Source organism: Salvelinus fontinalis, chromosome 15, assembly GCF_029448725.1.
Source record: "Salvelinus fontinalis isolate EN_2023a chromosome 15, ASM2944872v1, whole genome shotgun sequence".
NCBI lineage: Eukaryota > Metazoa > Chordata > Actinopteri > Salmoniformes > Salmonidae > Salvelinus > Salvelinus fontinalis.
In genome coordinates, this window is record NC_074679.1 from 16771224 (window position 1) to 16821850 (window position 50627).

Consider the following 50627-nt stretch of genomic DNA (forward strand, 5'->3'; position numbering starts at 1 on the left):
AAATAAACATTTATTTTTTATTTTTAAAGCCAGCAGCATACGACCCTGCATACCACTGCTGGCTTGCTTCTGAAGCTAAGCAGGGTTGGTCCTGGTCAGTCCCTGGATGGGAGACCAGATGCTGCTGGAAGTGGTGTTGGAGGGCCAGTAGGAGGCACTCTTTCCTCTGGTCTAAACAAATATCCCAATGCCCCAGGGCAGTGATTGGGGACACTGCCCTGTGTGGGGTGCCGTCTTTCGGATGGGACGTTAAACGGGTGTCCTGACTCTCTGAGGTCATTAAAGATCCCATGGCACTTATCGTAAGAGTAGGGGTGTTAACCCCGGTGTCCTGGCTAAATTCCCAATCTGGCCCTCAAACCATCATGGTCACCTAATAACCCCCAGTTTACAATTGGCTCATTCATCCCCCTCCTCACCCCTGTAACTATTCCCCAGGTCGTTGCTGCAAATGAGAACGTGTTCTCAGTCAACTTACCTGGTAAAATAACGGTAAAATAAATAAAATAAAAAGTTCTCATTTCTGTCCCCAATACAAAAAAATATGTACTTTTGTCCTTGAAATTAAATACTCTATAATTCCATTCATTCCTACATGTATGTAGGACTTATATGGCTGATCATTGGCTGCAAAGCCCCTCATTGGCCAAAACATAGCAGGCAAATTCTAGGGTTTGTATACATCATTGGGAAACACCCAGGAGTGCACCTCACATTTAATTTCCATTAACAACATTGATGGGGGAAATGAAAAACAATCAACTTGCAAATACCATTTTTCACATTTGAAATATCAGCAGATTATCCAATGCAATATATTAAAGAATAAATGGCAGAATTAGCTTTAAAAAACAAAGAAAACGACCTAAATAAAAATTCAAGTACTGCATTACAAATGTAACACTTTTAAAGTGCATAGCATTTGGTCAACATTGAAATTAAGCTTGTTAAATGTTTTAAAATGCATTTTGATAGTCAAGTCAACAAGTTCAATTGTAGAGACAACATCAACAATCCATAAAACCTTCAGATCAAGTTGGCTATTACTGTATCCTAAGAGGACAAAATAGGATTTCACACATACCATACTAGAGAAAACCACAGTTTGACCAATACAGTAATCGATCAAAATAAAAATGTGATTAAACATTGGGTTGTCAATCTCGATAAGATCGCTTTTGTTGAGCGGCAATAAAATCGATACGTGAACATTTATTTGATCAAATCAATGACTGCTTCAACATGTCTATGAACTTTTGTTCCCAATTCAAAACTGTTTGAAATTGCCTCAGAGGTATGTAAATTAAAAACATTAGTACATTCACAAACAGGAAATATTACAGAATAATGTGTGCGTGGAACTTACATTAAAATATAGTGCCATCAAGCCATACAACAAACATTGCTCAAATAATATACATGTCATCTTTTGAGATAAGATATGGATAAAAAGATAATACAAACACTATGTACTTCAGGACCACAGAGAACATTTTCAGCAGTCATCTTGTACAAAGACACAGTATCCTAAGCTCCCAGAGCCTTTTTGTGTCTCATCCCATTAGCTTACTGGGTGAAACACACTCTGCAACACACACAGGCCTTTTTCAGGAGGGCACAATATTACAGACATATATTGTGTAGAACAGACATTCTTCTTTGTCACGAGAATCCGCAATGGTGTAAGTTCTATACAACAGATATCTAGAGCATAATCACCCTTCTGAAAAAACACCTGACTGCAGCCTTCCCCTGGAGGTGGGAATGAGTGAGCTAACATTACAATACAAAACAAACATTTTAACAAAAAAAGAGCAGTGCATCCAAGCTAAATCAGCAAGCAGTCCAGAGCAGGGCCAAACTAGTGGTGGCTAGACCCAGGCATGCAGAGGGAGGAGGAGGTAGTCTCCATATGAGCAAGGCCTTCAGCTGGAAATATCTGCACTGTTGTTACGTTTGCCATATCTGTAGTGGATGCCGAGGAGGACTAAGCCCAGGCAGAAGCAGACAGAGCCCACAGTGATGTAAGCAATACCCAGGAAGGGGTTTTTGCCACCCATCCAGGAGATGGTGCTCAGGATCATGCGCTTCCTCCCATCGAAGCTCCGCACGGGGTAATCTGAGGTCACATGGTTAAAGAAAATGACAGCAGCGCATCTGGACACGAGGATTCTAAAGATAAAATGATGTGTCCTATGTAGACTTTGTGAATGGTATAAAGAGAATAAAGATTCATCACAGTAAGTATTGTACTCGACATAGGTTTATAACTGAACACAAACTCATATGGCTCTGTCTCCTATGTGCAATGTTCTCTCAATACAAACATATGCCTGCCATGAATCTCTATGTTGTAATGTATTGCGGTCTTTCTCAAAAGGATACTGTAGGTGACCTCCAGGATGTATTCTCCTCGGGGCAGCGTGGGGGTCATGTTGTTGGGCTTCTTCTGGATGATGCGGTACAGCTTGCGGAAGGTGGGCAGGGCAGCGGTCCTCATCCACACAATGAAATCCTCATTGATGAAGCCATTGTTGTCAGAGTCTGATGGGTCCAGCTCAAAGACAGGCTTTCTCCAGTTCACAGGTTTGCTTGTGCCTGAAGGAGGAAAAAGGCCTAGTCAGTCATGATAATTTGACTATTACAAGGTAGTTGTGTCATTTTGCATGCTAGGCAAATCACCTTGGAAAACTACAGTGAGGTTGTTGTTTCCACTGGGGTTCCTGAATTTGACATGCTTGTCCGTCCACCATGCAATACCCTTCTTTACCAGAGGAATTGCGGTTCTGGAGCCATTGGGGTCAATGTAATAGAGATCCAGAGTGTCTGATGAGAAATACATGGCAGTCAATAGCAAGCCCGGTTTCTGAAATAATGGACCAACAGTGACGCTTCATGGCAAACTAGAGTAAAGCCACTCCAAAAACTCTATTCAAGGGTTGGTCCAAATAGATGTTTATCTACAGTACATTTGTAAAATATTCAGACCCCCTCCCCTTTTCCACATTTTGTTACATTACAGCCTTATTCTTAAATTCATTAACCCCCCCCCCCCCCCCAATCTACACACGATACTCCACAATGACAAAGCAAGAAAAGATTTTTTGAAATTTTGGCTAATGCGTTCAAATTATAACAGAAATACCTTATTTACATAAGTATTCAGACCCTTTGCTATGAGACTCGAAACTGAGCTCAGGTGCATCCTGTTTCCATTGATCATCCTTGAGATGTTTCTACAATTTGATTGGAGTTCACCTGTGGTAAATTCAATTGATTGGACATGATTTGGAAAGGAACATACTGGTCTATATAAGGTCCCACAGTTGACAGTGCATGTCAAAGCAAAAACCAAGCCATAAGGTCGAAGGAATTGTCCATAGAGCGTCGAGACAGGATTGTGTCGAGGCACAGGTCTAGGAAAGGGTACCAAAAAATGTCTGCAGCATTGAAGGTCCCCAAGAACACAGTGGCCTCCACCATTCTTAAATAGAAGAAGTTTGGAACCACCAAGACTCTTCCTAAAGCTGGCTGCCCAGCCAAACTGAGGTCTGAATTAGAGGTCGACCGATTATGATTTTTCAACGCCGATACCGATTATTGGGAGTACCCAATTGTTTTAAAAAATTTTATTTGTAATACTGACAATTACAACAATACTGAATGAACACATATTTTAACTTATTATAATACATCAATAAAATCAATTTAGCCTCAAATAAATAATGAAACATGTTCAATTTGGTTTAAATAATGCAAAAACAAAGTGTTGGAGAAGAAAGTAAAAGTGCCATGTAAGAAAGCTAACGTTTAAGTTCCTTGCTCAGAACATATGAAAGCTGGTGGTTCCTTTTAACATGAGTCTTCAATATTCCCAGGTAAGAAGTTTTAGGTTGTAGTTATTATAGGAATTATAGGACTATTTCTCTCTATACGATTTGTATTTCATATACCTTTGACTATTGGATGTTCTTATAGGCACTTTAGTATTGCCAGTGTAACAGTATAGCTTCCATCCCTCTCCTCGCCGCTACCTGGGCTCGAACCAGGAACACAACGACAACAGCCACCCTCGAAGCAGCGTTACCCATGCAGAGCAAGGGGAACAACTACTCCAAGTCTCAGAGCGAGTGATGTTTGAAACGCTATTAGCGCGCACCCCGCTAACTAGCTAGCCATTTTACATCGGTTACACCAGCATAATCTCGGGAGTTGATAGGCTTTAAGTCAAACAGCGCAATGCTTGAAGCATCGCAAAGAGCTGCTGGAAAAACGCACAAAAGTGCTGTTTGAATGAATGCTTATGAGCCTGCTGGTGCCTACCATCGCTCAGTCAAACTGCTCTATCAAATCATAGACTTAATTATAACATAATAACAAACAGAAATACGAGCCTTAGGTCATAAATATGGTTGAATCCGGAAACTATCATCTCGAAAACAAAACGTTTATTCTTTCAGTGAAATACGGAACCGTTCCATATTTTATCTAACGGGTGGCATTCATAAGTCTAAATATTCCTGTTACATTGCACAACCTTCAATGTTATGTCATAATTACGTAAAATTCTGGCAAATTAGTTCGCAATGAGCCAGGCGGCCCAAACTGTTGCATATACCCTGACTCTGCGTGCAATGAACGCAAGAGATGTGACAATTTCACCTGGTTAATATTGCCTGCTAACCTGGATTTCTTTTAGCTAAATATGCAGGTTTAAAAATGTATACATCTGTGTATTGATTTTAAGAAAGGCATTGATGTTTATGGTTAGGTACACGTTGAGCAACGACAGTCCTTTTTCGCGAATGCGCACCACATCGATTATATGCAACGTAGCACACGCTAGATAAACTAGTAATATCATCAACCATGTGTAGTTATAACTAGTGATTATGATTGATTGATTGTTTTTTATAAGATAAGTTTAATGCTAGCTAGCAACTTACCTTGGCTTCTTACTGCATTCGCGTAACAGGCAGGCTCCTCGTGAGGCAGGTGGTTAGAGTGTTGGACTAGTTAACCGTAAGGTTGCAAGATTGAATCCCTGAGCTGACAAGGTAAAAATCTGTCGTTCTGCCCCTGAACAAGGCAGTTAACCCAACGTTCCTAGGCCATCATTGAAAATAAGACTTGCCTAGTTAAATAAAGGTGTAAAAAAAATATATATATATTTTTTTTTAATCGGTAAAATCGGCATCCAAAAATACCGATTTCCGATTGTTATGAAAATCTGAAATCGGCCATAATTAATCGGCCGTTCCGATTAATCGGTCGACCTCTAGTCTGAATACTTTCCGAATGCACTGCAAATAGCTTTATATAAGTTTGTAGTTGTGCATTGGTGTGTGCCGTAATGTTACTAAGAGACTGCGGAAACGAAAATGGCAACTATTTGTTAAGTGAATTTCGCCCTCAAGTCTTACCATTGAAGAGGCTATTGGCGATAGCACCACATGGAGCAATTGGCTTGTCATTGCTGCGGTACGGCTCACATTCCTTGCTGGGGCTCTGCAATGAGTGCCAAGAAGTTTCAGTGCAGCGTAAAAATAATGGATGTTTAAAGCTAAAAATTAGGCCTACATCTATTCAATGTATAATGTGATACTTGATAGATGTAGCTTAAGTGTAACTAAGTGTACCTGTACCATACCTGTAGAGAAGTCTTATCTCCGTTTAACTGGCTGTCATCTCTGGACTTCACATAGCGTCTGTGATTCTGATAAAAGTTGGACAATCCATAGTACATGAAGACATTGCTCTGTAGGGTAAGAATTTCAGATCAATGAGTAATAAATTAGTTTAGTCATTGGATGAGAGAATAGGCCTTCATAAGACATTGCAACAATGCTGCAACTCCCAAGATGAAAGGACAGGAGGCTGAGTCTAAATAAGGATTTCCTTCACATAATAACATCATCCTGTAAAATCTATTTGAGTGCATAATAAATAACATTCAGGGAAATGGTGTAAAATACTAATGATCGATTCTGAACAGAGGCCGACCGTTAAGTGTTTCTAAATAGAGTAGCTAATGGACACTAAGTATGCCTCCAGTCCAGTTATTACTGATTGACTTGCCTACACATTTAATTGTGATTATACAGTACTTTGAGGACCCAAAAGGGTAAATAAGGTTGTAGGTTATGTTCAGTTTACCTCAAATGGTTGATCCAGAGAGAAGGGTACAGAACAGGTACATGACTTTGTGTTGTTCCAGCTGTAGCTTTGAGAACAGTTGTAGCACGGATTTGACATGTCAACACCAGTGTAATCAATCTGTAAATTAGGGAGAGGATCAATAACACTTGGCGTCAATTTAGCTAGCAATTACACTCAAAGCAGACAAAAACTGAAAGATGGCTAGCTAGCCACCAGCGTTAATCCATACACAATCAAAACTAATCTATGGTACCTATACTTTATGGATTGTTAGCTAACGTTACCTCGAACTCTTTGATGTTGTTTGACGTCACGAAAAGCCCAACGCCGATGGGGATGAAGATGAGACCAATTACAAAGAAAGCAGGAAGAACAGTGCCCGCTGTCAAAATAGGTTGCCAAGCGGGCAGTCTTTGCTGTTTGAACGCAGTGTTGTCCGGCTTTTTATTTGTCATAGTTCCTGCGCCTACATGGCCCGTAGCACCAGGCTGGTGTCCGTCCTCTTCCTTAGCGTTGTAGTTAGACGCTATCATGGCTGCAGTTCTCGTCGAACAAAATAATCCACAATGTCAACAACAGTGACAGCTGGCTGTCGCGAGAGAACTTTTGTTTCTCAGTGAATCAACCCGTTATCTTCTCGATAATGTTACGTAGCGTTAAATGTAATCATTAAAAAAAATACAAACATTGTGGATTTACTTTGGAGGGAATTTCGAGTTACCGTGAGAGCGAAAGTAGGCAGCTATGAGAAGAAGTCAGGAAACTTCTATTAATCCAATGGTGTTGCAGTCCGTTGCATGTGATCAGGTAAGGAGCACGCCCCTTTGATTCTCTAAAAAAAATACCCTTGTGAGACCATATCATTTTTTTCGGTGTGAGGCAGAGGTTTGAAACTCCCATCCGAACAGACAATTTTCAATTATAATTTAATTGTTGTATAGGATGTATTCATCATTATTAAAGCTGCAATATGTAACTTTTTGGGCGAAGACCAATTTAAAAAAAAATGTGTGTTATAGATCTGTCATTCTCATTGAAAGCAAGAAGGATGCAAGTCCGGGCGTTCTTGTACTTCTTTATACTTCTATTGTTACATTTTGAAAGGACAGGCCGGAGGCAGGGGTGCTCCAGTCATTGGTGACCTGTCATTCAGGGCAGGTTGGGCTCTAGCTTATTGATTTTGTCCACTCACACCTGACGCGTTCAGGACACCCAGGTTGAAATATCCAAACGAGCTGTGAACCAACTATATTAATTTGGGGACAGGTCAAAAATCATTACACATTTATGTCAATTGAACTAGCTAGCTTGCTGTTGCTAGCTAATTTGTCCTGGGATATAAACATTGGGTTGTTATTTTACCTGAAATGCACAAGGTCCTCTACACTGACAATTAATCCACAGATAAAAGGGTACACCAAGTTCTTTCTAGTAATCGCTTCTTCTTTAGACTTTATATGGCGGTTGGCAACCAACTTTAAGGTGCATTACCACCACCAACTGGACTGGAGTGTGGACCTCAGTTCATCTTTCAATCCCCCACATGGGTATATGTTTCTAAAAACCAATGAGGAGATGGGAGAGCCGGACTTGCAGTGCGTCAAGTGTTACAAATGGAACCACGTTCTACTTTAGCGCCTGGCTACGCAGACGCGAGCGAGCAGTGTGGGTGCAATGATTGAATAACATGTATGTGTGCATTTATTTTGCAACACTTGCGCACGCGACGTGGGCGGTGTTGTCAGTATGTAAGAATTTTGTTCCTCTCCCCCTCAGAACTTACCCTACTATTCTAACTTGGTGGTGCACATGTAACCTATAGCCTGTTTTAGAGAAATGTCATCATCGAATATTGTAAATGCTTTCATTGTCTGTTTATATGCCCCCTTTATTTATTCTATGGTTCTGACTTGTTGTACAGGGAGAATACTGTAAGAATGGCCTATCTTCTGATTTCTGTGCTGCCTGTTTTAAAAGTGCTGAACAAATAGGCACATTGACTACATCCATCTTAGCTCGCTCATTTGTCTTACCGCTTACCTCTTATCCGCTCATCGTTCCCTTAAGCCATAGTTTGTACATCTCAATTGTTATATTGCTTATACAGGTCTATATCATTAGTATCGTATTAATAATTTTAGGCAATATTGGAATGATGCATTTCATTGTTTTGCTTACTTTGTGTATTATAATTAGCTCATGTGCTTTTCTCCACGAGGAGGGGATACTATATAATGTTGTTGGGCATGTAACCGTGTTTGCCAGTGACTCTCTTCCTAATTTCCCCCCAAATAGTTCTACAAAAAGATCAGTAATAGACCCATGTAATTCCAGTTGATATTGCGAGAGTTGTTATGTTTGCGCGGTGCGCTGTCTGTGTGTCTGTATATTGTCTTTAAAAGTGGAACCTCGTGATTGTATTTTCCTTCCTTTTTAGACCACATACTGTAGGCCTTATAAAATACTTAAAGTGGTAGGCATACCGCGTCTCTCTTGCCTGTCTCTCTCTCTCTGTGTGATGACTTAAAGAAGAGTAAAGTTAAGGCCTCAACATCTTGCTGATTTTATCTTAATTTCAGTCTGTGTCCATTTTGAAAGTGCCGAACGACTTGGCCTACCTCGTCGCAGGTCGTTTGCGTGCAGTTTCTTATACTTAGAGCTAAGTGTTAATGATGAAGATCAAACATTATGAATTTACTGAAAATAAATGTAATAATGTTTCTGTATGGTTTAAAACTCAATCATGTCTGCATTTGTTAATTTTGTAGAAGTATGCGGTTCTTACCGAGTTACACAAATCCACAAGGATAGTAGAAACCGTATTTATTTAAGCACATCAGGTATGGTTTTTAAAAGGCAGTAAATGAGGCTGAATGAACTGTTTCGCTGTCAGATGAGGCTTCACTGATAGCCAGGTGTAGCAGTGGTAATGATTCACTCCATGGTGCTAATGTAACGGATGTGAAATGGCTAGCTAGTTAGCGGGTACACGCTAATAGCGTTTCAATCAGTTACGTCACTTGCTCTGAAACCTAGAAGTAGTGTTGCCCCTTGCTCTGCAAGGGCCGCGGCTTTTGTGGAGCGATGGGTAACGACGCTTCGTGGGTGACTGTTGTTGATGTGTGCAGAGGGTCCCTGGTTCGCGCCCGAGGTTGGGGCGAGGGGATATACTAAAGTTACACTGTTACACTAAAACAAAGCTCGGTCGGGACAGCTGTATGTAGGCCCTAACAGTTTGTGGGCACCATTTGTCATCGTTATAGTGCAATGAATGTATTGTTTAATGTTGTGTTGTGTAGTGTCTTTGATAGCATGCATAAAAAAATAGTTTCAGTTTGCCCCATCAATGTAGCCACTGGCCACTGGCTCCAGTACACTAGGTGGCGTTAATGCACAATAAAATTGGATGCCAGACGCTGATAAGCTCCACCGAAGAAGGGGCGGTTGCCACAACGATAACTAGCTAGCTGTACACAGGCAGGGAGAAGGACACTACCGGTCGGGCACTATGGGGTATGCTGGCACTCATCACCCGCCGTAGTCTTGTGCTACCGGGAGACGGGGCGACTGTTAGACAGTGTCCTTCGCCCCCGGATGTCTGGCACTGTTTTCCCACAGATCAAATCAAATGTATTTATATAGCCCTTCTTATATCAGCTGATATCTCAAAGTGCTGTACAGAAACCCAGCCTAAAACCCCAAACAGCAAGCAATGCAGGTGTAGAAGCACGGTGGCTAGGAAAAACTCCCTAGAAAGGCCAAAACCTAGGAAGAAACCCAGAGAGGAACCAGGCTATGAGGGGTGGCCAGTCCTCTTCTGGCTGTGCCAGGTGGAGATTATAACAGAACATGACCAAGATGTTCAAATGTTCATAAATGACCAGCATGGTCAAATAATAATAATCACAGTAGTTCTCGAGGGTGCAACAGGTCAGCACCTCAGGAGTAAATGTCAGTTGGCTTTTCATAGCCGATCATTGAGAGTATCTCTACCGCTCCTGCTGTCTCTGGAGTTGAAAACAGCAGGGCTGGGACAGGTAGCACGTCCGTTGAATAGGTCAGGGTTCCATAGCCGTAGGCAGAACAGTTGAAACTGGAGCAGCAGCACGGCCATGTGGACTGGGGACAGCAAGGAGTCATCAGGCCAGGTAGTCCTAGGGCTCAGGTCGAGAGAGAGAGAGAGGTCACGAGAGAGAGAGAAGTCGTGAGAGAGAGAGAGAGAGGGAGAGAGAGAGAGAATATACTCATTCACACCAGAAAAGACAGGAGAAATACTCCAGAAATAACAGACTGACCCTAGCCCCCCGACGCATAAATACCGGAGGCTGAGACAGGAGGGGTCAGGAGACACTGTGGCCCCTTCCGATGATACCCCCGGACAGGGCCAAACAGGCTGGATATAACCCCACCCACTTTGCCAAAGCACAGCCCCCACACCACTAGAGGGATATTTTCAACCACCAACTTACCATCCTGAGACAAGGCAGAGTATAGCTCACAAAGATCTCCGCCACGGCACAACCCAAAGGGGGGCGCCAACCCAGACAGGAAGACCACGTCAGTGACTCAACCCACTCAAGTGATGCACCCCTCCTTGGGACGGCATGGAAGAGCACCAGTAAGCCAGTGACTCAGGCCCTGTAATAGGGTTAGAGGCAGAGAATCCCAGTGGAGAGAGGGGAACCGGCCAGGCAGAGACGACAAGGGCGGTTCGTTGCTCCAGTGCCTTTCCGTTCACCTTCACATTCCTGGGCCAGACTACACTCAATCATAGGACCTACTGAAGAGATGAGTCTTCAATAAAGACTTAAAGGTTTAGACCGAGTCTGCGTCTCTCACATGGGTAGGCAGACCATTCCATAAAAATGGAGCTCTATAGGAGAAAGCCCTGCCTCCAGCTGTTTGCTTAGAAATTCTAGGGACAGTAAGGAGGCCTGCGTCTTGTGACCGTAGCGTACGTGTAAGTATGTACGGCAGGACCAAATCAGAAAGATAGGTAAGAGCAAGCCCATGTAATGCTTTGTAGGTTAGCAGTAACATCTTGAAATCAGCCCTTGCCTTAACAGGAAGCCAGTGTAGGGAGGCTAGCACTGGAGTAATATGATCAAATTTTTGGGTTCTAGTCAGGATTCTAGCAGCCGTATTTAGCACTAACTGAAGTTTATTTAGTGCTTTTTCCGGGTAGCCTTACCTTATCTGTAACGGCGATGAGGGCAGGTGTTTGGCGGGCGGAGCGAAGGACACTCTACTGGTATCCATCCCGCTAGTTAGCAGGGTCAAAACAATTCAGATAATACATTTATTTCCCTTTTGACCCACATTCAAAACTGTCATGCAGGAACGCTCAAGGAAGGGAATGCATGTAAGAACCGCTGGGATGCTTGTGGGTGTTCATGAAGGAACCACCTACATGCAGGAACACACCGAATTGTGGGCAGCAGTTCCTCACGAGTTAAAAGAAAGTCTAAGAAGTGGTAGATGTTCTATGTGCGCTATTTCTATGCTCCCAGTTCTTAAATTTAGTTTCTTACGTCTTTTACATTTGGTTTTGTACACCGTCTTCAAACAGCTGAAAATATATTTAAAAGTGGTTTAGATGGTACAATGATCCTCTACAGTAGGTGATTTTTAATGCACTGTAACGTTGGATGCCAGACGCCAATAAGCACTACATGGGCGGGGGCATCAACTGAAATTAGGCAAACTATTCGAATTTTAGCAACAAGGAAATGGCGGAGCAATTTCTGCATATTGCACCTTTTTAACATTTTGAATTGATCACTTTGTGTTGCAGTGGATTTTAAAATGTGCACTCAGTGTTTCATTATGTTTTCATGTGACACTGGACATATCATCCTCATAGGATGAGGCTACAATACATTATATCTCAATTCAATGTAGTCCATATGATATACAGTATACCCTATTCAGACTTCACTGAAGTTCCCTCTGGGAAAATACTCTCAAATGTTTTATTATATTCTATTCTAACTCCATGTTCACTGACTTTAATTTGTGACACAAAGGGCCCAAATAATATTTATGTTTGGGATGGATGTATGTGTCAGTGATGTAATAGATTGCAAGTGGTAGATTTTTCTGGAATGACTGACTGTAGGTGCTCTATACTTGAATATTGCTTTACACTACACTAGGGTTAGCTCCAAGACTGTCAGCCAATCATAGCTTTCTCTGGTGATCTCCTGCTAACATTATTATTATTTCCATTATTTCTGTCTCTACTTTGCACTTTCTTCCAATGCAAACCAACCATTCCAGTGTTTTTTTTAGTTTTTATTTTACTTGCTGTGTTGTACTCACTTCGCCTCCATGGCCTTTTTATATTTTTATTTATTTATACATATATCTGTTTGCCTTCACCCCCCTTATCTCACCTCACTTGCTCACATTGTATATACTGTAGACTTATTTTTTTATTTTTTTCACTGTATTATTGACTATATGTTTGTTTTTACTCCATGTGTAACTATGTGTTGTTGTATGTGTCGAACTGCTTTGCTTTATCTTGGCCAGGTCGCAATTGTAAATGAGAACGTGTTCTCAATTTGCCTACCTGGTTAAATAAAGGTTAAATAAAATAAATAAATAAATAACATCAACCGCAAGTCTATGGGGACGCAGATCCCCTACACTGACGTGACCATCTCAAAGCCTCCAAGCCAGGGGCCTGGACCACTCCCTCGACAGCTCTCTGGCCTGCTCCCTCCCTCACGCTTTGACCTCATGGCATCAATGGTTGTGTCACATGACAATCTACCCTACTGAGGTATGACTGAATCCTTCCAAAATGTATCTATTCATCTACTCAACTGAGCTTTTACTTTAACATCCCTGCTACCTCAGCCATATACTAACCATTCTTCTTTTTGTCCCACAGGCTATTTGCTCAGAGTGAATTTGCTTATATCCATATCAGCATACAAAAAAGACCAGCATAGAAAATTTATTAAAATTACGTTTCTTTCATTTGTTTCGTCATGTTCACATTAATTCAATGTATTCTATTATAATTGGCAATACTCATTGCTTGTGCATTGAGTTATGTTATATACTGTAAAGGCAAGTATATTTTATACACATTTAAAACATTTAGAAATATTTTATTTATGGCATAGACATTACAAAATATATTTTGACGCATTTTGAATTCCTATATTTCTATACATACATTTCTCGTAGGGGGTCTCAGGCTAGTTACCCTTTGACTCACAACAAACCCATCTAATGACACTGGTTTGATTGTCTCTCATTGGTCGATTGAGCAAATTAGAAACAATATTATTCTTTCATTCAGAGGGCACATGGTTGGTGATTGTAGACACAGGCAGCTTGTTAAACGAGTTGATTTTAATTGCTCTATGGCAAGTGAGCGCTCCACAGTTGAAAGATGACCGTGAAAATTTGGCTCTCCAGTGTATCACAGCAGAAGCATTGATGTAAATGGCCATTTGTTTTGATATATTTTCCTGTTAATATATTTTCCAATTTCATAACACTCGGCAAGTCAATACAAACACTGCCTAGTCAGTAAATTAATGTGAGATGAATTAATTACTACAGTGAGTCTGGATCAACTGATGCCTTGCCCAAAAAATGAATCCAAAATAATGTTAGAGAACATTAACATTGTGCACTCAATGTTGCATGTATTCTCATAACAATATTCTTTGTTGAATATGCTGTAGGTCATCTTCCAGAAGAAATACATAAAAAGTGCATAAAATGCATAAAAAGGACACATTTAATTTGCTGCAAACCAAATGATATGGCCTCAGTATTAAATGCGTAATGAAAAGCTCACTAGGTGAAGCAGTTGGTAGCCGAATGACCTGACAATACACATGGCCTCTCCCTTAACAAAATGCACACATGCCAGCGGTTATCAAAGAAAGCAGATAAGTTGATTTCATCCACATTACAAACACTGGGAACAGAATATAAATAGTTTCTAAAAATATAATATATTAGATATGTGTACTGTTTTCAGTTAGACAAGAACACAATGATCAACTCAGGCTCCTGCTCAATAGAGAGGAGCGAAATGACTTTCCCTTGTCTGAAAATCCCCCCTCGCTCTCTGTCTCCAGGTCATTTAATGGTGCCTCTGTACTGAGCACCGCTGACCCATAGAACATTACTATGGGTTGGCAGCTTGTTTGACTTCTGTTCCCTGTTAGTGTCTCTAACAGCTTTTCCCTCCATTTTGAAAGGCTGTTGTGCTGCTGATTGTGGATTTCTTCAGCTCTATCCTCATGGACTGGCTTTCTGCTCTCTGCTCCAGCCTCATTCCTCCAGACATCCCCAGGGCTCCCAGCATGGCTTTGCCCGTCTTCAGGCCCTTGGACATGGGGATACGGGTGAGCCCTGCCCGTGATGGGTGGGTATCATGCCCGGGCTGGGCGATAAAGGGATAGGATGGAGAGGGGGTGAGAGAAGAGGAGGCCACAACAGAAAAACGGGTAGAAGAAAAGGATAAATTACTGAGGGGTAATATCAATGAAAACATTTCCCTTAGAGAACATTTACTATAGGAACTGTCCTTCTTTCAAGACCAACTCAGTGGGGGAGTAATGCTGAGAGTCATGTTACGGTGTATGGCAGCCTACCGGCTCTGTGCTGCCTTTCTTCTGTCAGTAAGGGTGTTTGTGTCCTGTGTGAGAATGAACACACTGAGCAGCAGCTATAAGTGACAGGATGTACAATCATCCACATGGTGGCAGATTGCCACATCATTAGAGCACTGTTGTCTGGAGGGCTGTTGATAAAGCTCTCTCTGTCACGCTACCATTTGCCCCACAAAGACCTTATTATACCACCCGTTCAGTGAGATGCTACCTTGTCGCACATCAATATTTTACATAACAGAAAGGAACGTACATGTCCACAATCTTACAAAATCATTATTTTTCTAGTTCATAAACATTATTATTTTCATAGATTTCCTTTTATTAGATTCCTAATTTAATTGGGGGTGCATAGGGTTAACACAACTCAAAGTCTAAGTTTGAAACAGTTAATAACAAATTAACATAACAGCCAGGTGAATTGATGTACTGAGGAGACTCACCACAGCTTGTGTTGGTCTGGCAGGGGTGGATGTGACTGCAGTGATGGTGATGCTGCTCATCACTTTACTGGGTGTGGTTTTGACAGCAGTGGCACTATGGCGAGGGGAGCGCAACACCGTGCCTGTGGATAACATCATCTCTCTGCTACACTCTGTTGCCATGCCGACAGGCCTAACCACCACCTTGGGTCCTGTGTTGTTGTTGTGGCCCTCCGAGGGGCCCTTATTGAACTGGGAGCCATGCAGGTGGATGTGAATCTTGTTGTCATCTGTGGTGGTGATGATACTGGCATTGGAGTTGTACTTCCTGATCGGTGTGGGGACCATCTGTTTCTCAGGGGTCACCTTGAACACGGCCCGGCCCATGGTCATCTCCTGGGGCTCTGGGGAGCTGGACATGTTGGACACCATAGAAGCGCTAACTGTCATGATGGATATGGGTGATATGGGTCTGCCTGATGAGGAGGAAGAGGAGGAGGCCTTGCTGATCTCTGGTGACTTGGCCCTGGAGATGGTGGTGACGGTGACCGGGGACTTGGACCTCTCTGGTCCCCCTGTCCCGGTGCTGGCTTTCCCTCTTGAAGCTGCGGTGGTGTGGGTGGGAATGATGGTGATCCGAGGCTTCTGGTGGCCTTGCAGGGTGGGACTGAGGCTGAGGCTGGAGCTTGAATAGAGGTCCTCAGCAGAAGGACTGCTGATCTCCAAGGTAGCTGTGCTGTTCTCGTGGTCTGGGGTCACTCTGATGCGTAAAGGCTGCCCTTGCTTCTGGGACATGGCCAGATCAGAATGCATGGATTCACTGTTGATATGGACAGACTTGTCCAGATTACCACCCTGAGGGATGATTTCCCTCTTCCTCATCCAGGGAATCCAGGACTTCTTCATGCTGAGGTCAGCGGCAACAGAGGGTGAGTAGCGTTCATGACCACCAGCTTTCTCTGTTGGTTTCTTGAGACCCTTATGTCGAAGATTACTCATGATGTGATTCTCTTCCTGGACGGACTTCCTGATGAACACAGCTGGGGTGTCCTCTTCTGCCATCTCATTGGCCAGCGCATCAGTCTGAACTCCTGTGGACGCCATGGCAATGTCCACCATCCTCCTCCCGTTCAGACTGGGTCGTAGAGCGCGACTGTGGCGCTTGGTCACCTCCAGCTCTTTGGTGAGGTGGAGGACCTCAATGCTCATGTTGTTCTTCTTCTCCTCTTCCTCTAGGAACCTCTGCTGGAGGAAGGAGTAGTCCACTTGAAGTTGAGAGAGCTGATCTTCCTTGTGCATCAGCTCATGGATCTTCTCCTTGAGGGCTACCATGTCATTCTGCAAGTCTCTGGTGTTGGCGTTCTCTGTCCTGCAGCGCTGTCGTAGGTCTGCCTCCTGGCTCTCCACCTCTCCTTTCTCTATTGCTTTAATCCTGGCGATCTGACTCCTCATCTCCTCCACCTGCTGGGAGAGAATGTTGGCCTTGTCTTGCTCCGTCATGAACTTTTTCTCCAGCAGGTCGTACTGATCCTCTGTCTTTATCAAATCGCCCTCCACAACCTCCAGCTGCGTGAGACGGTTTTTCAACCGCTCTATTTCAAACGTTAGCTCCTTCACCCTGTTGTCCTCTTTCGAACTCCCATCCGAGAAGCTTCCCAGTTCCCTCTTTGCTATGTTATTTGTGGATATATTTTCTGCCTCCTGCAATCCATCTAACCTCTTGTTCATTTGGCTGACTTTGGAGCTCAGATCCTTGCTCTTTTCCATTTCACATGTGAGCTTAGTGCTAAGCTCTCCTTTCTCTCTGACGAGGGTCCCAACCCTGGCCTCCATCTCTAATTTCAACTTCAGGAGCTTTTTACTCTCCTCTATCAGTCTCTCAGTCACCTCCATGACCTTGACCTGCTCCACTTTGAACATCTTACTCAGATCATCCCTCTTCTTCTCCTCTAACATCATTCTCTCCATCATATTATTTTTCTCATCAACCATTACCATAGTGAATGATTTCAGCTTCGCCAGGTCATCTCTAAGGCCCTGCTCAGTCTTTTCCAGTCTCCGCTCAGAGGATTCCATCTCTTTCATGCATATTTTAACGGCCACCAGTTCGTCGGCGAGCTCCTTTGACATGTCCTTCTCTCTCTCCAGAGTGGTGTGTAACTGGAAGCACTCCGCCTTGCTGGCATTGAAAGCCACCTCTAGTCTCTCCAGTTCCACCATTCTTCTCTGGAGCTTCTCCACTTGCAGTTTGAGTTCTTTCCCTCGGCTCTCTTCCTCCTGCAACCTCTTCCTCAGCTCCCTGCACTGGGCCTCTGCCTTTGTGATCTCCTCGTCCTGCCCTTCCATCTCAAATACCCGTTTGCGGAGGTTCTCCAGTTCAGTCATTAGGTTAGAGTTCCCACAATCCCCTTTGCTGATCTTATCTCTCAGCTCCTCCAACTCCTCCTTTGACGTCCTCAGAGCCCTGTTGCACTCCTCCAGCTCCTCCTTTGACCTCCTCAGAGCCCCGTTGCTCTCCTCCAGCTTGTCCTCTGACCTCCTCAGAGCCCCATTGTACTCCTCCTCTGACCTCCTCAGAGCCCTGTTGCTCTCCTCCAGCTCCTCCAGAGTGTGGGTGAGTCCAGACAGCTTGACATCCAACTGGCGGTTCTGGGACTCCTGGCTGGCCAGCTTGGCTGTAAACTCCTCCTGCTCCTGGGTAAACTTGGCCTGGCACTCACTCAGCTCGCTCTCCAAGCTCAGGGCCCTCTGTCTGTCCTCCTGGGCCTGAGCACTGGCGTTCCTCAGGTCCTGCTCCCTCTGGGACAGCTGCTGGGTCAGCTCCTGGACCCTCTGGCTCTGCTGGTCCATCTGCTCCAGGTGGAGTTGCCGCTCGTCCACCAGCATCAGGGCAAAGGACTTCAGTTTGACCAGCTCCTCCCTCACCTTCTCCAGTCGCTTGGTGTTCTCCTTCTCTTTACGCACCTGGTAGGCTTTCTCATTCTCCAGCAACCTCTTCAATCTGGCAAGAGATTAAAAAAATAAATAATAATAATTAAGGATGTGTAAACTGTTCTGCTGGACTGTACATCCTTGAAGTAAGTGTTTTATACGGCATATCATTCTGTAATGTAATCTTTCACAAAGAAAAATATAATTTAAACATCATTCACTTCAGCCAAGCTTGATACTTTGTAGCACAAGAATGTTTTGAATTTCTACAGAAATGTCAAACCATAGAGAATTGGTCTCACGTGACAGGAGTGATTGAACACAATATACAGTAAGCTGCCATGAAACGTAAACACTAAGATTCTATTTATTTACAAGACATGACTACTGATATTTGCTGCTGCTGCATACTCTTTGGGATGTATTCAATCATATTTATCAAAATGGATGAATATAAGTGATTCTCTCATATTCCCAATTAATAAACCTGGTAGATGTTAGTCTAATTTCCTCTGTATCTGTTTATTTTACTGCATAAAGGATGATCAGGCTAAGGAAGGATTAATGAAAAAACACATGATACTGTGTCACAGGGAACAATGATGGGTCAGATCAGACACTGAACCCTCCACTAATTCTTTCTGGCTCAGATAGCCATGGCTCGCACACTTAATTTGGCAAAGAACTGCAGCACACTGAACAATCTAGTACACGAGGAAAAACTGCCAAAAACTCCCTTGCTGTTTTCCATCCTTGCTGCTGAAATCAAGACAGAGAAAACAAAATGTGAGTGAAAGTTTGATTAAACCCCCACTGAGCGGTCTCTTTTTCTCTCTGCTTCTTTTTATGCTGTGCATGTCCATGTGAGGAATCTCAACACACTGAATGCAAAGTTGTCTTGGGAACTTCCTCTCCATCTTTTGCCTGAAGTGCACATTTGATATATACAGTAAATCTCACACTGAGCTAGGATATCAACCAATAAACATATTTCTGACTGCAGTACATTTTATACCAGCAGAAACATTTGCACTCTAAACAACTTAGAGACCAACCAAAACTTACCCACTATTCTAGAAGAACTACAGGAGAGTCCATGTCTACATGTTTGCCATAGTACAGGATCCACTCCAAGTTCAGAGTTGGCATTTCTCCACAAGAACTCTACCATCACATTCCAAGCATGTCATCAGGACAATGAAAGGTGAATACATGCTGTGTGTGTAGCACCGGACTTTTAGCTGGCGACATCAACTCACCCATAGGCAGTTAGGCAGAGATCTGTGGGGCTCTGGTTTAGACTGTGAGGAAGTAGGAGGGACCCTGGTCAGATGAGGACGTTCTTTACACTCCTTAATTTGTTTCCCCCCTTTTCTGTGTTCACTAACAGACAATGTGTTTCAAAAGAAATGGCTCATACACACAGGCTACTACAAAAGCCTGTGTACACAAGTGATTCAGACACTTCTTACATTACTTAAAGCGGTCTCCATAGACACAGCGCTGTTTTGGCTAAGCCAAATTCTGTTGATGGAAAACAATGCAAAGTAGCCCTGTGATTAATCTCCTAATAGCCCTGCCTACAGACAGGAAGCTTTAAGCTCAGTAGGAGAGAGGACAGTGAGTCTGTCTGCTGTTGTGTCACCTTGAGAGAAGTGGATCTGCGTTCTGCTCCGTGTAAAGCTGACGTATAATGGGGAAAACAGATAGGGATGAGCCAGTTCCGCTCCCTGGAGGTGAGGAGACAGACTCTAAGAACACTCGGACAGACGGGAACCCCGACAATGGTTTTATGAGGTGCTGACTCTGAGCGATATAGTGACCGCGTGGATCAATACAGAGACCGTAGGCCTAGCACTCTACAACTTACAGGCAAACAAAGACACTTCTGTCTTCAACAACAAGAATGAATGGTAATGCAATGAAACTGTAATTAACTATCCCTTAGAGCTCATCATACTACTTTCAAATCAAATGTTATTTGTCACATGGTCCAAATAAAACAGGTGTAGATCTTACAGTGAAATGACCTCTATACAGAGGATGCGTTGAATTCTAGATTCTAATAGAGCATATATTTTGTTTATGTTGAAGGGTTATGAGCATCGGTATCGTTCAAATCCCACTGCCAAGTCAGATCACCATGTCAGCCTACTGTACAGAGTATCATCCAGCTTCTACAGCAGGGGTGGCAAACTCATTTTGCCCCACGGGCCGCATTGGGTCTTCACCGAGGTCTGGAGGAACACACTTAAAATTGGTTATATTTCCCATCGTAAAAATGTTCTAAAAATAGTCCTCTATCCATTGCTTTGTATCGATTGCTCCCTGACTGTCTAGCTTTGGTTTCGATGACTGTTAGCGAGCTGGACAGAGACTTTAGAGCCATTATCATTTCTACACAGTTTGGTTTTAGTCATTTCAATGTCGATATGAGATATTTTTTTCACTGAAAAATAAATAAATAATAATAGAAAAATTATATTTTTTAAAATTACTCAAACCACCCCCTAGCCGAAATGAATGGGCTTGCCATCCGGATCTGGTCTGTGGGCCGTATGTTTGACACTCCTGCTCTACAGTGTGCCACTTGATCTTCATACATACTTACCCATGTCCATAAGTCATTGACACCTAAGCAATCGGCACTCTAAAATTAACCTCACACAAAGGTCACAGGCATGATGTCACTGTCAATTGGGCCTACAGCGGCAAGGTCACACTGGGGAGAAGTCACTCACACCTGACCTTCAGACCTAAAGTAGAGCTCCCTATCTCCCTGGAGAAACAGTCATTCAGGAGGTAGTAACTGTGATCCAACGGCTACCCTGTCAAACCCATCAGAGGTGTAGCAATGTCCTCAGGAGCAGTGGCGGTTCTAGACCATTTCAACTGGGTGGGGCCAAGCTGGGGCCAGTTGTACTATTAGAGGGGCCAGTTACATTAGATGTGATTGTTGTCATATCGTTTTCTTCACTGAATTGCAGGCATTAGCAGACAAAAGACCGTGTTCATAATCATCATTGTTGCCACTGTCTAATAATGGATGTAAAAAAAGAAAGATAGCAAAAATTAGTTCTGTAAAAATTATTTCATACTCCACATTTAGGGGGGCCACAAGGGGGTCCACAAAATTGTTGTCACGGGGGCACTGCCCCCCCCCCCCCCCCCCCCCCCCCCCCCGGAACCGCTAGTCCTCAGGAGCCCCTCATGTGATCTAAGGCCAAGTCAAAGTCTCCAACAAGCAGCAGCATTGACCTTTAAACAACCAGACTATACTGTAATGAAGTTAGTCCACCAGCATGACGAGTTATGAACCACACAGACTGCTGGCATGTTAGGATTCACGTAACATAGGTGGAACCTTATCGGCTCTGTTTGATCATGGATTCAGGATGGTCAAATGATTGTAAGTTTCATAATGACGTGGTCTATAAACATGAGATCCTGAACTCGCTTGAGCGCATGTCCAGGTGCAATCAACAGTGGGTCCCTGAGAAAACACATGTTCATGATGAAACAGCATTTCACTCATCCTGTGTTTCCCTGAGGAATGTAGTTGGAGGCGCAGCAGCTTGTATGTGTCAGATGGTTGTGGATTGAAGCTGAGACACCGTGCCAATGCCTGTCAAAACACAGCCCTGGACTGTAATCGCTGCTCTTGAGGGGAAAAAGCATTAAGTGCTCAGCTACAGCATAATCGATAAACTACATCTCATTGATGTTGTGTTAACAGAAGTGCACCAGAAGCTAAGCTACTTTAAAGCACCCAAAGTCTGGATCACAGGTTTGATCACAATGACAGCTAGCGGCATTAAACGCCTCTCTTATGAATACAACTTATGTCAACCGCAGCAACGCTTCTATTCCCTAATTTACAACATACTGTATGTGAAAACGAAGGGGTTAGCAACCCCTTCACTCCAAATTCCTTCAGTAGTTTGGTGTAAGACCTGTATGTGTTTTCGCTTTTCTTCTTGCACACTCACATACGTCAGTGAGCTATTTAAATGAATAGGTGTGAGATGGATGGACATGTAGACAGATTGCTCCCACCTTGCGCTGACAGAGAGAATCATCAAAACAGTGGCAACTTTCTACCAGGCACGGGTGTGTGTGTGTGTGTGTGTGTGTGTGTGTGTGTGTGTGTGTGTGTGTGTGTGTGTGTGTGTGTGTGTGTGTGTGTGTGTGTGTGTGTGCGCGTGCGTGGCCCTTCCCTGACTCCAGGCCAGGGGAATGTGGGCACAGCCAGTGCTGATGGAGCAGGAGATCTTAAAACCTGTTGGGGATGGGGGCGCTGTTTAGACTATTTATGCTAATTGGGTAATTTTTGAAACGGCTTCCCACAAAATCCTTGATCGTACAATATGCATATTATTATTATTATTGGATAGAAAACAGTCTATAGTTTCTATAGGAGTTGAAATTTTGTCTCTAAGTGGAACAGAGCCCATTCTACAGCAATTTCCCTGACATGGATTCAGATTTCAGAAATGTTGGCCACTGTTCTGAAGTCAGTTAAAACGGCACTGATATTGCTATGACTATACGGACACTTCTTACGTCTTCCCCTGGATGCCTTTACGTGATGACGATTCCAATGGGGTCGATTGCGCGTTCACAGGCCCCACAAATGAAAAAACCCTGAAGCTAGTCATTCTTTTGGAGCTGCGTCATGCGCCTAGAGGACACCGGCCCGCTCCTGTTCCAAGCATTAGTGAAGGGGGTAATATTACTCGGGTCATGTTTCTACTCGTTATGGGAGTTAAAAACATCATAAGGTAGTTAATTTAAAGCGTTTTATAGCAATTTATATCCGTTTAGTGCGATTTTGGGACATTTATTTTTGCAACGATGTGAATAGTTGGGCACGCTTTTCAGTTCATCCCGAACGCAGTAGGCATTTCCACATGGCAAGAGGACAGCTTTCCACCAAAAGACGATTGCTCTCAAGAAAGGATCCTTTGCCCAAGATACTGATGGAAGAACAGCTCAAGGTAGGACATTTTTATTATGATAAATCGTGTTTCTGTCGAAACATTTTAGTGGCTTAGGACGCCATGTTTTATGACGTAGCTTCGCTAGGCGCAAACTGTATTGAAAAGTAAGGATAAATTAAAAAATGTTATTCCGCAATTGTATTAAGAATTAAATTGTCTATCAATCCCTGTCCACCCTATATTTTTTAGTCACGTTTATGAGTATTTATGTATAAGAGTAGATCACTGTCTAAGTGGCGCAAGGACTTTTTCTGACCAGCTTGTCTACATTTCACATTGTCTAACCATGATTTTGGTGGCTAAATATAAACATTTGCGATCAAACTCTATATGGAATGTGTAATATGATGTTACAGGAGTGTCATCGGAAGAATTCTGAGAAGGTTAGTGAAAAAATTAATATCTTTTGGCGATGTTGACTTTTATCGCTCACTTTGGCTAGACTCAATGCTGGGCTGCTATGTGCTATGTGCTACGCTAATATAACGATTTATTGTCTTTTTTATTTATTGCCGCGATTTATTGCCGCTAGCGCCACGCTGATCCTAGACAGGTTAAACACAGGGCTGTAGGCACTAAGAGGAGGTTGTGGAGGGCAGTCGACTGAACACTGGCCAACCAGGACAATGAAACAACCTGGCAGAGGTCGTCACTGGCACCGCTAACACCTACATTAAGATCAACTGGACTTAAAGTAGATCTACCTACTGAAACCTGTAAACTCCAACAATTTATAGTTCATAACCACCTTCTTCCATGTTTGTCGAATGAAAGTCATTGCTGTCTCGTACTGTACATAGCTAGCACCTGGTGAAGCCTAGTCTAACTCAGTCCCACGGACTGTATCAGTTTCTCTGGGGTTGGTTAATGTGGATGGCTTTCATCAGACAGTCTGAAGGTTCATTAAAGGGAGATTCTGCAGTTGCTATCTCTCTCCAACAAAGCATGAAACCTGCTTCCTGGGGTTAGGCATGTTCAGGGTCTACCTCAGTCAGGTGTCAATCAAACACATCCTGGGCAAAGGTTCAAGTTTGTTCTACTGTTTGGAACCAATGTACAGTACTTCATCTCCCTCTGTCCTCTTTCTCCCAGGCCTCTCCCACTGTCTCTGACGGCGGCTCTTCTGACAGTGATGTAGCCTTCATGGTCTGTCTCCTGAGTTGTCCAGGAGAAGGGGCTGTGGAGATTTGAGAGTACATTGAGCCTGTCTGGGAGATGCTGTTTGAAGTTTTATAGCTTATGAAACACAGCTGGGGCTCCACTCTGGCCTCTGGCCTGCAGATGACTGGGTGTCGGGAACATACACGCACACACTCGTGCACGCATGCAGGTTGACTGTACAAACATTACACAGAAACGCTCGCTCACACACACACACACACACCACACACACACATGACACACACACACACAACACGCACACACACACCTTAGTTCTAACACATCATCTATCAGCCAGAGTAAATGGTCCGTGTTCAGAGGCGGCTGGTACTGCACGCATTAACCCTCAGCACAACTGAACATTTAAAATTGTGCAATGGCCCTTTATGCTGCTGCTGGATCCAAGGGAAATGCATGGACTTTATGGGCATACAGGTTCTCCATGCCCCCATTGCCCACAGGGAGAAGAGCAAACACATATGTCTCTGCACTGGGAAGCAACAATAGTGCTTGCTGCAAAAGCCTCATCCAATGGATCTAGCCAGTGGAGTCTGCTAAAGTTATCTGGCCCTCTGACTTTACAAGTCCTGGCCATATGATAGGTATCATATAAACCGTGGTGATTAGTGTCAGAGTCAGAGGGTTGGGCCATGGTTCCGCTTGGCTTCGAGGGCAGGGTGAGGTCACACCAGCACACACTGGTCAGATGACCTCATTCATCCCTCTGTGTGAGTAGTTTAATCCAACCTGGACTCAGGGGTAGATGTAATATAGTAAAAGTAAATCTGAGAAATTCCAATTATCAAATCGAAGTGTATTGGTCACATGCGCCGAATACAACAGGTGTAAACTTTACAGTGAAATGTTTACTTACGATCCCATTCCCAACAATGCACAGTTAAAAAGTAAGACAAATATTTGCTAAATACCAAAAAAGGAAATAGTAACACAATAAAATCTGTAATGAGGCTATATACAAGGAGTACCAGTACTGAGTTAATGTGCAGGGGTACGAGGTAGTTGAGGTAAATTAGGTAATACTGTATGTACATGTGGGTAGGGGTAAAAGTGACTAGGCAACCAGGATATATAATAAACAAAGTAGCAGCAACAGCTTGTATAGAACAGGAAGGCCTGCACACTCTTGAAATTGCCAATTCACTGTTTTATTGACAACATTTTGTATGACAGTGTGTGTGTGTAGCGTCAATATGCATGTGTGTGTTGGAGTGTCAGTGTAGTGAGTGCGTGGGTAGAGTCTAGTGGGTCTGCATAGAGCCAGCGCCAGGGAGTCAGTGTAAATCAATTAAGATAAAGAAATAAATAAGAAAGCGGTTCAATGTAAATTGCCGTGCGGTAGCAGAGAGAACAGTCTACGACTTGGGTGGATGGAGTCTTTGACAATTTTTAGAGCCTTCCTCTGACATCGCTTGGTATAGAGGTTAGAATGATATGTTACCTTTCGTATGGTATGTATACATTTGTGGATGTCCATCATCCATTTCATACAATGTCACGAATTACAATTTATATGATAATAATATGTTACGAATTTGCAAAACATACTGTATGATATGTTATGAATTTGAATTTGTTGTAGCTAATGTTAGCTAGGTGGCTAACGCTAACATTAGCTAGATGGCTAACGTTAGCTAGGCTAGGGGTTGAGGTTAAGAATTAGGTTAAAGAGTTAAAGGTTAGGCTTAGCTAACATGCTAAGTAGTTGCAAAGTAGAAAATAGTTGGTACTCAAATTATTACGTTGTCCGTGATGAGATTCGAACATGCAACATTTGGGTTGGTAGAAGTTCGCATTTTACGTCTACTCATCCACCCCAACCAAACACCCTACTTTCATTTTTGCCTTAACTTCTACTTCATCACAATCCCGGATCCGGGAGCACCTTCATCAGTAAAAAAGCTGACTAGCATAGCCTAGCATAGCGTTACAAGTATATACTAGCATCTAAATATCATTAAATCACAAGTCCAAGACACCAGATGAAAGATACACATCTTGTGAATCCAGCCATCATTTCTGATTTTTAAAATGTTTTACAGGGAAGACACAATATGTAAATCTATTAGCTACCCACGATAGCAAAAGACACAACTTTTTTTCCCCACCATTTTTTTCCTGCATAGGTAGCTATCACAATTTCGACCAAATAAAGATATAAATAGCCACTAACCAAGAAACAACTTCATCAGATGACAGTCTGATAACATATTTATTGTATAGCATATGTTTTGTTAGAAAAATGTGCATATTTCAGGTATAAATCATAGTTTACCATTGCAGCCACCATCACAACTCTCACCAACGCAACTAGAATAACTACAGAGACCAACGTGAATTACCTAAATACTCATCATAAAACATTTATGAAAAATACACAGCGTATAGCAAATGAAAGACAAAGATCTTGTGAATCCAGCCAATATTTCAGATTTTTAAGTGTTTTACAGCGAAAACACAATATAGCATTATATTAGCTTACTACAATAGCCAACCACACAACAGCATTGATTCAAGCCAACAATAGCGATAACGAATAAACCAGCAAAAGATATTAATTTTTTCACTAACCTTCTCAAACTTCTTCAGATGACAGTCCTATAACATCATATTACACAATACATATAGAGTTTGTTCAAAAATGTGCATATTAGCGGCACAAATCGTGGTTATACAATGAGAATAGTAGCCAAGCTGCCAACAATATGTCGGGAGAAATCTTGGGAGAGGCACCTAATCTAATCAGTAACTAAATTTAAACTTGACTAAAAAATACAGGTTGGACATGAAAGATACATTAGTTCTTAATGCAATCGCTGTGTTAGATTTTTAAAATTAACGTTACTACGACATACAGCGTGCGTTAAAGCGAGACCGCACTGAAATTAATGGCGGAATATGAGTTTTACATTTTTCAACAGAACAACGAATTAACATCATAAATAGTTCTTACTTTTTGATGAGCTCCCATCAGAATCTTGGGCAAGTTGTCCTTTTTCCAAAAGAATCGTTGCTCGGTTGTAGATTGTCGCCTTCAACTTTGGAATTAGCAGTAAACATTAGCCATGTGGGCCAGACGTGCCCAACTCACTAGAACGCAGCACAAATAAATACCCGAAAATCGCAATATACTGATATAAACTGATATAACTCGGTTTAAAATAACAACATTATGATGTCTTTAACACCTATATCGAATAAAATCAGAGCCGGATATATCTAAGGGCTATAACGGGAGCTTTCTAGAACGCCATCCTGAGGTCTGTCTTGCGTCATGGCGAAGGAAAGAAAGAGAGGATCCCACGTTGCCAGCCCATTTATAAGGCCTCAGATCTGCCTAGCAACTCCATTTCAATTCTCACTATTTGCTGACATCCAGGGGAAGGCGTATGCAGTGCATCTCAACCATTAGAAGACATGCAAATTAATAAACCGACCTCAGAACAGCCTGCAGATTTCAGATTTCTCACTTCCTCATAGGAAAATTGCTCCAACTCGAGTTCTGTTTTACTCACAGATATAATTCAAACGGTTTTAGAAACTAGAGAGTGTTTTCTATCCAATAGTAATAATAATATGCATATTGTACGAGCAAGAATTGAGTACGAGGCAGTTTAATTTGGGAACGAAATTATTACAAAGTGCAAACAGCACCCCCTATTGAGAAAAGGTTTTAAGTAACCTTCTGTCTTATGTAAACATACCAAACGTAACATATCATACTAATTTGAGTGTTCCAGATGTATGTTTACTATCTTACGTCTAGTCTGAGACAAAGCTGATTTCTCTCTCTCTTTCTCATGTCTGATCCCTTTGAGAGGTTCTCTGTGTCCTTACACACTCCTCTCACACACACAGTCATGCTAGGACTACTGAAGCCTAGGTCCCAATGGTCATGATGACCTGATCTGAACCTCCACCAGATGATGTCATGGGAGAAAGAGAACTGGGAAATATTGCCTCATCACCAACTTCATTATACTCCAATGCTGAGTAAACCTTTTCTTACTTTCATTCTCTCAGCTTTGGGTCAGAACGAAATTAACTAGAGCCTCTTCCTCCCCCTCATCCTCTGACCGCTCTCTCTTCCTCCCCCTCATCATCTTACCTCTCTCTCTCAAGCTCCAATAGGTTAGTGAATTCGTCACTCTTGTTCATGTAGTCAGCATGTTTGCGCTTCTCGCTGTCCAGCTCGTGCACGGTGTGGCGGTGACACTTCTCAGTCAATAGAAGCTGTTCCAGCATGCGCCGATACGTGTCCTTGTGTTTATCCTGCAGACGGTCCAGCTGAGGAACACACAACACAGAAGAATCATTAGACTATAACTGACTATTCAGTCAACTAGTGTACTTCTGTCTTGTTGATCTATGCATCCTTATTGTATAACAAAACTGGTAGATTTCATGACAAAAATGTGTACAGCTAAAGATCTTCAACATTTGACATCGAGATTTGTCTGTATGAATTACATGGTACTGCAATTGTTGAAGGTGCTACTGTAGCGCATAACCGTTTCAATTAACCTTTTATACCTGTTGTAAACTGTGTACATGACGAATAACATTTTATTTTAAAAAAAGAGAAAAAAAAGAATACTACAATCAATTAATATTATTGGTTTGTAAGGTAATAAGTATCTGTCAGTACTGTTGGTGACTAACCTCAGCCATTGGCCTCTGGTAGACATTGTCAATGTGTGTTTGTGTGTTGGTGAGAAGGCTGTCTCTCTGTAGGGCCTGGAGGGCTGTGGTAGGAGCTGCAGAACCATAGTGGGACTTCAGAGCCTCCGGACGTGTCCTCTCAGTCTTCAGCACACAGATAACATCCTCCCTCGCCTGGGGGTTACACACACAAAAAACACACTCTCTTAGTGCTTTGGAAAAAACCTTGCAAGTTATTGTTTATAAGAATCTCCTTTAGGGCACCAAGGGACTACTCTTACAAGGAAAGGTAAGAGTGAGTTTTCTGTGATGTTTTGTAATGTGTGTAAGTACCAATATCTGCCACTAGAGAGAGGTATAGACAAAAATATATCTAATTTTGGACAAAAATATTGTGAGGGTTTACAAAAAAGCATGGCAATCGGTTCCACCTTGTGGATAATGACAGTAAACAACATCCCAGCAGACAAGATTAATGGTTCACTCCACAGTTAACTTTTAAGCTATGTACAATATCATCATACGGTAGTTTATCAATATGAATCAGACTCACCTGAACCTCACCTTCCATGACCCCTAGCAGCATCAGAAGGTCCTTTTCAGTAAGGTTCATGATTCCCAGTCTTTTTTCACTAGAACCTAAGCTGTTCTCGGTTGACTTCTCTATGTCAGAGACCACCACCACCTCCTCCACCAACTCGTCAATGTTTGGTTGAACTTTGACCTTCAGACTCTTTATGGGTGTATGTAGATTTACATCCTCTTCCTGGTTGATGTCTTGTGTTGCCTGGGGAACCCCGAGTACCCCATTGGCTGGGCTCTCCACCCCACTGCTCTTGGACCTCATCCTCTACCTGGCCAGAGAAAAATAACAGAGGGAATCATATTTTAATATGAAGTGAGGGAAATTGTCAACTAAATCAATATACTTAATGTCAACAGAATCTGTACAAACATCAATTGAAAGCATGTGAAAAGTGAGAGAGTGAGAGAGAGTGAGAGAGAGAGAGACAGAGAGAGATATATAAAGAGAGAGAATACAAATAAACATCCTGGACACTACTCAGACTGTAGACACATCACTTACAGTCGGTTTTATGGCCTTGGCCTTGGAAACCCAACTTCATACCCATCCTCCCTCATCCACATCCTGTGCCTTTTCTGACCGTCTTATATTCAATGACAGGAGACACACAGGTTAAATTAGAACTACTTGAGGAAGTGTCTAATATTATAAGGTGTGAGGTCAACTATAAGAGCGCTCCAAGGCAGCATGTCCTGCATCTGTCCTTTCTCTATTCCATCCGAGCTTAGACAAATACTCAACATACAAAACCACTCGACATTGTGTGCATGTGGTGGTGGAGTGTGTGTGGTGTGTGTGTGTGTTCCTGACAAGTATTTATGACATGTCCTGTTCTTTTACAGAGTATCTCATGCTGGGTGGTGACACGTTGAATGGGAGGACGCTGGAACATTTGCAGCACCCCTGGGTGTTTGGCTTGTTTGTCATGCTAATCTGTAAACAATCTGGGATCCAACTCAAAAAGAAATACAGGGCTTAAACTATGATGGTCTGTATGCACCATATTATACAGTAAGACCAGGTTAGAGGAATCTTTAGAGTTACATTGCATTCATGTTCTGTTGAGTCATCTGTGTCCGTTGGGGTCAAGTGCACTGCACACAGTGTAGGTCAGGGGTACTCAACTACTATATGAGGTCCGGTCACACAAATTCCCTGCGGTCAAAGGTCCGGATGGATATTGTCTTTAGTGGATAGTATGGATGGATAGTAACAAACCCCTACCTCGGGACCCATGCCAACCCAAACTGTTCACACCCATCCTGTTGGCGAAAATAATATTTTCCAGTTTTTAAGCTAATTTCCTACAATTCAACACATTTTGTCATGTCTTATTGTGTGCATCTGAAAAAGTTGCAGATGCGCAAATGTCATACCCCCAAGACATGCTAACCTCACCATTACAATAACAGAGGAGGTTAGCATTTTATATCATACCCCCAAGACATGCTAACCTCACCATTACAATAACAGGGGAGGTTAGCATTTTATATCATACCCTCAAGACATGCTAACCTCACCATTACAATAACAGGGGAGGTTAGCATTTTTGGGGGGTATGATATTTATGCTTCTGCACTACTGCCCATGCACTACTACATTTCAAAATTGTACTTTGTGTATTATACTATTACAACTCTCAACCAAATTGCATTGAAATCTAAGTTCTTAAAATTCTTCTTCTTTTTATTATATATAAAATATATATACACTGAGTATACAAAACATTAAAAACACCTGCTCTTTCCATGACATACACTGACCAGGTGAAAGCTATGATCCCTTATTGATGTCACTTCAATCAGTGTAGATGAAGGGGAGGAGACAGGTTAAAGAAGGATTTTTAACTCTGTTTGGTGTAGTCAGTGTATATACATTTATTTATTTTGGTCGGGACCCACGGTCCGTATTGACCCCACTCTGGGTCCAGGTCCGAACCTCGGTCCACCTGCTGAGTATGGCTAATGTAGGTCATCAATGCATTTGTGTGTGTGCATGCACTATATGTGTTAAACTTCATAGAGCTTTGAGCTTAGAGCCTTTCTTCTACTGTCACGTTCCGGACCTGTTTTCTGTTGTGTTGTATGTGTGTGATGGTCAGGGCGTGAGTTTTGGGTGGGCAGTCTATGTTTTCCGTTTCTATGTTGGTTTTGGGTTGCCTGGTATGGCTCTTAATTAGAGGCAGGTGTTTTGCATTTTCCTCTAATTGAGAGTCATATTAAGGTAGGTTGTTCTCACTGTTTGTTTGTGGGTGATTGTCGCTGTGTCTGTGTTTTTGCACCACACGGTACTGTCTCGTCTCGTTCGTTCGGTCGTTCCTGTTCATGTGTTCTTCGTTTCATGTAAGTTCGTAGTTTAGGTCTGTCTAGTTCGTTTTGTTATTTTGTAAATTAGTCAAGTGTATTTCGTGTCTGTTATTCGTCTTGCAATAAAGTCATTATGTATTCACAACCCGCTGCGCCTTGGTCTACTAATTCACCGAAAGACAGCCGTTACAGAATCACCCACCAAACCCAGATCAAGCAGCGGGTTAACGGACAGCAACGACAGCAGCAGTGGGAAAAGGAGGATTGGACATGGGAAGAGATCCTGGACGGTAAAGGACCCTGGGCAGAGCCAGAGGAGTGTCGCCGTTCCAAGGCGGAGCTGGAGGCATCTAAAGCGGAGAGGCGACGTTATGAGGAGGCAGCACGGAAGCAAGGCTGGAAGCCCGCAAGTACTACCCAAAAATTTCTTGGGGGCGTGGGGGTAGTGAGGTAGTGGGCCGAGGGCAGGTAGGAGACCTGCGCCAACTTCCCAGGCTAACCGTGGAGAGCGGGAGTACGGGCAGACACCATGTTACGCAGTAGAGCGCACGGTGTCTCCTGTACGGGTGCATAGCCCAGTGCGGGTTATTCCACCTCCCCGCACTGGTAGGGCTAGATTGGGCATTGAGCCAAATGTCATGAAGCCGGCCCTACATATCTGGCCACCAGTACGTCTCCTTGGGCCGGCTTACATGGCACCAGCCTTACGCATGGTGTCCCCGGTTCGCCAACACAGCCCAGTGCGGGTTATTCCACCTCCCCGCACTGGACGGGCTACGGGGAGCATGCAACCAGGTAAGGTTGGGCAGGCTCAGTGCTCAAGGGATCCAGTACGCCTACACGGTCCGGTATTTCCGGCGCTACCTCCTCGCCCCAGCCCAGTACCACCAGTGCCTACACCACGCACCAGGCTTCCAGTGCATTTTAAGAGCCCTGTTCCTCCTCCACGCACTCTCCCTATGGTGCGTGTCTCCAGCCCAGTGCCTCCAGTTCCGGCACCACGCACTAAGCCATCTGTGCGTCTCCAGAGCCCTGTACGCACTGTTCCTTCTCCCCGCACTCGCCCTGAGGTGCGTGCCCTCAGCCCGGTACCTCCAGTTCCGGTACCACGCACCAGGCCTATAGTGCGCTTCGAGAGGTCAGTGTGCCCTGTCCCTGCTCCCCGCACTAGCCTTGAAGTGCGTGCCGTCATCCCGGTACCTCCAGTTCCGGCACCACGCACCAGGCCTACTGTGCGCCTCAGCAGGGCAGAGTCGGCCGTCTGCCCAACGCCTTCTGCACTGCCTGTCTGCCCAGCTCCGTCTGAGCCATCTGTCTGCCCAGCGCCGTCTGAGCCATCTGTCTGCCCAGCGCCGTCTGAGCCATCTGTCTGCCCAGCGCCGTCTGAGCCATCTGTCTGCCCAGCGCCGTCTGAGCCATCCGTCTGCCCAGCGCCTTCTGAGCCATCCGTCTGCCCAGCGCCTTCTGAGCCATCCGTCTGCCCAGCGCCTTCTGAGCCATCCGTCTGCCCAGCGCCTTCTGAGCCATCCGTCTGCCACGAGCCATTAGAGCCGCCCGTCTGTCCCGAGCCATTAGAGCCGTCCGTCAGTCAGGAGCCGCTAGAGCCGTCCGTCAGTCAGGAGCTGCCAGAGCCGCCAGACAGTCAGGAGCTGCCAGAGCCGCCAGCCAGTCATGAGCTGCCCTCCAGTCATGAGCTGCCCTCCAGTCATGAGCTGCCCTCCAGTCATGAGCTACCCTACAGTCATGAGCTGCCCTTCTGTCATGAGCTGCCCAACAGTCATGAGCTGCCCTACAGTCATGAGCTGCCCTACAGTCATGAGCTGCCCTACAGTCATGAGCTGCCCTACAGTCATGAGCTGCCCTAAAGTCATGAGCTGCCCTACAGTCATGAGCTGCCCTACAGTCATGAGCTGCCCTACAGTCATGAGCTGCCCTACAGTCATGAGCTGCCCTACAGTCATGAGCTGCCACTCAGTCATGAGCTGCCACTCAGTCATGAGCTGCCACTCAGTCATGAGCTGCCACTCAGTCATGAGCTGCCACTCAGTCCGGAGCTGCCACCCAGTCCGGAGTTGCCATTAGTACAGAGTTGTCCCTCTGTCCTAAGCTGTCCCTCTGTCCTAAGCTGTCCCTCTGTCCGGAGCTACCTCTCTGTCCTGAGCTACCTCTCTGTCCTGAGCTGTCTCCTCTATGTAGGAGGGGCCTTAGTAAAGGTTCCTGGACCATGGTTGGGGGCGAGGGTCGCCACTCAAAGGACGCTAAGGAGGGGGACAAAGACAGTGGTGGAGTGGTGTCCTCGTCCCCCGCCGGAGCCGCCACCGCGGACAGATGCCCACCCAGACCCTCCCCTTGAGTTTTAGGGGTGCGCCCGGAGTTCGCACCTTGAGGGGGGGGTTCTGTCACGTTCCTGACCTGTTTTCCGTTGTGTTGTATGTGTGTGATGGTCAGGGCGTGAGTTTTGGGTGGGCAGTCTATGTTTTCCGTTTCTATGTTGGTTTTGGGTTGCCTGGTATGGCTCTTAATTAGAGGCAGGTGTTTTGCGTTTTCCTCTAATTGAGAGTCATATTAAGGTAGGTTGTTCTCACTGTTTGTTTGTGGGTGATTGTCGCTGTGTCTGTGTTTTTGCACCACACGGTACTGTCTCGTCTCGTTCGTTCGGTCGTTCCTGTTCATGTGTTCTTCGTTTCATGTAAGTTCGTAGTTTAGGTCTGTCTAGTTCGTTTTGTTATTTTGTAAATTAGTCAAGTGTATTTCGTGTCTGTTATTCGTCTTGCAATAAAGTCATTATGTATTCACAACCCGCTGCGCCTTGGTCTACTAACTCACCGAAAGACAGCCGTTACACCTACTCCCTGAAAGAGTTGTGATTAATGGAACAACTACAGTCCCTTGAAGGAGTTGTGATTAATGGAACAACTAGTCCCCTGAAGGAGTTGTGATTAATGAAACAACTACAGGTCCCTGAAGGAGTTGTGATTAATGAAACAACTACAGGCCCCTGAAGGAGTTGTGATTAATGAAACAACTACAGTCCCCTGAAGGAGTTGTGATTAATGGAACAACTACAGTCCCCTGAAGGAGTTGTGATTAATGAAACAACTACAGTCCCTTGAAGGAGTTGTGATTAATGGAACAACTACAGTCCCCTGAAGGAGTTGTGATTAATGAAACAACTACAGTCCCCTGAAGGAGTTGTGATTAATGGAACAACTACAGTCCCCTGAAGGAGTTGTGATTAATGGAACAACTACAGGCCCCTGAAGGAGTTGTGATTAATGGAACAACTACAGGTCCCTGAAGGAGTTGTGATTGATGGAACAACTACAGTCCCTTGAAGGAGTTGTGATTGATGGAACAACTACAGTCCCTTGAAGGAGTTGTGATTAATGGAACAACTACAGTCCCCTTACTGTGAGCAAGTGTTCTCTCTGTGATCCTGTTCTGGTACAGTATGACATCAGTACTTTTATCATTACTGACAGATAAGGAACAATTCCCTTGCAGGTGATGTCACACGACCCCTGACTCATCCTCAGAGCCGTCTTGAGCTGAGTGAGCTCACAGAACTATGTCACACATTCTCTCTCCCCTACACGACTCCACCGCTCTCTCTGCTCTGAGATCAGTTCGAGGCTCAATTAGGTGTGTGACCCACCTCCTTGGGACCGTTGAAACAACGCAATCCGTAGCCAGAACAGCACAACACTGGGACTGTGAACATCAATAAAGAACCGTAACTCATTCTAACCTCGATGAAAACAAGATGTTCACTAGGAGAGCTATGAGACTGGGAGCAAAGCAGGCCTGACTGTACTGTATGTATGTGTGATACAGGGTTCTGACAGCGGTTCACTGGAGGTTTCAGCTCACTCCTCAGGGATTTGTTTATCTTCCTCTTTAGTAGCGGTCTGACTCTGCAGAGCTCTTACTGATCAGAATGACTTAATGGCGTCTGAAACGAATCTACCCTAATCTCAAATGTTTCCTGGAAAAAGGTCCAGGTGCAAGAAAGGGTTGAAAGAAAAGATCTTCCAAAATAAGAGAGAAGAAAAGCCATCTCAAGTGCTGAATTGGGCTACTCAGACTGCTTTCCATGCCCCGTAGTACATTACAGTATAATTACATCACATTGAGTTAAACTGGAGTGATTTTCTCTAGCACAGTAGACTACCCAGTACCCACTGCTATGCCGCTCCTCAGCCCTGCCAGGACAGGTGCAGCCAAGGATAAAGGGTACCAAGGTTACACTCTATGCCTTGATGATGTGTAACATCCTGACCAGAGTTCGTATGTGTTTTGCTTGTTTAGTGTTGGTCAGGACGTGAGCTGGGTGGGAATTCTATGTTGTGTGTCTAGTTTGTCTGTTTCTATGTTGGGTTAAATGTGTTGCCTGATATGGTTCTCAATTAGAGGCAAGTGTTTGACGTTTCCTCTGATTGAGAACCATATTAAGGTAGGCTGTTCTCACTGTTTGTTTGTGGGTGATTGTTCCTGTGTCAGTGTTGGTGCTACACGGGACTGTGACGGTTAGTGTGTTTTGTCAGTTTGTATAGTGTCTTGTTTTGTTTTATTAAATTCATTATGTCTAATTACCACGCTGCACATTGGTCCTCTGATCCTTCTCGCCTCTCCTCGTCCGAGGAGGAGGAAGAGCTAGACTGCCGTTACATGATGTAACATCTACAGTACTGTACTGTACTTGACTCCAGCAAAAGATTAGATTCCAATGGCACGTTGTGTTAGCTAATCCAAGTTTATCATTTTAAAAGGCTAATTGATCATTAAAAAACCCTTTTGCAATTATGTTAGCACAGCTGAAAACGGTTGTGCTGATTAAAGAAGCAATAAAACTGTCCTTCTTTAGACTCGTTGAGTATCTGGAGCATCCGCATTTTTGGGTTCGATTACAGGCTCAAAATGGCTAGAAATAAAGACTTTCTTCTGAAACTCGTCAGTCTATTCTTGTTCCGAGAAATGAAGGCTATTCCATGCAAGAAATTTCCAAGAAACCTAAGATCTCGTACAAAGGTGTGTACTACTCCCTTCACAGAACAGCGCAAACTGGCTCTAACCAGAATAGAAAGAGGAGTGGGAGGCCCCGGTGCACAACTGAGCAAGAGGACAAGTACATTAGAGTGTCTAGTTTGAGAAACAGACACCTAACAAGTCCTCAACTGGCAGCTTCATTAAATAGTACACGCAAAAGACCAGTCCCAACGCCAACAGTGAAGAGGCGACTCCGGGATGCTGGCCTTCTAAGCAGAGTTTCAAAGAAAAGGCCATATCTCAGACTGGCCAATAAAAATAAAAGATTAAGATGAGCTAAAGAACACAGACACTGGAGAGAGGAACTCTGACTAGAAGGCCAGCATCCCGGAGTCGCCTCTTCACTGTTGACGTTGAGACTGGTGTTAGGTAAATAGTAAAATAAAGTACAGATACCCCAGAAAAACGACTTAAGTAGTACTTTATAGTATTTTTACTTAAGCACTTTACACCACTGTTCACCACAGTGTTTGGATCGATAGGCTTTACTGAGTATTACTGTAACCACTGAGATAAGAATAACACAGTGACCAATCCACTGGCTCTCAACTGATCACACATTTATGTGGTCTTCGTCTGGTTTAAAAGGTGAGTTAAGAGAGGTTGTAAGAGGTCAGAGAGGAATCAGACACAATCGATGGAGACCATATTTTGAAAGCACCTACGTACTTCAAAACTCTGGATATTGTTTTGAACTCATGGTCAGGACATGAACCTAAGTACATTCAAAGTAAAACTTGCATTTATTATTCAAGTACATGCACACTTCCAATATGTAACTATGCAACAGCTCTGTAGAGTCAGTATCACTTCTCCCTAGTCAATTTGGGCTTCATCCTCCATTTAACTTTGGATAAATACTTTAGCTCCAACTTCTGGCTCCTTTGGCTTCCACCTATGATTCCAAACTCCAAGAACACATTTATTTTTCCTCTAGCACAGTTTAATTAAACCGGTTCTTATTCCCACAGTTCTGTATGTATAGTGTAATGCTATCAGCTGGAACATGCATTACTTTGATTCAAGGGTAATGAGCTGATTGGGAGTTAAGCAGGGAAAGCTCAACATTCACATGGAACTGAGGTTAGATAGATAGCCGACTGGACACTGTTCAAATAGACCATTTCAGGATAATGATCTATTACTCCAATTTCACCAAGGCGCAATGATAACAAAACCTTCTCAATACCCTTAACTCCTTCCAATTGTTGTGTTTTATATTTACATTTCAATCAGATTCCTACAGCATGACTCTCCGTTTCAGCTAAATGGTTTGCAACTGTTGTGAGTGAAGTGAATTCTAAGAGGGCAAATGGGGATTCCAAAGCCACGTTGCCTCTGAGCCTCACATACCATTCCTGCATGTTGCATTCCCTTCTTCCCTAATGTGGAGGGAGCTGGCTAATGGACAATGAGCCCTCACTGGGTACCCCTGACCAGCATGCCCACAAATCCATGGAATCCAAGTCATCTGTAGTATGTTACTGTCTGACTGCCTGCATCAAACGCCCAAGTTCCCTCTGATGAGAAGGCCAGGGCCTAATGATCTGTGGGGCCTGTGAAGGCATGGGACTAAAGTAAGGTTGGGTCCCATGTCTACCCCCACATAGCCAGGCTAGACCCTGGCGGTCATGGCCAGCTGTCACTCAGGGTATTTATAGGGTCTCCGACCCCAACACACGTTCTCCTGGTCCATGCTGGAGAAAAGGAGCCCTATCACTTTAGCTGTGATCAGCAAGTTAACAGATGCCTTTCACTGAAAGGGAGTCCAACTGCTTTAGGTTGGGGCACAACATACTGCTCAAATGATCATTGAAAAGCAACAATGTTTGGCTACAGCTACACCACCTACATACAATCCAAATTCAACCACAAGGTGTGTGGACATACCGTGAAAATAAACAAACTTTGTTGGAGGGCCTGATTTAGCCAGTGGATGTGAAGTCTTTCCCAGACCTGTCTAGAGTTGTTGTTGTTTGTGTGAGACCTCTACCTCTTCTCCCAGTGCTCCTCCAGAGGTCCCTCCCAGACTGCATGGCTACATGGTCCTGATTTGGCCTGTGATGTCAGCCTTAGTTGATAGATAGCTCCTGCTCCCTGAGACACGAGTGACAGCAGTTGTCGGGATTTCAGGGGCCCTCCGAACTCTTTGGAAAAACGTATAGTTTGATTGGGGGAGTTTGATATACTCACTGGGCAAAAACTAGTTGAATCAACGTGTTGTTTCCACGTCATTTCAATGTGATGACGTTGAATCAATGTGGACAACTCATTGGATTTGCAAAAAGTCATCAGCGTAAGGCAATTTCGTATTTTTTTCAACCAACTTTTCACCTAAATCCAATGTCATAGTAATATTTTTGGTTGATTTCACATTGAATTGACCTTAGTTGACAACTCAACCAAATGTAAATCAAAAATAGACGTTGAACTGTCGTCCATGCCCAGTGGGTAGCCACGCTATGAACCCAACGTGACTAAATATGGGCTGGGAACTGTGCCTCAGCATGAAGGAGTTTAGCAACGCACCACGCCTGCAGACCTGATCAAATACTGTGGGGTCCAAAGGCAATTCCATCTTAACAAGGAAAACATGACTCTACCAGAAAATATCAGAATTTCAATAAACAGATGTTTTAATCAACCTTGACTCAAAACTGTTACAGAGATTGTCGTGATTCAAATGTTAGTATTACTGTTTTTACAAGTCCCTCTTTTCCATGTACTGCTACAGACTGGTATGTCTCAGCTTTCTGCAGACACATTCCTCTGCAGACAAACAGTGACCTTTCAGGGTCAAATATTACATAACAGACGTGTTTCAGAGGCAAATTTAGTTAAACTGAAGAGTGATGACGTCTTTTGTCGGTTGAGACAGCTGAACACACTTACAGTATACATATTTCTTGTTGATTGGTATTATATCACTAAATTACACATGGAATTTGTGTTTACAATATATTCTTATTTCACTTGGAATTTCATAATACTTTGTTTCACTTAGAATTTATAAATACTAGATGACATGGTCCCAGTTCTGTTGGTTACTGTATATGTATATTGGCCATGGTGCAGTTTGTCTAGTGATCTGGCCTACTTCTATTTATACTCTGCATCAATATTTCTTACACCTGACATGTCATCCTGCTGGGGCAGAATATTACTTTCCCTACAAGGTTTCTACTCGTTGTATCCTCTTCATCACCACATTACATACACAGTCTTCTGATTGCAGATGAGGTTCAATGAGTTTCTACCATTAGCAAAAACAAGTATTTTTAACACCAGGAGGACGGAGTCCCAGCAGTGTCATGTATGACAGAAGGAAGACACATACAGTTGAAGTCGGAAGTTTACATACACTTAGGTTGGAGTCATTAAAACTAGTTTTTCAACCGCTACACACATTTATTGTTAACAAACTATAGTTTTGGCAAGTCGGTTAGGACATCTAATTTATGCATGACACAAATAATTTTTCCAAAAAATGTTTACAGACAGATTATTTCACTTACAACTCACTGTATCACAATCCCAGTGGGTCAGAAGTGTACATACACTAAGTGGACTGTGACTTTAAACAGCTTGGAAAATTCCAGAAAATGATGTCATGGCTTTAGAAGCTTCTGATAGGCTAATTGACATAATTTGAGTCAATTGGAGATGTACCTGTGGATGTATTTCAAGGCCTACCTTCAAACTCAGTGCCTCTTTGCTTAACATCATGGGAAAATCAAAAGAAATCAGACAAAACCTCAGAAAAAAAATTGTAGACCTCCACAAGTCTGGTTCATCCTTGGGAGCAATTTCCAAATGCCTGAAGGTACCACATTGATCTGCACAAACAATAGTACGCAAGTATAAACACCATGGGACCACGCAGCTGTCATACCGCTCAGGAAGGAGACGCGTTCTGTCTCCTAGAGATGAACGTACTTTGGTGTAAAAAGTGCAAATCAATCCCAGAACAACAACAAATGACCTTGTGAAGATTCTGGTGGAAACAGGTACAAAAGTATTGATATCCACAGTAAAACGAGTCCTATATCGACATAACCTGAAAGGCCGCTCAGCAAGGAAGAAGCCACTGCTCCAAAACCGCCATAAAAAGTCAGACTATGGTTTGCAACTGCACATGGGGACAAAGATTGTACTTTTTGGAGAAATGTCCTCTGGTCTGATGAAACAAAAATAGAACTGTTTGGTCATAATGACCATCGTTATGTTTGGAGTAAAAAGGTGGAGGCTTGCAAGCTGAAGAACACCATCTAAGCCGCGAAGCACGGGGGTGGCAGCATCATTTTGTGGGGGTGCTTGGCTGCAGGAGGGACTGGTGCACTTCACAAAATAGATGGCATCATGAGGGAGGACAATTATGTGGATATATTGAAGCAACATCTCAAGGCATCAGTCAGGAACGTAAAGCTTGGTCGCAAATGTCACGTTCCTGACCTATTTATGTTAGTTTGTTATGTGTGTTAGTTGGTCAGGACGTGAGGTTGGGTGGGCATTCTATGTTTTCTGTTTCTGTGTTGGTTTTGGGTTGCCTGGTATGGCTCTTAATTAGAGGCAGGTGTTTGGCGTTCCTCTAATTAAGAGTCATATTTAGGTAGGCGTTGTCACAGTGTTCGTTGTGGGTGATTGTTTTCCGTGTCTGTGTAATTGTTTGCACCATACGGGACTGTTACGGTTTGTGTAGTCTAATTGTCCTATTCATGCGTTCTACTTGTTTTATGTAAGTTCGTCGTTTAGGTCTGTCTACACCGTTTGTTGTTTTGTTAGTTTAATCAAGTTCGTGTTTTCGTTTAAATAAATATGTGTTCAAACATTGCTGCGCCTTGGTTTCCTCAATACTCCTCCTTTTCGGTCGAAGAGGAGGAGGACCGCCGTTACAGAATCACCCACCAATCCAGAGCCAAGCAGCGGAGTAAACGGAGTAAGGGACAGGAAAAGAAGGAGGAATGGACTTGGGACGATATATTGGACGGGAAAGGTTGCTACACATGGGAGGAGATCCTGGCTGGTAGGGATCGCCTCCCATGGGAACAGCTGGAGGCACTGAGGAGAGCAGAGGCTACCGGAGAGAGGAACCGGAGTTATGAGGGAAAGCGTCTGGCACGGAAGCCCAAAAAGCCCGTGAGTAACACCCAAAAATTTCTTGGGGGGGGGGGGGGGGGCTAAGAGGTAGTGGGCCAAGGGCAGGTAGGAGACCTGCGCCCACTTCCCAGGCTTACCGTGGAGAGCGGGAGTACGGGCAGGCGCCGTGTTACGCAGTAGAGCGCACGGTGTCTCCTGTACGAGTGCATGGCCCAGTGCGGGTTATTCCACCTCCCCGCACTGGTAGGGCTAGATTGGGTATTGAGCCAGGTGTCATGAGGCCGGCTCAAAGCGTCTGGTCTCCAGTGCGTCTCCTCGGGACGGCATACATGGCACCTGCCTTACGCATGGTTTCCCCGGTTCGCCTACATAGGCCGGTGCGGGTTATTCCACCTCCCCGCACTGGTCGGGCGACCGGGAGTATTCAACCAGGTAAGGTTGGGCAGGCTCAATGCTCAAGAGTGCCAGTACGCCTCCACGGTCCGGTATTTCCGGCGCCACCTCCCCGCCCCAGCCTAGTACCTACAGTGCCTACATTACGCACTAGGCTACCAGTGCGTCTCCTGAGCCCTGTTCCTCCTCCACGCACTCTCCCTGTAGTGCGTGTATCCAGTTCGGTGCCTCCAGTTCCGGCACCACGCACTAAGCCTCCTGTGCGTCTCCAGAGCCCTGTACACACTGTATCTTCTCCCCCTACTAATCCTGATGTGCTTGTCCTCAGCCCGGTGTCACCAGTGCCGGTACCACGCACCAGGTATAGAGTGGGCTTTGAGAGTACAGTGTGCCCTGTCCCTGCTCCCCGCACTAGTATGAAGGTGCGTGTCCTTAGCCCGGTGCCTCCAGTTCCGGCACCACGCACTAGGTCTACAGTGCGCCTTATCCGGCCAGAGCCATCCGTCTCACCAGCGCCATCTGAGCCATCCGTCTCACCAGCGCCATCTGAGCCATCCGTCTCCCCAGCGCCGTCTGAGCCATCCGTCTCCCCAGCGCCGTCTGAGCCATCCGTCTGCCATGAGCCTGCAAAGCCGCCCGTCTGCCATGAGCCTACAGAGCCGTCCGCCAGACAGGAGCCGCTAGAGCCGCCCGCCAGACAGTTGCCGCTAGAGCCGCCCGCCAGACAGGATCTGCCAGAGCCGCCAACCAGACAGGATCTGCCAGAGCCGCCAACCAGACAGGATCTGCCAGAGCCGCCAACCAGACAGGATCTGCCAGAGCCGCCAACCAGACAGGATCTGCCAGAGCCGCCAGCGAGCCATGAGCAGCCAGAGCCGTCAGAGAGCCATGAGCGTCGAGAGCCGTCAGCCAGCCATGAGCGTCGAGAGCCGTCAGCCAGCCATGAGCGTCGAGAGCCGTCAGCCAGCCATGAGCGTCGAGAGCCGTCAGCCTGCCATGAGCGTCGAGAGCCGTCAGCCTGCCATGAGCGTCGAGAGCCGTCAGCCAGCCATGAGCGTCGAGAGCCGTCAGCCAGCCATGAGCGTCGAGAGCCGTCAGCCAGCCATGAGCGTCGAGAGCCGTCAGCCAGCCATGAGCGTCGAGAGCCGTCAGCCTGCCATGAGCGTCGAGAGCCGTCAGCCTGCCATGAGCGTCCAGATTCGTCAGTCAGCCATGAGCTGCCCTTCAGCCAGAAAGGGCTATATACCCAGAACTGCCCCTCAGTCCAGAGCTGTCTCTCTGTCCGGAGCTGCCTTTCAGTCCGGAGTTGCCCCTCTATTATGATCTCCCTCTCTATCTTGATCTACCTCTTTATTCTTATCTATCCCTCTGTCTTGATTTATCCCTCTGTCCCGGTGCTGTCCCTGTCATGGATGTTACAAAGAGGATTTTGTGGGATATGGGTGGGCATTTTTAGGGGTAGATGGAGGTTGGGATTGACTATGGTGGGGTGGGGACCTCGCCCGGAGCCTGAGCCACCACCGTGGTCAGATGCCCACCCAGACCCTCCCCTAGACTTTGTGCTGGTGCGCCCGGAGTTCGCACCTTATGGGGGGGGTTATGTCACGTTCCTGACCTATTTATGTTAGTTTGTTATGTGTGTTAGTTGGTCAGGACGTGAGGTTGGGTGGGCATTCTATGTTTTCTGTTTCTGTGTTGGTTTTGGGTTGCCTGGTATGGCTCTTAATTAGAGGCAGGTGTTTGGCGTTCCTCTAATTAAGAGTCATATTTAGGTAGGCGTTGTCACAGTGTTCGTTGTGGGTGATTGTTTTCCGTGTCTGTGTAATTGTTTGCACCATACGGGACTGTTACGGTTTGTGTAGTCTAATTGTCCTATTCATGCGTTCTACTTGTTTTATGTAAGTTCGTCGTTTAGGTCTGTCTACACCGTTTGTTGTTTTGTTAGTTTAATCAAGTTCGTGTTTTCGTTTAAATAAATATGTGTTCAAACTTCGCTGCGCCTTGGTTTCCTCAATACTCCTCCTTTTCGGTCGAAGAGGAGGAGGACCGCCGTTACAGCAAATGGGTCTTCCAAATGGACAATGACCCCAAGCATAATTCCAAAGTTGTGGCAAATGGCTTAAGGACAACAAAGTCAAGGCATTGGAGTTGCCATCACAAAGCCCTGACCTCAATCCCATAGAAATTTGTTGGCAGAACTGAAAAAGCGTGTGCGAGCAAGGAGGCCTACGAACCTGACTCAGTTACACCAGCTCTGTCAGGAGGAATGGGCCAAAATTCACCCAACTTATTGTGGGAAGCTTGTGGAAGGCTACCTGAAACGTTTGACCCAAGTTAAACAATTTAAAGGCAATGCTACCAAATACTAATTGAGTGTATGTAAACTTCTGACCCACTGGGAATGTGATGAAATAAATAAAAGCTGAAAGAAATCATTCTCTCTACTATTATTCTGACATTTCACATTCTTCAAATAAAGTGGTGACCCTAACTGAGCTAAGACAGGGAATTGTTACTAGGATTAAATGTCAGGAATTGTGAAAAACTGAGTTTAAATGTATTTGGCTAAGGTGTATGTAAACTTCTGACTTTATCTGTACATGAGGGACAGAAGTTCTACAGGGACCTTCAGTAGATGAAGATGGTGCATCTAGTAGGCCCTAATACTGTATGTACACTGTAGGCCTATCAAAGGCAATGCAATTCACATACAGATGTAGGATCTTAATTTGAGCCAGTTTGCTACAGCAGTAAAATAATCCTGCAGCAATAGGAAATGTGCGTTATTATGTGGATAATAATTGATGGACATTTTTGTAGGGGTTGATACATTTTTCGTAAGTGAAAATCAAGTCTGACATTTCAGACTCTGACAAGTGGAAATTACAGAAGCCCTTTTAAACCTCACACTACACATTTTAAATTTCCTGCATTGCAAGTTCTCCTGAAACAGGGTGATAAAATTAAGATCGTACATGTGTACATTTATCTCCTTTTGCTCTGAATGAAGCTTGTTTGTCTCCAAGAGCCAACAGATATGATATTCACTACTCTACTGTGCTGGGTAGCAACCCAATTCACTTGATCTATTGAGGGAACAGCATGGAGTAGGTTTACAGAATCTGTAAATGGACACCAACCAATCAAGCACCAAATTCCTTGAGTAACATGACATGATTGGATATCATGTTTAAAAGGAGATTCTAAGGGGGCGGGGAACAAGGCATGTTCTGAATGTTGCAAAAAGACCATATAGAGGCTGCAAATTACACATGGGTGAAGCACACTCACATACATGTGAACACACCCACATTCTGAAATTGGATTTTTGTCCCCTCCAGTTTTATCATTGGAATGTGATACAAAACGAGGCAACAGTGTGCTGTAGGACCATGCGGACGCCTCCGAGTGGTCGGGTAGGCTATTTGGAGTGTATATATATATTATGTCCCCCCCACTTCTAAAACCAAAGTTGCGCCCCTTACTAGGCCATAATTCCATACAATTTCATGGTCTGCTCTGATCTGTCCATGTGTGATGCACATGACATTACATGACATTACATGACCCTTTCACACTGCTGAAAAAAAGTTATACACATTTAGCCTAACTTGAGTCGTCTGTCCAACTCAAGAGTTGCCTAGTTAAATAAAGGTTAAATAAAAAATTTATTAAAAAAACTCCAACAGTCAGCCACTGCAGACACTGAGAACCCAGGGCGATAAGGCAGCTCTATTTCTGAATCATGGATTGGTCAGCAAATATGTGCAAAACCATCCAAATAAATGACATCACAGAAGAAATGGAAGTCTCCAGCAGTCTATCATGATGTCACTCCCCCACTGACTGGGAGGAAGACAGGAAGCGAGACGCAGCCTGGTTGACTTGAGATCAGTTATTACTACAATAAGACTCACTTCAGGGAATTCAGTCTCCCTACCTGAACCTTTCAAAAGTTCAGCAAGAAGTTTCTTGGAATGACTGCTTTTTCTAGCGAGAAGAGAGGGCGAAGGTCAGTTAGAATAGGGCCAGAACCATTTGCAATGAATAGCATCACTATCCCAAGCTACTGACGATTAATATAGATACATCTGTGACATACAAAAGGCTTAGGATTTAAAAGATTCCTTTAAGATATCACATTGAAGGAGAGGACTTCACTCGTCACAATATTTGGAGAATGTCAAGATGGTTTACTATGAACTTTATAAGAGAGCAAAGCCCACCAGCTGCATGGTCATTCCATGTATGCTGCTGAAGCACTGTGGTTTTCCTTTACACTTCAAAACATGGAAACGTAAGAAGCATTATTCTATGTAAAACCCAGAAGGTCTGGAACACATTCTCTACATTCATGGCTTAGTGTCATAGTAATGGGGATGACACGTGCCGGGGACAGCTGTTGCCGAATCTCACCAGCAGGTCTGAAGGCTGCACCACTGTGACCACTGGGAGTATAGTGACCAGCCCCAGCCCAGCTCCCTCTGTCTGGCCTCAACAAGGGACAGAGCCAGGGTCACTCCTCCAACCTCCCCCACTCACACAACACACTACAGGCTACAGTCTGGCCCACTCCCAAAAGCGACGAGTTGACCACGTGAAGCAGACCTCTGTTACCAGATCATTCCAGAGAGTGCTGATGGCAGTGCACTGGACAGTGGACACATGCCAGGCAGATACAATCACCCTTAACATATACGCTCGCTCCCTCTCTATAACTACAGCATTGGATACTTTCTATCCAATGTTGTAGACATTTCCAAGCCAAGTGCATGACGTAGCCTACATCCTACCAGAATCGCTATGCAGGCTACACAAAATACAATTAAGAACTGGCTGTCCATTGCTACAGTGTGCTGTCAATGGAAAAGCCTGGTCGATAAACACCACAGTGGAGTGGTATCTTTTTCCCAATCTACCACTGCTGAAAGAGCTACATTACCTCATAACTTAGCCATGTCCTTATCATCTCACTGATCAGAAGTAAGTGATACAAGATCATAATAATGTAGTGACATAAGGTGATTTGAGGCGACGGGCATCTCAGTGGAGAGGGACGCAGTTTGAGTAAGCGAATACTCTCTCTGCACCTGTGCCACTTGTATGAGCCAATGACATAGCTTGGTCTGTCTGAATAGATAAGCCTATGACAGCTTGGTCTGTCTGAATAGATATGTCTGACTTGATTACTCTTCAAACATTGTAAAAAGAATGAACTTTAGTAACCCCTGGATACAAAACACACAAGACTCAAGTAAACCACTCAAACTAACATTAGGAAAGGATCTCCTTATCCCTGACCTGGACAAAGTGGCAGAAATATTAATGACAGATCTCTCTCTCTCCCCCTCCTCCCTGTATCTACCATGATATTATTAAGTGTTAGGGGACCACATCAGCTGGAGTGTGAACAGTTAGCTCTCCTCTCTCTTCCAGAGCTGGTCTGCATTAGGAGCAATACAGAGACAGATAGGTGCTAAGGAGATGGATGACAGTTAACTTAAAGTATGCCTGAACACTCTAAGAAAAAAAGGTGCTATCTAGAACCTAAAAGGGTTCTTCGACTGTCACCTTAGGAGAACACATACGTAGATGAACCCGTTTGGTTCCAGGTAGAACCCGTTTGGTTCCAAGTAGAACTTTTAGGGGGTTCCATGTGATTATCCTTTCAACAGAAGGTGCTACATGGAACTCAAAAGGATTCTGCCTGGAACCAAAAAGGGTTATTCTATACGGACAGTCGAAGAACCCTTTTGGAACCCTTTTCTTGCATTCCCTATAAAAGAGAGATATGTTGCACATTTCATTTGGCTCAGCTAGACAGTGTGATGTATGTCTTCACAAATTGATTAGTTCTTATGAGAACCAAATATACATGCATGTTCTATGATTGATGGCCTGGTGATAAATGAAATAATTTGACATAATTAAAATGAATGAATAACCACGTAGAAAATATGTTGTTTCACAACAAGTTGAACCCCCCCGGACAAGGTTCGAGGAGACGATCCATTCCTAATGTTAACGGAGGAAGCTGGATGAGTTATTCCTTATCTCCCAGCCTAAATATCTCAGGAGAACGTTATTTGTCTGGATTATGCTGTCAGCTCTAAGTCCTCACAAGGCTTTTCTTGCTAGTATAACACTAGAAGGGGTTCTCACACTGCTTTTATATAACAATGACAGAGGAATAAGTAGTGATTTATATGGTACATTAGATTCATGACTTTCTCTTTCCTGTGTGTGCTGTCTCAGTGCCAGTGTCTAACTCCTAATGACCATTCTACCTCCCGAGAACAGTCAAAAGACCTTTCCTCTCTTAAAACATGTCATCAACTCAATGTGTTTTAATGTATGTAGACAGCATGGATTTGAACCCATTCATACTGCACAAAGCAGGCAGACAGAGTCCATTAAAATAGTGTTCCTTCACACGGTATTCTGTAACCTACAGTATATCTGTGCAGAACAGCACTGACAAAGTCCAGCAACAGTAATAGCTCTCAGCATTTCAAACTCATAATACTAGAGCATTTCAGCTGATAAGTTTATCTCCTGCCACGGCATGGGCACATGGTTTAACATCCCACACTGAGTAGAGATGAGAGAAGCATGCTTTCACTGGAGCACACTGTGTAGAAGAGAGTAAGCTGTACTTTCTTACCTGTTCTTTCTGGTCCCCAGGGTTAGGTTTGGAGTGGTGCTTAAGGTAATCCTACAGGAGTGACTCAGTCTGCCCTTCTGTATGTGAATGTCCTCTGAAGACCTCTTCTTAATGCTACTCCTGTTCAGCTGCCCTGCTACAGAATGAATGCCATCACCATGGACAAGCTCTGCTCTCGCACTTCTCCTCCTCTAGGATTCCAGGTCAAGAAGGAAATGCTACAGCAACAAGAGCTGGGTCTAGTCCTCTCTCTCGCTCTCTCTCTACTCGCTTATCCACTCTCCCTACTTCCCTCTCACCCCTCTCTCATGCACACACTCTCTTTACACTCTCTCTCTCTTTGTCTCTCTCTCTCACCACACTCCCTTTTTCTTTCTCTGTAAGTCAGCCAAAGATATACACTTTTTGAGGAGTCAGTGGGAGAGTGTTTGTGACAGAAAGAGAATGCAAGGGAGTGAGGGTGAGAAAGACAAAATAAAGGAGAGAAAGCCTTGGCGGAGGAGGGAGACAGGCATGGAGGCACAGTTCTGTTCCCACTCCCACTCTGTCTGTGTTTGAAAGGAGCCGTTGCTCAGCGGGGAGAGAGAGGTGCAGCAGTGTGATGTCCTTTGTCACACGTCCAGGTCTTTTCATTTACTCCTCCTTTGTCCCCAGTCTTTCAGTGTGGAGACGGAGGCAAACGCATAGGTCTATATTTAACTACTATGCTGCAGTCACTAGGAGCTGTTAGCAGCTGAAGCAGTTTGGTTTGGAGGCTGGCTGCCTGGCTGGGTCCCTCGCTCCCCTCTCCACTCCTGACAGCTGAGCTATGCCACTTCTCTCTCTCCCATGCTGGGAACGTCCAGCACAGCCAGCCAGCCCCCCCAACTCAACCCAACCCATTGGCAGTCCAAGTCACTAACATTTTCTGAGCTAGCTAGGGCTGGGGCTGCCAGGCTCTTCAGGACTTTGGCAGTTAGACAGCTTACCACCCGGCCCACTCACATAAAAACAAACTAAATTAGCTTGCTGAGCTAAATGTGTAGTACAGTATATTGTTTACAGTGTCGATGAGTATGGTTGGAGTTGCTGTGAGGTCATTGTGGGTGTTCTACTGCTGTTGGGACATGTGAAAGGGACTTCTGGAATCTGGAGCACAACCTAAAACGGGTGAAAGACATAGAGCCAAATAAGGACACAACAATGAGGAATATCCATTTCTCTATGTCATCAAATCACTAAGTACAAACAAAAACAGAAGCAACCAAAACAAACAAAAACAGAACAGAAACTCTTATTTCACAGGAATAGCCATCCACTCCTCTGCTTTTTCCTGTGTCGTGTTAGGTCACTGAGTCGCCTCAAACACTTCTGTTCACATGTACATGTATGTCACTTGTGTGGGTGTGGTGTGCTGACGTAATGTTTTGCACAATGAAAGAACAAACACACCACACACAGAAACAAACAGAATGGTGATTATCTTGTTGAGATACTCTCAGTTGGCAACATGGTGCTCTTACCTGGTCTTGGCCATTGCTATTTTTGACATTATCTT

At 44.2% G+C, this 50627-nt stretch overlaps 2 protein-coding genes across 3 annotated transcripts; both read right to left on the reverse strand.

Annotated features, from left to right (window-relative positions):
- Positions 1 to 673: 673 nt before the first annotated feature.
- On the reverse strand, positions 674 to 6938 carry LOC129811477 (cell cycle control protein 50A-like). Its single transcript, XM_055862817.1, has 7 exons — positions 6444 to 6938; positions 6157 to 6276; positions 5651 to 5758; positions 5424 to 5508; positions 2683 to 2826; positions 2386 to 2598; positions 674 to 2119 (listed from the first exon to the last, which is right to left on the reverse strand). The coding sequence occupies exons 1-7, from the start codon at positions 6690 to 6692 to the stop codon at positions 1926 to 1928; spliced, it is 1113 nt and encodes a 370-aa protein (XP_055718792.1). The 5' UTR covers positions 6693 to 6938; the 3' UTR covers positions 674 to 1925.
- Positions 6939 to 13107: 6169 nt separating this feature from the next.
- LOC129811475 (filamin-A-interacting protein 1-like) lies at positions 13108 to 49415 on the reverse strand. Of its 2 annotated transcripts, XM_055862813.1 has the most exons (6): positions 49091 to 49415; positions 29552 to 29852; positions 28999 to 29172; positions 28445 to 28623; positions 15248 to 18227; positions 13108 to 14575 (listed from the first exon to the last, which is right to left on the reverse strand). In XM_055862813.1, the coding sequence occupies exons 2-6, from the start codon at positions 29843 to 29845 to the stop codon at positions 14363 to 14365; spliced, it is 3840 nt and encodes a 1279-aa protein (XP_055718788.1). In that variant the 5' UTR covers positions 29846 to 29852; positions 49091 to 49415; the 3' UTR covers positions 13108 to 14362. The 2 variants fall into 2 exon arrangements, with proteins under 2 accessions (XP_055718788.1, XP_055718789.1); XM_055862814.1 differs by lacking the exons at positions 28445 to 28623; positions 28999 to 29172; positions 29552 to 29852; positions 49091 to 49415 and adding an exon at positions 19223 to 20025.
- Positions 49416 to 50627: the final 1212 nt, after the last annotated feature.

Excerpts from the sequence above, each read along its gene's own strand:
- LOC129811477 (XM_055862817.1), bottom strand. The coding sequence starts at position 6,692 with ATGATAGCGTCTAACTACAACGCTAAGGAAGAGGACGGACACCAGCCT. Across the intron at positions 6,277-6,443 it reads ACAACATCAAAGAGTTCGAG|ATTGATTACACTGGTGTTGA; the intron begins GTAACGTTAGCT and ends CCTAATTTACAG. Across the intron at positions 5,759-6,156 it reads CTCTGGATCAACCATTTGAG|AGCAATGTCTTCATGTACTA; the intron begins GTAAACTGAACA and ends CTTACCCTACAG.
- LOC129811475 (XM_055862813.1), bottom strand. The coding sequence starts at position 29,845 with ATGAGGTCCAAGAGCAGTGGGGTGGAGAGCCCAGCCAATGGGGTACTC. Across the intron at positions 29,173-29,551 it reads TCATGGAAGGTGAGGTTCAG|GCGAGGGAGGATGTTATCTG; the intron begins GTGAGTCTGATT and ends TGTAACCCCCAG. Across the intron at positions 14,576-15,247 it reads CCAGACCAACACAAGCTGTG|CCCGGGCATGATACCCACCC; the intron begins GTGAGTCTCCTC and ends TTTATCGCCCAG.